General features: G+C 35.0%; 8 protein-coding genes across 8 annotated transcripts; 2 read left to right on the top strand and 6 right to left on the bottom strand.

Annotated features, from left to right (window-relative positions):
- Positions 1-1,281: 1,281 nt before the first annotated feature.
- LOC138834182 (olfactory receptor 5W2-like) lies at positions 1,282-2,295 on the bottom strand. Its single transcript, XM_070032938.1, has one exon. The coding sequence runs from the start codon at positions 2,272-2,274 to the stop codon at positions 1,282-1,284; it is 993 nt and encodes a 330-aa protein (XP_069889039.1). The 5' UTR covers positions 2,275-2,295.
- Positions 2,296-9,984: 7,689 nt separating this feature from the next.
- LOC138833657 (olfactory receptor 5W2-like) lies at positions 9,985-10,917 on the bottom strand. The gene has a single exon (XM_070031939.1). It carries the CDS (start codon positions 10,915-10,917, stop codon positions 9,985-9,987), a length of 933 nt encoding a protein of 310 aa, XP_069888040.1.
- A 4,395-nt stretch (positions 10,918-15,312) lies between these two features.
- Positions 15,313-16,245, bottom strand: LOC138833656 (olfactory receptor 5W2-like). Its single transcript, XM_070031938.1, has one exon. It carries the CDS (start codon positions 16,243-16,245, stop codon positions 15,313-15,315), a length of 933 nt encoding a protein of 310 aa, XP_069888039.1.
- Positions 16,246-24,882: 8,637 nt separating this feature from the next.
- Positions 24,883-25,839, bottom strand: LOC138833653 (olfactory receptor 10AG1-like). The gene has a single exon (XM_070031937.1). The coding sequence runs from the start codon at positions 25,819-25,821 to the stop codon at positions 24,883-24,885; it is 939 nt and encodes a 312-aa protein (XP_069888038.1). The 5' UTR covers positions 25,822-25,839.
- An 8,379-nt stretch (positions 25,840-34,218) lies between these two features.
- Positions 34,219-35,157, bottom strand: LOC138833652 (olfactory receptor 5D18-like). The gene has a single exon (XM_070031936.1). The coding sequence runs from the start codon at positions 35,155-35,157 to the stop codon at positions 34,219-34,221; it is 939 nt and encodes a 312-aa protein (XP_069888037.1).
- A 7,648-nt stretch (positions 35,158-42,805) lies between these two features.
- Positions 42,806-43,753, top strand: LOC138833651 (olfactory receptor 10AG1-like). The gene has a single exon (XM_070031935.1). The coding sequence runs from the start codon at positions 42,809-42,811 to the stop codon at positions 43,751-43,753; it is 945 nt and encodes a 314-aa protein (XP_069888036.1). The 5' UTR covers positions 42,806-42,808.
- A 5,861-nt stretch (positions 43,754-49,614) lies between these two features.
- On the top strand, positions 49,615-50,571 carry LOC138833650 (olfactory receptor 10AG1-like). Its single transcript, XM_070031934.1, has one exon. It carries the CDS (start codon positions 49,627-49,629, stop codon positions 50,569-50,571), a length of 945 nt encoding a protein of 314 aa, XP_069888035.1. The 5' UTR covers positions 49,615-49,626.
- Positions 50,572-64,414: 13,843 nt separating this feature from the next.
- Positions 64,415-65,359, bottom strand: LOC138833649 (olfactory receptor 10AG1-like). Its single transcript, XM_070031933.1, has one exon. It carries the CDS (start codon positions 65,357-65,359, stop codon positions 64,415-64,417), a length of 945 nt encoding a protein of 314 aa, XP_069888034.1.
- Positions 65,360-72,089: the final 6,730 nt, after the last annotated feature.

Here is a 72,089-nt window from a genome sequence, read left to right as displayed (position 1 = left end):
CGGATGCCCAAAGATAACACATGGGCTTTCAGTTTCTTTAATTGTAATGCATACAACATGGCTGTTTCTCAAGAAGCAGAGCCATTTCTTAAGCCACCAGAAAAATCCAAGCAGAAATCATTGAAAGAGGCAAACATTAAACACACACACACACACACACACACACACACACACACACACACACACACACACACACACACAAACACACATGTGTACTCTTTAATTTTAATAAAATTGATATCTATTTCTTTGATGATTCATTAGTGAATGTCCATGTTATCTACTCTGTTAGTAGTGCTAATGTGTGGATGAGCATGTGTGTGTGTGTGAATAAGGGTATATGTGTCTGTGTGCATGTAGAGCATACCATCCCCGCAGTTTGTGTTTACTAGCACCTAAAAACAATAAAAATATTTATATTTTGTCTTATTACATTTTGTCTTATTATTTTATTATTTTTTACTACTTTTGGTCCAGATATTATACCAGTGGCTTGTCTTAGCGTTGAAGTTTATGAAAAAAATGAAAGAAAACATAATTTTCTTACTGGAGTTACTGATGTGAAGCAACATGCTAACATTTTAAATAACAATTTAACTGGATGACTGAAAATAATAAGACTATTTCACCGGAACTGAACACCTGGAGAGAGAAAAAGACACTTTCCTGGAAGAATGGTCAAGCATTTCATCAAACAGAAGTAGTTCATCAGAATCTTTTAAATTCTTAACCTGATTTGCTTTATATACAGGAACTTATCTACTCAAGAATTTGATACTTGTCATACATCTGACTAAAGTACATTCCTCTCTCAAATATGTGTCTCTTGGTTCTGAAAATTCACACTCTATCCCAAACAGCCTTTCTTTAGCATGCTGGAGTTGGATGTTGTGACCTGGTATATATGCTGCAGTCTTTGTGTTTCAGTAGTGTTTTGAGGCTCATTTTGAAATATGTAAGGAGTCACTTAAAGCCTATGATTTTTCACTCCAACAAAAATTTCATTAAGAAATTGATCACTGAATTTATCATGGAATATTAAACCAATGAATCAGAAAACATTCACCAAATTTTATCATGACTGAAATTAAAAGAAAGAATAAATAAAAATTTGGATCAGTGTAGATCAGGAAAAAATTGCATATTGAAGGACTAACATATATTAATAAAACATAATGTGGCATGACACATTTGAAGATCAGAAATATTTTCTTGTAATTTGACTAGTAAAAATACTCATTAAATCAAACAACAAGGTGCAATTATTTCTTATAAGTTGTGCTAAATAATTTTTAAAAAACAACAAATTACTAGAAGAATGAGTACCAGTAAACATAACACAATGATATAGATTTTATTCATTAGTTTTTCAAGAGCTTGTTTCACATCCTTGTTCCTTAGGCTATATATGAGGGGATTCAGCATGGGAATCACAAGGGTGTAAAACAGAGACGTCATTTTGTCTTGGTCCAGGGAGTAGGAAGAACTCGGCCGGAAATACATGAAGAGCATGGTCCCCTGGAAAATGGCCACAGCAGTTAAGTGTGAGGTGCAGGTGGAGAAAGCTTTGAACCTGCCCTCAGCAGAGCGGATCTTGATCACTGATGAGATGATGTAACAGTAAGAGATGAGGACTCCTGAGATGGTGCTCAGTTCAATGAAACCAAAAATTGTGAAGATTGCTAATTCATTGATGCGTGTGTCAGAGCAAGAGATCAGTAGGAGAGGAGGCACATCACAGAAGAAATGATTAATCTCATTGGACCCACAGAAACATAAGCGGAATGTCAATGTAGTATGTATCAAAGCATCTGTTATTCCCACCAAGTAAACCACAGCCAGGAGCTGGGAACACACCTTGCTGGACATGTCCACGGCATAGAGCAGGGGGTTACTGATGGCCTTGTACCGGTCAAAGGCCATCACTGCCAACAGTAGGCACTCTGCATCAGCAAAGATGCAGAAGATGAAGAACTGCAGAGCACAGCCAACAAAGGGAATTGGTTTATTCTTGGTGAGCAGGTCCACCAGCATCTTGGGCCCAATAGCTGTGGAATAGCAGAGATCACAAAAAGAGAGATGGCTGAGGAAAACATACATAGGTGTGTGAAAGTGGGAGTCCATATGGATTAAAATGACCATTCCGAGATTTGTAATAACAATGATGAGATATACCAGTAGAAATGTAGCAAATAGAGCCACGTTCATTGCAGGATTACTGGTAATTCCCAAGAGAAGGAATTCAGTTGTTGAGGAGCAATTTCCAATGTCCATTCTATATGGTTCTTTGCAGAAACACACTGTCCTGAAAGGAACAGGAAAGTGACAGATTAGGTATTGATACTTTTGCATATTTAAACTTCATCATGTAAGAGAAAATGTATACATTATTTTATTCACTCTCAAAATATACCCCAAGTTTATGTCATTAAGGGGCATTATCATTGTTTTGTTACAAATGAGAACTACATGCCTGATGTATTTTGATCAACCTTGTTTCTAAATTATATGGCTAGATAGATAGGTATATATATGCAGAAATGCAGGCATATATATATATATATATATATGCAATATATATAATATATATAGCAGAAATTCCTTTCCTAATCACATTCACTCATTCTCCGTATGTTTGTATAAACAAAACCTGCCTCAAAATCCAAAGTGAAGAGACACAAATACTAAAGTTAAAGAGAAAAAGACAAAAATGTAATAATGAAACTTTCATACTCTTCAAGAAGGTTCATATTTATTACACTCATTTTGATGTTTCATGGATTTTACATTGAGAATAATATTGCACTTAACTCAATAAACATTATTCTAATATTTTTGGGCTTGGAATTTATAGAAAAAATCAAGCATGTCTTATTGATATATTAATTCCTGCCACACTGGTTTTCTAGTACATTTATAACCTCTCTGTATAACTCATCCAATTCCAGTGGAGAGATTTCCCACAAAAATCAAGCCAATGTCATAGGAAGAAGTGGGTTATAACAAATATCCTTGTATATCATTGGATTTTTAGTTTATATTAAGCTAAGGAATCAAACAACAGATATTTTGGAGAAGTTGATTTGTGTGTGTCTAGTGTTTCTATTTGCATTTATGTGCATATTTCAGACAATGTCGAGGTTTGTCCATTTGTTTTATGAAAATTAGAAGCCATTTTTAACTGTTAGTTCTCGATCTAAATACACTAAGCGACCATATGAACCTGAGTTTACATTTATTAAATATTGTGTTAACAACAATCATTTAAATGTTAATAGAACAAATTTAAATTTACTTCTACCATATCACTTACAAGAAGGAATAGGAGAAACACTAGGTCTCCTAGGCACAGGCCTAAATTTTTCAATAGAGACCCAGAATCATAACAAATCAAAAAAAGATTGGACAAATGGGATTGCATGAAGCTACAAAGCTTCTGCATGGCAAAGGACATAGCTAGCAAGATTAATACAAAGATCTTCACTAGTCATACAATGAACAAGGGCCTCATATCTAAAATATACCTGGAACTCAAAAATTAAATCCCCCAAAAACAAATCCTCAAAGAAATAACTGTCCAATAAACAAGTGGGCTAAAGACTGATAGAAAAACTTCTCTGAAGAGGAAATAAGAATGACCAATAGACATATGAATAAATGCTCACTCTCTCTAGCCATAAAAGACATGCAAATCAAGACAACATCCCAGTTAGAATGGCTATAATGAAGAAATCTAATAACAACAGATGCTGGAGTGGATGTGGCCAGAAGGAAACCCTACTGCACTGTTGGTGGGAGTATAAACTTGTTCAACCACTTTGGAGAGCAGTATGGAGGATCCTCAAAAGACTCCACATACAGCTCCCCTATGACCCAGCAATCCCACTTTTGGGCATTTACCCAAATGGTTACAAACAAGACCACACTAAAGCTACCAGCACAACTATGTTTATTGCAGCATTATTTACCATAGATAAGATATGGAACTAACCCAGATGCCCCACAGTAGATGAATGGATCAAGAAAATGGGGTATATATACACCATGGAATTCTATGCCTCCATCAGAAAGAATGACATTGCCCCATTTGTTAGGAAATGGAAAGGCTTGGAAAAAATTATATTAAGTGAAGCAAACCAAGCCCAAAGAAACATAGGTCCCATGGTTTCCCTTATTTGCAATATCTAGTATATCTATGAGTCAAGCAGAAAAGGTCAGATAATGTGATGTTAGGAAAATGAACCCCCTAGATATGTATTTAAATGTTTTTTTTCTTTCATGAATTTGTTTCTAAAGCATTTATAAGATTAGTTCTTTATTGCTTTGTATGTCTCTCCCCCACAGTTTAACCCCTGCTTTCACTATATTTGATGTTGGTATAATCTGTGGAGGAGAATGGGAAAAACAAGTCGTTTAAGGATACAGGTGGACCTGTTGAAACAATGAGAAGTACAAGTTGTCATGTCGAAAATGAACTTTACAACTTTGGTGGGGGGGATGATTAGGTGGAGGGGGCAGGGGGGAGGCTGGGAAGGGATGTGAAGGGTAAACAAAGGAGGAGGCTGCAATGCTTGATAAGAAATGTACCCATTATCTTGCCCATGTAACTGTAACCCCTCTGTACAGTATGTTCACAAAAAAATAAATAAATAAAATTTAAAAAAAATAAAAAAATTAAATCCCCCAACAAAAATCCTTAAAGAAATAACTGTCCGATAAACAAGTGGGACTTATAGAGAAACTTCTCTGAAGAGGAAATAAGAATGACCAATAGACATATGAATAAATGCTCACTCTCTCTAGCCATAAAAGAAATGCAAATCAAGACAACATTAAGGTTCCACCTCATCCCAGTTAGAATGGCTGTAATGAAGAAATCTAATAACAACAGATGCTGGAGTGGATGTGGCCAGAAGGAAACCCTACTGCACTGTTGGTGGGAGTGTAAACTTGTTCAACCACTTTGGAGAGCAGTATGGAGGTTCCTCAAAAGACTCCACATACAGCTCCCCTATGACCCAGCAATCCCACTTTTGGGCATTTACCCAAATGATCACAAACAAAACCATACTAAAGCTACCAGTACAACTATGTTTATTGTAGCATTATTTACCATAGCTAAGATGTAGAACCAAATCAGATGCCCCTCCGTAGATCAATGAATCAAGAAAATGAGATATATATATATGTATATATAAACACAAACATACACACACACACATACACACATACACAATGGAATTCTATGCCTCCATCAGAAAGAATGACATTGCCCCATTTGTTAAGAACTGGAAAGACTTGGAAAAAATTATATTAAGTGAAGTAAACCAGGTCCAAAGAAACATATGTCCTATAGTTTCCCTTATTTGCAATAACTAGTATATGTCTGGGACAAGCAGAAAAGTTCAAAAGCTATGTACATATGACCAGATAAGATGATGATAAGTGAACTGAACCCCAAGATAAGGACACAAGTGGGTTTTTTCCTTGCTTGCTATTGTTCCTAATATTTATAATGTACCATGTGTTTTTTTTGCATTGGGATTTTTAAAAAAATCATTTATTTATAAATCCTCAATAAAATATAAAGGTAATCAACCTTGATGCACAAAAAAATTTGTGAGTCAAATTTAAAGTTACTAAATTGCAGAGTGTTTAAGTTGGCAAGAAGAATGAAAATCATTCATTTACACACTACTTAACATTTGATTCCTCATTGTTCCAATAAAATAGTTTTATTTTCCATGTCCATTTGATTAAAGGATTTGAGAAACCTACCTGAGATGAGTTCTTTCTGTTTTTATCTCTAGTACCTGAACAATATTTAAATCATATTTTATTTTCTCCTTGTGACTCTTGGGATTTATAGCTCTGAGAAGTCTGCCTTCACTGTTTTGTGTTATTCATCTATAATTAATTAGATTCCTGTCTCAGAATTTTCCTTTGAGAGTACTGTAGCAATTATCTAAAAGCTGGAATTTTAGTTCTTTACCCTTGTGATACTATCTGCCATGCCTATTACATCAAAAAGACCAGAGATGTGGCTCAATCTTTTTTATGTAAATGTAAAATCACTCATATATTTCAAATTGTTCTCAATACTGTTATGAGTTTTCATGACAGTAGAGTTATAATTTTTAGCAGTACAGAGTTGCACCTTGGAAAATCATAAAAATACTCTACATTAAAACTCTCTTTAACATAAAAATTAGATTAAAGGAGAGGGTGTATTACCTAGAGTCAAACATGACATCTCTTTCATTCATATATTTAGAAGAGACAGTAGCAAGTACAATGTACAGAGTTTGATTACATAAAGTGTATTACTTACATCCTCTACATGTCAAAATATTACTATCATCTATTATTACTCCAAAACTATACTACCAGTCACTTTAAACCAAAATTAATAATATAGATCACTTTACATAATTTAATGCTGTAAATAATACAAACGGGAAGAAATTGTGAAGATTGAATTATACAGTCCAGGATAGTATGATTGATTGCTACCTAAGCTGATTATGTACACCAACTATTATGAATAGTGCTGTAATAAAAATGAGTGTTCTGAGATATCTTGTGTGAGTGACTTTGTATTTTTCTAAGTTCCTTCCTCAAAGCAAATAATTTAATTGTCAATATGTGCCATGTTAAATGTGAATTTATGAGTGGAAGATAAGGCAATTGGGTGGAAAATTTGCTCACCTGAAATGTTGGACAATCCAGTCATGGCTAGTCCTTCTTTGTTTCCATGTTAACAGGTTTCAGTCAATGCATTCTTGTGTTCCTTGTCTTAGTCTAGCTGAGCAGTCACAACAAAATGCTATAGATCAATTCGCATATAAGTAATAGTGACAAGAAAATGTTTTTCACAGTTCTAGAGACTACAGTCCCAAATCCCAGACAGATTCAATACAGTCCCAAATTCCAGACAGATTCAGTATCTGGAGGGAGCCTAAATTCCTGAACATAGGGCATCCTGATATTCTGTGGACCTGTTTCATATGGAGAATAATTAAATTTTCAAAAGTTCTTCTCTCGTAAATTTCTTACCTCCCTAGACTCTTACATCCTAACATATCATCACGTTCAAGGTTAGGACCTCAAAATATGGCACAAGATATCACAATGATGGTTCTAAGGTACAGTTTAGGAAGACTGGATGTTAATTGAGGAAATTGTATGTAGTTCGAATCTTACAGAACCTTTTATCTAGAGCCAGAAATCATAGATGTTTTCACCTGGTACCTTTTTCTGACATGACCCCAAGTACTTGAAAGAGTGATGTTCAGAAGTTACTTGTATTTGAAAATATTGTAGAAGAGAATATTTAACACTGGCCCCCAGAAAACCTGAGTAACCCAGTGACTTTTAGTTTCTCATTGTAATACATAAAACATAGCTGCTTCCTTTTTTCTCCAGAAGCTGAATTATCACTTAAGCTAGCAGAGAAATTCAAGCAGAAAAAATGACAGAAAGAAATATCAAAGATATACACAGAAATGCATACTCCTTAAAATTAATGAAATTGATTTCTATGTCTTTGATGATCCATTACTGAGTGTCTATTCTATCTGCTATTAGAAATGTTAGTGTATAGAGGTGCATACATATGTGAATAAGTGTGTATGTGTGTTGAAATCATGTGTGTGTAGAGAACATACAATCCCCTCAGCCCATTTTTTATTGTTACCTGAAAAACAATAAAGTCATTATGTTAAGGACACTGTATTCTGTTGGACTATCTTGTGGTCAAATTTTATAACAACAGTTTGGATTTTCACTGAAATTATAAGAAGTAATTTTTTAAAAATATTAATTATTCTTTTATTGGAGATATTGATGTAAAACACTAGGGTGACAATAAATAATGATTTAAGTGGGTGACAGTGAACTATTTCACCAGGGCTGAGACAAATTTTATGAGGGACAAAAAGAAAATTTTCAGGAGGAAGTGAAGATAAAGCTTGTCATACACAGAAGAATCTTTTAAATCATTCTTTAGATTTGAACCTGATTTCCTATATACAGACCTGTCTACTTAATGAATTTATTTGTTATGTATCTCCCTAATATCCAATGCTTCCTCTAATATAATATATGCAGAGGCCTTTCTTTGGCACATTATAATTGACTATCATTCCCTGGAATATATTTTACAGTCTTTATTATTTCAACAATGCATTTTAAATTATTTAAGGAATCATAGCCTAATATGTCTCATTGAAACATAAATGTCAGTAGGAAATAAATCACTGAAATTTCAGGGAATATAAAGCAAAAATGCTGGAAAACAATCCCTAATTTTTTACCTCCCTAATTTTTCTGTCTTATGGTAATTTTTTTATTGTGAAAATACTGTACAGAGGGGTTACAATTACATGGCAGGAAATGAGTACATTTCTTAACAAGCATTGTAGCCTCCTCCTTTGTTTCCCCTTCCCATCCTCCTTCCCATCCTCCCCCAACCCCCCCACCCAATCCTCCTCCCCCCCACCGCCCACCCCCGCCAACAAAGTTGTAAAGTTCGTTTTTCAACATAAGGACTTGTACATCTCATTGTTGCAATGGATCCACATGTATTCATAGCTAAATGATTTGTTTTTCCCTTCCCCTCCACAAATTATACCAACATCAAATACAGTGAAAGAAGGGGTTATACCGTGGGGGAGGGACATACAAAGCAACAAAGAAATCATCTTATAAATGTGTTAGAAACAATCGCATGATAGAAAAAAGAAAACATTTGAGTACATATCTTAGGGTTCATTTCCCTTACATCAACTTATCTGACCTTTGCTCCTTGTCTCAGACATATACTAGTTATTGCAAATAAGGGAAACCATGGGACCTATGTTTCTTTGGCTTACTTCACTTAATATATTTTTTCCAAGTCTTTCTATTTCCCAACAAATGGGGCAATGTCGTTCTTTCTGATGGAGGCATAGAATTCCATTGTGTATATATACCACGTTTACTTGATCCATTCATCTACTGAGGGGCATCTGGGTTGGTTCCATATCTTAGCTATGGTAAATAATGCTGCAATAAACATAGTTGTGCTGGTAGCTTTAGTGTGGTCTTGTTTGTGATCATTTGGGTAAATGCCCAAAAGTGGGATTGCTGTACCTCCCTAATTTTTTTAATCATAGCTAAAATTAAATAAAAGAATAAACAAATAAAAATGTATACAATTAAATCATGAAAATTTTACAAAATGAAGGAATAAATATATTAAAATAAATTCAATCACGAGGCCTGGCATGTTTGAAAATCTGCAATATATTCTTATAATTTCATCTAGTACAATTACATATTTTATGAAATCAAACTATGAGGTAAAAGTGTATTTCTCTTTTATTGTTAGTATAAATTTGAGATATGGAAGGCTTAGAGTTACATGAGTCAGGTAATGACTACAGTTCTTTTGGACAATGTCCCCCCTTCCCTTTCTCTCCCAGCTGTTTTCCCTCTTGTACTCACTGCCAAGCTGACTAGCTCATTTTCAACATAGTGGCCAGTGAGTAATACTACTATATTTGTTGATAGTTGTCCCTCCACGTCTGTGCCCTCCCTTATCATCCCCAAACCAGAATCGCAGGAACAAAAGAAATAAAAAGAAAAGAAAGGAAAAGAGTAACAACAACAAGAAAACCTATTTCCATTTCTGGAGATCATTTTCATAATTATTTTATATGATCAGAGGCACATAGGTACTTTGCCTTGTGCTCTCTCCCTAAAAGTATCTTTAATGGGGTCACTGCATGTGAGTGGGATAGTGTCCTTTGTAATTTATCATGTCCAAGTACATTTTAGGTCTATCTTAGTTAAATGAAAGAAAACATAGCCATTTGTCTCTCTGAGCTTGATGTACCTCAATCGACATGATTTATAACTATATTTTGTATATATCATGCAATATAATTTTACACTAACAACAACCACTAGATGAATGTGTACCAGTAAACACAATACAATTATTTAGAGGCACATTTTATTCTTTAGTTTGTCAAGAGCCTGTTTCACATCTTTGTTCCTTAGGCTATATATGAGAGGGTTCAGCATAGGAATCACAAGGGTATAAAACAGAGACGTCATTTTGTCTTGGTCCAGGGAATAGGAAGAACTCGGCCGGAAATACATGAACAGCATAGTCCCCTGGAAAATGGCCACAGCAGTTAAGTGTGAAGTGCAGGTGGAGAAAGCTTTGAACCTGCCCTCAGCAGAGCGGATCTTGATCACTGATAAGATGATGTAACAGTAAGAGATGAGGACTCCTGAGATGGTGCTCAGTTCAATGAAACCAAAAATTGTGAAGATTGCTAATTCATTGATGCGTGTGTCAGAGCAAGAGATCAGCAGGAGAGGAGGCACATCACAGAAGAAATGATTGATCTCATTGGACCCACAGAAACATAAGCGGAATGTCAATGTAGTATGCACCAAAGCATCTGTTATTCCCACCAGGTAAACCGCAGCCAGGAGCTGGGAGCGCACCTTGCTGGACATGTCCACGGCATAGAGCAGAGGGTTACTGATGGCCTTGTACCGGTCAAAGGCCATCACTGCCAGCAGCATGCACTCCGCATCTGTAAAGATGCAGAAGATGAGGAACTGCAGGACACAGCCTGCAAAGGGAACTGATGTACTCTTGGTGAGCAGGTCCACCAGCATCTTGGGCCCAACGGCAGAGGAATAGCAGAGGTCAGAGAAAGAGAGGTGGCTGAGGAAAATGTACATAGGTGTGTGAAGCTGGGAGTCCATCCTGATTAAGGTGATCATGCCAAGGTTTGCCATGAAACTGATGAGATACAAAACAAGGAATGTAGCAAATAGAACCACTTTCATTGCAGGGTTATTGGTAATTCCCAAGAGAAGGAATTCAGTTGTTGAGGAGCAATTTCCGGTGATCATTCTCCTTTATTCTTTTCAAACACTGTCACAAAAGGATCAGGAAAGTGACAGATTAAGTATTGATGCCTCTCCGTATTTAAGCTTGTGCATATGAGATTAATTGTATATTCTATTCACTCTCTGAAAATAGGCCAAGGATATACCCCTACTTAAAGGTGCATTATTGTTAAAAATTAAAACCAAATGACTAATGTATTTTGATCAAACTTTTCCCTAAATTTACAAATACACGTATATTTATATGTATATATACACATGTATATTTGTTTATATGTATAAATATTTCTGAAATTGCTTACCTTAGTCACTCTCGTTTATTCTCAAGTAGAATATCTGAGTAAACTAAACCTGTGTTGATACCCAAAATATTGTGTCAGAAATTCCAAAGTTAAAGGCAAAAGTAAATATGATCCTTAAACTTGTACACTATTGACGCACAGACCATAGTTATTACCCTGCTCAAGTTAGGTCATGAATTTTAACTGTGACAGTAACATTGCATATAGTTTAATAATAGAAAATTATTCTAGTATTGTTTTAGTATTTAAAATTTATTGACAAAACAAACAAGTCTTATTTGATTTCTTATATCACTCTGTCACTTGTTTTATAGCATATTTACAATTGTATAACTCATTCAATTCCAATGGACAAATTTCTTTAAGAAATTAAACCCATGTCATAGAAAACTAGGCTATTACAATGATTCTTATTTAAAATTTGCTTTTTATTGACTTTTTTATTAAGCTAAGGTAACAACTAGCAGATATTGAGGGGAGATCTATGCTTCTGTTCCTTATGTTTCTGTTTGGGTTTATGTGCACATATAGGGCACTATAGATATTTGCTCATTTGTTTTACTAAAATTAGGAGGGAATCTGTATTTTGTCCTTTTTCCTAGACTTAAAAACTGAATTTAACTTATATGAGCTAGAATTTGAATACATTTGTCTTTGCATTTTGTTAACTATACTCATTTAAATGCAAATAGAACACATTTAAATTTACTTTCACAATATCATATGCAAAGTGATTTTAATATCTTCATTAAAATCTGAAGGTAATTAATCCTGACCAACACTAAAAAATATTATCAGTTAATCTCACACAAGTGTAACAAGAAAATATTACTAGCTAATAAATTACAGACATTTTAATTTAGCATGTAGGTTCAAAATCATTAATTTACTCATTATTCAATCTTATTCCTTATTATTCCAATTAAAATAAAATTTTATTTTCTATGACCATTTAATCAAAAGGGCTTCAGAAACTTACCTGAGAAGTGCAAGTCTTTCTGGTCTTATTCCTGGTCTGTGAATGACATGGAAATCACATTTTATTTTCTCCTGGTTACTCTTGGGATTTACATCTTTGAAAACTGCCTTTACTGTTTTGTGTTATTCAACTATGATTAATTAGATTTCTGGTTAAGAATTTTCCTTTGAGGATACTGCTGCAATTTCAGTAAAGGTTGAAATTTTAATTCTTTATCCTTTTGTTACTTGCCTACTTTACAATACTAGTATTCCAATTTTGTTCAACAGACCACAAATATGGTTTAATCTTTTGCATAAATATGAAATAATTCATGTATTTCATATTTACCCAAATATTGTGAGGGGTTTTCAGACAGAAGATTCATAATTTTTAGATGTAGAGTGTTGTTACTTGGGAAGTAATAAAAATATTCTGCATTAAAAATTGAAAAAATTAGGGGCTGGGAAGGTGGCTCAGTGGTAGAGCACTTGTCTTGCATGCATGAGGCCCTGGGCTCGATTCCTCAGCACCACATAAGCAAAAAGAAAAAAGCCGGAAGTGGTGTTGTGGCTCAAGTGGTAGAGCACTAGCCTTCAGCTGAAGAGCTGAGGGACAGCACCCAGGCCCAGAGTTCAAGCCCATGACCGGACCCCCCAAAAAAATTCAAAAAATTAGATTGAAGAAGACTGTTTTCATAATCAAACATGACAACACTTTAATTCAATATCTGGTGGGAACCTAAATTTATTTTCCTAGCCATCCTGATATTCAGTCTGTATATAACTAAGAGGGTCAGGGACAGCTCTGGACCTGTTTCATGTTGGCAGTAATTCAATTCTCAAAGGTTCTAGTCTTGTGAATTTCCATCTCCTTCAGTTCTTCTCCTATAATATATCAGCAGGTTGAAGTGTAGGATCTTAATATATGGTACAGGAGGTATACCAGTTTTACTAAGGTATACTTCAGAAAAATTGAACATTAATTGAGAAGACAGTATGTAGTTAGAATCTTTCTGATCCTTTTATCTAGCACAAGAATCCAGAGCTGTTTTCGATACGATGTTTTCTTCTGACCTGACCACATAATTCTTGAAAACAGTGATGCTTGGATTTTACTTGTATTCAAAAACAAGATATTTGACACAGACAGCCAGATACCCTAGTGGCTTTTTGTCTCTGTAACTATAACTCATAAAACATGGCTGATTCCATGTTTTCTGAAGAAGTGACATCATTACTCAAGCCACCTGCCAAATTCAAGCAGAAAAAAAACAACAGAAGCAAATATCAAAGATGTGTACTCTTAAAGTTTAATGAAATTGATGTGTAGGTCTTTGACAATCCATTACCAAGTATTAATTTTATCTACTTTGTAAAAAGTGTTAGTGTATGGAGGCCAATGCATGTGTGAGTGTGTCCGTGCATGTCTGTGAGTTTGCTTGTGTAGAATGTACAATGCCCTCGGTTAACTTTGCTTTTACTAGCATCTGACAAACACTTAAAATAATTATATGAGTGGGCATTGCATTTTTTGTGGTCCAGACTTTACACACATATTTTGGATTAGCATTAAAATTTATCAACAATAACAACAAAAAACCCGCAAGCACAATAATTCCCTTATTGGAGATACAGATGCAAAACAACAAGGTTCATTTATTTATGTATTTATTTATTATTGCAACTGTGATATACATAGGAATTACAGTTACATAAGTAAAGTCGTGTGTAAATTTATTTTCAAGCAGTGTTACACCCGCCCTCGTTTTCTCCCACTTTCCCTCCTCCAACCCAATCACCTTCCCCCCAAATTGGAAAGTTCATTTCCAAAATTGTGTCTAGTGGGTATAGCAGTGGAGTTGGCTCACCCTTTCTCCCACAGTTTCTGTGCTTCTCCTTCCCTTCCCCAAATCAAATAAGCTTATATACAAGACAAAAGGTACAGATATCAGAGGCAGTCACCATGGAGAGTAAACCAGAGGAGAAAAAAAAAGAAAGACCAAAGAAAGAACTGTTAATAGTACCTTAAAAACAAAATAAAACAACCATAAAAACCCACTCCTGTATCCATATCATGAAGATCATTTCAATTAGTATCAGCATCATTAAACACACACACACACACACACACACACACACACACACACACTGGAATTCTATGCTTTCATCAGAAAGAATGACACCACCCCATTCATAAGGTAATATAAAAACTTGGGAAACATCGTATTCAGTGAAATAAGCCAGACCCAAAGAAAGATAGGCTCCATGGTTTCTCTCATTTGTTATCATTAGTATATGAATAGAATAATCTTAGCAGAGGTTCCCAATGGCCCAATAGGTATGTACATATGACCATATAAAATGATGCTCATCAAAATGAACTCCAGAATATGGAAACAAGGTTAACTTTAAATAATGATTGAATTGGGTATCTGTGAACAATTACAAGACTATTTCCTCAGTGGAAATGTCCTGGAGGTAGTATTGTTCAAGCATGTCATCACACAGAAGTATTTCGTCAGAATCTTTTAAAGTATTCTTTAGATCTTACAGTGATTTGCTTTATAAATATACAGACCTGTTTACTGCAATAATTTTCAATTTGCTGTGCACCGCCTAAAATCTAATCTTCTCTCAGACATGCATCCTTTGCATATGATAATCTATATCCATAAAAACTATCCTTTGGTCCACTAGAATCAGATCTTATGCCTTTGTACATATTCTGCAATCTTTTTTTATTTCAACAAGGTTTTGAGGCTCATTTGAATTATTTAAGTAGCCACTTAAAGCCAATTGATTTAACTAGAACATAAATGTCAGCAGGAAATTTTCATGGACTATGAAGCAAAAATATTAGAACATACTCACTAAATTTTGTCATAATTGGAATTAAAAGGAAAATACAAATAAATGAAACTTTGGCACAACTATATCAGGAAAATGTTCACACCGAAGCAATAAATATATTAATATAAATGACATGTGTGCAATATTTTCTTAGTTTGTCTAGTATAAATGCACATTTTATTTAATCAAACTATGAGTTACAACTGTATTTCTTATGTCTTTCAATGTAATATTAGAAAAACAACACCACTAGAAGAATGTATACTTGTATACATAACATAATGATTTAACAGTACATTTTATTTTTCAGTTTTTCTAGGGCCTGTTTCACGTCCTTGTTCCTTAGGCTATATATGAGAGGGTTCAGCATAGGAATCACAAGGGTGTAAAACAGAGACGTCATTTTGTCTTGGTCCAAGGAGTAGGAAGAACTCGGCCGGAAATACATGAAGAGCATGGTCCCCTGGAAAATGGCCACTGCAGTTAAGTGTGAGGTGCAGGTGGAGAAAGCTTTGAACCTGCCCTCAGCAGAGCGGATCTTGATCACTGATAAGATGATGTAACAGTAAGAGATGAAGACTCCTGAGATGGTGCTCAGTTCAATAAACCCAAAAATCGTGAATAAAACCAATTCATTAACTCGAATGTCGGAACAGGAAAGGAGAAATAGTGGAGGCATATCACAGAAGAAATGGTTAATTTCATTAGGACCACAGAAACATAATTTGAATGTCAATGTGGTGTGTATCAATGAATCTGTCAGCCCCACCAGATAAACTGCAGCCACAAGCAGGGTGCACACTTTGCTGGACATGTTCACGGTATAGAGCAAGGGGTTGCTGATGGCCTTGTACCGGTCAAAGGCCATCACTGCCAGCAGTAGACACTCAGCATCTGCAAAGATGCAGAAGATCAAAAATTGCAGAGCACAGCCAAGGAAAGGAATTGATTTCCTTTGAGCTAATAAGTCAACAAGCATCTTGGGACCAATGGCAGTGGAGTAACAGAGGTCACAGAAAGAGAGGTGACTGAGGAAGAAGTACATGGGTGTGTGAAGCTGCAAGTCCACTCGGATCAAAATGATCATTCCAAGATTTGCCAGAAAATTTATGAGATAGACCAGTAGAAACATGGTGAAAAGCGTAACTTCCATGTCACGGTTATTAGTAATTCCTAATAAAGTGAATTCATTTAAGGAAGAGCAATTTCCTCTGTCCATTCTTCTCTATTGTGGAAACAATCAAAAGAGGGTCTGCTCATATTTAATTGTGCACATCAATGAAGAAATCTGTGAAGTAAAACATAATTTGTTTTAATAATTTTCTTTCCCTCCTGAGAGAAATATACATTTTTGTGTCAAGCTTCAAAGCCATTGTATTCTCACAAGAATAAAATAATAATAACACAAAGCAAAAACTGAGATGGTATATAAGATTTTTTAAATGATATATATGTAGTTGATAATTACATACATATGTAATATATTATTATATATTATTATATAACACTTCGGGTAGCATTCTATATCTTTAGTTTCTCTTTTTCCTCAAAATAATATGGATGAAACTTGAATTCTAGAGATAATAATCTGTGATAAAGCATTAAAATTTACTAGGCTTAAAATACCCATCGGGAAAGAAAAATAGTCTTATCAATATGAGCACACAACTGACTGAAGAAAATTTGTACTATTACTCTACTTTCTTATACTATGTAGTTTTCAGTATATGATGCGGTATGAGAGTTTTATTATATTTTTCCATTTTATTATATTTTTTCCTTTTTATTATTTTTATTTTTTTATCTTCCTTAGGTAGGTATACAAAGGAGTTGCCATTCAACAGAGCAGTTTCTGAACTCAGTGCCTCTGGATAGATGTCACCTCTTTTAACATTCTCACCCATCTATGCATCCCATCCCCATTCCTTCCTTGACTTTTCCTAATTTTTAGGTAATGTTTTTGCTATTTAGCACAGCTATGTATGTATACAGTGCATCTTGATCTGTATCATCCCTTCAACATCTTCACCTGCCTTCTGCCCAACCCTTCCCTTATTTTTCTCAGTTCTGAGGCATATACAATGCATTCTTGCCTGCATTCTACACATTTTTCAGTTCATTTTTCTAACCCCATTCTCTTGAGCTCCACCTCCCACCCCCTTTGAAAGTACCCATTTTCTAGTACTCCTTTTGTAAGGCTTTGTCTTAATCTTTCTAAAGAATTATATTGCTTGTGTTCTCCATAGATTCTAGTATAACTCAGTTAATTCAGTTATAACCACTTGGTTCTCATACAATGTACTAAATTCCAGATTTATAGTAACTTCCTATTTTCCAATAATGAGGGAAACCATGAAACCTTTGTTTCTCTGGGTCTGACTTACTTCACTTAACATAATCCTGTGCAAGTCTTCCATTTCCTTAGGAATGGTTCAGTGTGATTCTTTCTGCTGTTTGATTAAAATTCATTGTGCATGTGTATTTCATTTTATTGATCCATTCACTCATTGAGAGTCATCTGGGTTGATATTATGTTTTGACTACGGTAAATAATTCTGCAATGAACATGGCTGTGGTGGTGGCTTTAGTGTATCTTTGTTCATGCTCTGTTGGATAAATGCCCAGAAGTAGAATTACTGAGTCATAGGGGAGTTCTATGTTTAGCTTTTTTAAGGAACCCCCCCATACTGCTTTCCAGATTGGCTGAACAAGTTTACATTCCCACCAACAGTGCAGTAGTGTTCCCTTTTGGCCACATACCCGCCAGCATTTGTTCTTGTTAATGTTCTTGTTAATGGCCATTCTAACTAGGATGAGGTAGAATCTAAATGACAATCCCCTAACAAACTGAACTAAGACAAAATAGGAAAGCCACTCAAATAAAGTTAGAGATGAAGAAGGAAATATCTCCACAGATTCAAACAAAATTCAGAATATTATAAGGGAACAATTATGAGAATCTGGCAGAAATGGATATATTCTTTTTTCCCTTTAAGAATTAACCACATGATAATTCAGAGAAACAGTAAGATAGAAACTGAAAATCCATTTTCAAAATAATATGATTGTTGAAATGGACAAAACAAGCAATGAATGTGTATATGATGAAAGTGCTTTATATGCATGAATATAAATAGAAAAATAAAACCTGTTCAAATGGTTTTAATAAGAGGGAAAAGAACAGAGGACGGGTTGATTTTGATCTAGGTACTTTGTACGCACCTATATTTGGGTACAGATGTATTCCCCATTCTAACATTCCCACAACTAACAAAGAAAATAATTGAAACAAAATGAGAGACAAATGTTCAGTGGTATTCTGGCTTCTCTGAGTATATGTGTATCTATAAATATGTAATGTACTCTCACATATATATATATGTGTGTATATATATATATATATATATATATATATATATATATATATATACATACTGAAATACTGGAAATCATATTGTAACATGGGTATGGGTAAATTTTTCCTGTTGCTTTTTACCTAAATATGTATGGTATATATTTCATATAGTATTAGTTTACTTATTTATTTGTAATGTGGCACTTTGATTATATGTTAATTCAGTAAAGAAACTAAAAACCAATTTACATTCACATGTATACCAACACAAAGATTAAATGAGAAAGGGACTGCTTATGGAAATAGGAAGAAAACAAATAAAAATATCTTCTCTTAGGCACTGGTGGCTCACACCCTGTTTACTCCAGAGGCTGACATTTGAGGTTCTCAAGCCAGCATAGGCTGGGAAGTCCCCAAGAGCCTCTTATTTCCATCAAATACTCAAAACCTTGTGAAGATGTAACTCAAAATGGTAGATCTCTAGCTTTGTGTAAAAAGAGTTCAAGGACAGTGTCCAGGCCCTGAGTTCAAGCCCCATTATGGAAAAATATATATATGTTCTTTTACTTCAATTCTTGTTAGTATATATTAATTGTACAAATGGACTTCATCATATTTCCATGTATTTTTATAATGTATCTTGATCAAACTTACCCCCTTTCTTATCTCCTCCTCCTCAACTTTAAGCAAATTTTTAACATTTTTATACAAATAAGTTCACTCACTGTCTTTCATTTCTGAAATAGAAATCATCCAGTTCTTAGATGAAATCATCTGAATTTGGTCAGGAGACTTTGGGATTCTTCAAACTAAGTAAGATGGAACAAAATGATACAGAACCCTCATATTCATCAAAAATTAAGAGATCCAAGTTTAATTTTAAGCTCTAGAACTTACCAAGATGATCGGATCTTTGATAACTCAATGTTCGGCAGACAGTATTGATCTATACTACATAGCATCTGGGACCTAATTCTCTGCATAGATTTCCCTTGGGCTTTGTGATATGCAAACAGCTGATTACTTACATTTCTCATTCCTATATTCCCCTAAGAACATCTTAAGAAACATGGGAATTAAAATCTTGGATATGCTCACAAAATCTATCTGCATCACAAAGAAAACTGCAGATTATTACAATTTGCAGAATATATGCATATATGAGATTTTAATATGTTTTATTGTGAAAATACTGTACATAGGGGTTACAGTTACATGAGCAAGATAATGAGTACATTTCTTATGAAATTTTATCTGTGTTATCTCCCCCTTGATCTTAAATAGCCCCTCTGATTTAAGTCATTTCATCTCCTTTGTACTGTTCAATCTTGTTCATATTGCAGTTATTCTCCACAATCTTGCAGGGTTTTGAAAACTTTTTAACTAGCTTTCAATAATCTCTTGATTATGGAATCCATACTCCCAAAGAATTCATTTCTTTGGTTTATTTGATTTGTTCCCTAGGTTGGACACACTTTAACATCATCTGCTTCCAGAATATTCATCATGTCTCTAAGAAACACATACCTGTAGTGATCACTCTACCTTCCACACCCATGTTCCTATGATCCTATTCAGACCTTAAACTACCTTCCAATTCACGTGTTCACTATTCTCCCATCAAACATGATACAATCATATGGGAGAGGTTCTTTGGTAGCAACTTTTCCCTTGTGGTTTTCCAAATCTACCCAAGTTGTATCAAATCTCAGAATTTCAGTAATGTTTCATTTTCTGGATGTCACATCTTATTTTTTTTTATTTTTATTTTTTGGTCAGTTGTGGGCTTGAACTCTGGGCTTGGGCGCTGTCCCTGCACTCTTCAGCTCAAGGCTTGAGCCACAGTGCCACTTCCGGTTTTCTAGTTGTTTTATTGGAGATAAGAGTCTCATGGACTTTACTGCCTGGGCTGGCTTTGAACCGTGATCCTCAGATCTCAGCCTTCTGAGTAGCTAGGATTATAGGCGTGAGCCACTGGCACATCCTAAAAAAACACTTATCACTTAGAACACATCTGGGTTGTTGTTTCTTTTTATAGTCATCTGTAGCTGTGCCATGGACATTCATCTCAAGAGAAGCTTTAAATGTCACCTGTTCTACTAAGGATTATAATATTGCCATCTCCAAACCATGTATAACCCTCTTACATTTCACCGATTTCATTAGTTTATTGTATTTTCAAAATCATGTATTCTAATATTTGAATTACGTGTAAATTGTGCACATAAGAACTTATGTACTATATTTCTGGATATTTGGTATAGTTTTGTGCTTCTTATAGTACTTTATAAAAATCTGAAATGTAATCTTTTTTTAAACATTTATTCTTAACTATTTCACATATTTTTATAATGGAGAGTTCAGAACAAAGAGAAGTAAGGCATTGCCTTTTGCAGATTCATTCATATAGGGCTGTCCACTCCATAATCCTTTTTGTCTTAGTGTAGATTCTGGTCTTATAAATTGGCTCTATCACTTCTATTATCTTTTCCATTGTATGAAATCCCAAATGTGAGAAAAATTATGTGATAACTATTCATTCTTCCTTATATTGCATAATATGATGATCACCAGTTTCGCCATTTTTTTCTGCAAAAATCATCCTTTTCTTCTTAATGGCTTAATGATAATAATCTGAGAAGGAAATAGCAGCAGTAACTGACAAATGAGGTTCCATCATACTAGAAAGTTTCTTCTGCATGGTAAAGGGAACAATTAGCAGTAAAGTGACCCCTTGTAGAGTGGTAAAAATTCTTTAGCAGATATTAATCATATAGAGAATGATATCCAAAATAAGAAGAATGCACAAATGAATTGAAAGAATCATTCTTTCTTTCAATCAGTAAATAAACTGAACAGAAACACCTGAAATGAATAAATACATAGGTCCATCACAAATGTAAGTAAAATATGTCCAACATATTTACCATCAGAAAATTAAAGTAATTTAAACATACACATGCTCATAAAAGATAAGTTGTTGCTGTATTTGTTTTGTTTATTTGTGATTGTAATAGTATTAATTTTAGACGGTCGTTTTCACTTTCAGCAGCACTTGGGCCATTAAAATAGATACTTAAGACTCCTGCCTGGAAAATCCTTTACCGTGGTTATTTGAAAATAATTAAAATATCTATAATTATGTCTGGGCCATTTAGATTTCTTAAAAAATGACACAGAAGTTCCCCCAAACTACTTATTTTTGTCAATAACAAAAACAAATACATTATTTGGGAGAAAATTAAATAATTAGCTTAATTAAAGCTTTCTAGACTTTCATGCAAGTATATTCCTTATAAGAAGAGGGAAGCCAGGCGTTGATGGCTCACACCTGTAATCCTAGCTACTCAGAAAACTGAGATCTGAGGATCATGGTTCAAAACCAGCCTGGGCAGGAAAGTCCATGAAACTCTTATCTCCAATAAACTAATAGAAAATTGGAAGTAGCATTTGGGCTCAAGCTATAGAGTGTCACCTTGAGCAGAAGAGCTCAAGGACAGTGCCCAAGCCCAGAGTTCAAGCCCATGACCACCACCAACAACAACAAAACAAAAAACAAAAAACAAACAAAAAAGAGGGAAGCATTTCAAACCTATTATCCTGGCAATCTGGAGAATCAGTGAAATGAGTGGTTCCCCCCCCCCCCAGGAAAACATAAGTTGTCTATAATCCAGGTCAAACAAAGGCTGTGTGCAATCATGCACAGTGATTTATTTCATCTAGTAGGGAACATAATAGTGTTTACCTGTTATACACAGGGAAAGCTCAGACAGGAAGATCACAGGCCAGGCCAGAACAGGCATGAAAAAGAGATCCTTCCTTCAACAAGGAGGCTAAGGCATAAGTCACATGTTAGAACACTTACCTAGCAAGCATAAGGCCTCAAGTTCCATCCCAGCATGCATGAATGTGAGTGTGCATGTGCGTGTATGTGTGTGTGTGTATGCGTGCATGCACACACACACACTTTTAAATTAGACTTCTTTATTTATCCTGAAGAAAGGTTTTCTAATTATTTTCCATCCTGGTGAATGTTGCCACTTTATACTACTCCTGTGAGCATAAGAATTCTTTTTTTTTATTTCGTATGCATTTTCATTTTTATTATAAAGGTGATGTACAGATGCATTGCAGTTAAGTCAGGTAAAGAGTATATTTATTTTTAAGCAATGTCACCTGTTCCCTCACTCTTTCCAAGATTTTTCTCTCCAGTACCCACCCACAAATTGTACAGTTCCTTTTCAACATCAGGTCTAGTGAGTACCACTGCTGCAGTTGTTCTCCCTTCCTCCCTCCATTTCTGTGCCAGTCTTAAATTCCCGAAGACAGATAATCAAAAAAAAAACAAAGCAAAAGGAAAAGAAAACATCACAGCAATAAAAAAAAACCCTTTTTTTTTTACATTTGGTGGAGTTCAATCTCAATGAATATTATATTATTAGATGTGCATAGGTATTACACATATTTTAAGTGAAGTTAGCTAGACCTAGAGAAATGTAAATTTCATGGTTTCCTTCATTTGTGGTAACTAGAATGTGCCTGTAAGTCAACACAAGAAAACACACTGTACGTTAAAAAAAAAAAAGTAATAGACTAGGACATGATAAATTATGCATGTCTTTAGGCATTTACCCACAGTGAGACCAAAGGAGGATATTCATAGGAAAGGTACACAGAGCATAAGGATTTCTACTTGCAAATGATATGCAGAAAGTAGCTAAGTGAAGTTTAACTACTTAATAGTTGACATAAGGGAAGACAAATTTTTATGGGAACTCTTGGGAAAGTGTAGTAGGAGACAGAGGTACTTGGGAAAGTGAGAGTAAGGGAAGGGTTAACCTGACTAAAGAATGGTATGTGTATTTGAAAATAGCATGGTAAAAAATGTGAGCAATGAGCATATATATACTAAAGCAAGAGAAATCAAAGACAGGAATAATAAAAGCGTCCTGTACAGAGTGGACAGTGAAACATGTGATGACTGATTGGGGAAGTGTGGAGAAGGACTTGAGTGAGCATGGCAAAGGGGGTATGTACAAGTTCTTATATATGAACAGATGGGCATGACACAATGAACCCCCTTTTACATCGAATTGAGTCATAACTTCTTCATAGATAAAGAAATGCTCCACAGTGAAGAGCAGCAGCTCACAGAGTGGAGAAAACAATTAGCCAGGCAGGCTTTAGACAGGGGATACTTTATAATAGATAAAGAACTCAAGAAAGTAAACAACAACAGAAGAAGTAATACATTAAACAAACAAAAAAACAAACTGAACAGACACTGATATTCATTAATAAACTTAAAAAGAATGTTCACGGTCTTTAACCAGATGGAAATGCATGGATTTTAAGTGCTCATTTCCAAGGTACACCTGGGGAACGTTTCACAGTGTCATCGGCCTTTATGCTTTTTTTTCAAAAACATATTGATGATTATAATAGAAAAACTGTGTTCACTTCAGTAGTGCCTTCTCAATTTCTGTATCATGAGGGCTGTTTGTGTTGTGAAATTATACCGAGGAACAACATTTACTTTGGAGGTTCTCGAGAATGGTTCATTTACTCTTCTTTACATTTTCATTTTACTTAGTTTCACATTAATTGTATAAGGCAATTTTATTATGGTGTTTCACAAAACCACATATTATCATTTTAGTCAGATTGACCCACCTACTCTACTCCTCTTTCTTTCCCATTCCCATGTCCACCATTGTACAACAGCTGTCGGTGAGATACCTATGCATCTACATACATAGTCAGATAGCATTCCAATGTTATCTGTTCTTTCCTCCTAAGCTACCCTCCACCTTATTTCCCAAGGAGTCCTTCAGCTATGTAATATGATATATACAAACACACCTACATATTAAAAAATCTGTAAATATTAAAATCTTTAGCGCTTTGGAAGAAAGATATGCTCAATGAGGACATGGAAATAATTCGTGGAAAAATCATCTTAGACCCCAAATCATTAAAATGATTGCACAGTGACATTGTTGATACATAAGGATTTTCAAAAGAAATGTTATTAATAAAAATAAATTGCATAGACAAAATAAGTTATAGGTCACTTTCCATTACTTTTAGAACATAAATAACATTTTCAGTCAGTATATACATTTACAGGAGAAATACAACACATTTAGATATCCCCTCCCACTTTGGTGGGGGGGGAGGGAGGGAGGATTGGGTGGGTCGGGATTCAGGGTGGGAGATGGGAAGGGATGGGAAGGGGAAACAAAGGAAGAGGCTACAATGCTTGATAAGAAATGTACTCATTATCTTGCCCATGTAATTGTAACCCCTCTGTACAGTATTTTCACAATTAAAAAAAAGAAAATACCTGTTTTCCTACCATAAAAGGTAACTTTCAGGCCATAAGTAATGGCACAAAAGTACATTATGAGTTAGAATTTTCTCTATAATGTGGGTGCAAGTTAACATGTTTCTTGGGTAACTCAGTGACAAAAAGAAGTAAATCAAAGTAATCCACGGCACTTAGGGTAATAATTTCCTCAGTGCTTCAATCACCTCTTTGTTCCTAAGGCTATATATCATTGGGTTGAACATGGGAGTGACCATGGTGTAGAAAAGAGAGAGCCACTTGTCAATGTTTGCAGAGTGACTGGACTTGGGTCTCAAGTAGGCAATGCTAGCAGATCCATAAAATAAAATTACAGCCAGCAGGTGTGAGAAGCAGGTAGAGAAGGCTTTACCCCGTCCTTGGGCTGTTGGCAATCTCAAAATGGTGGAAAGGATTTTGCTGTAAGAAGCAAGGATCAGCATAAAGGGAACATCCGCAAACACCATAAATGCCACATAGATGGAGAGTTCAGGCACAGAAGTGTCACCACAAGCTAGTTTCAGCACTGGACGTACATCACAGAAGTAGTGGTTAATGCGGTTGGATTTACAGAAATTCAGAGAGAATATTGTAGATGTCAGCCCGGTGGGAATAGGGATTCCGCTGAGCAGAGACGCAGTTGCTAGCTGAATGCACCTTGATGCGTTCATGAGCAGTGGATAGCGTAGAGGGTTGCAGATGGCCACATAGCGGTCATAGGACATGACAGCCAGGAGGAGACTTTCATTCCCTGCCAGTACCATGAAGAAGTACATCTGGATGGCACAGCCCAGCAGAGAAATGCTTCTATCCTGAGTCCAAATATTGGCCAGAATCTTAGGGAGAGTGACTGACGCATAACAGATTTCCAGGGAAGAAAAGTTTGCTAGGAAAAAATACATGGGCTTCTGTAAGGCAGGATCAAACTTGGTTATTATGATCAGGAGGCTGTTTCCTACCAGAATCGTTACATACATGATGACAAACACTCCAGAGAGGAGCCCTTGGAGTTTGGGAAGGTTAGAGAAGCCCAGCAGGATGAATTCCTTCACTGTGGAACCGTTGTCTTCCGCATCTGACTTTTCAGGCTGCATCTGTGGGAATGACTTCAACAGTAATATGTCATTTCACACCTCTCTTACACAATACTTGGATGTCACGTTACACAATACTTGGATGTCACGTTCTCTTGTTGTAACCATTTCCTGAACCAAAAATTCTATTACTTTCAAAAGCTTTAAAAGTATAATTAAACGTATCTTTCACTATTAGAAATATCTAAACAGAATTTTTTACAGTACCCAAGGGATATTGCATTTGCTTATTTATGATGAAGACATATTTTAATATTTGCCGTTTACTTTTAATATCTAGAATCTTAAAATCTTAACTTATAGTCAGTGTAGTAAGAGGAAGTTTGTGTGTGTGTGTGTGTGTGTGTGTGTGTGTGTGTGTGTGTGGTGAGCAGGTTCTGGGGCTTAAACTCAGGACTGGCTCTGAGCTTTTATTTGGTTAATACTAGGACTCTACTACTTGAGTCCTTTATCCATTTCTGGCTTTTTCTTTGGTAGTTATCTGGAGATATGAATCTCAGAGATTTTTCTGTTTGAGCTGGCTTTGAACCAAGATCCTCAGATATCAGCCTCCTGAATAGGTAGGATTACAGGATTACTAAGGTCTGGCTTATCGTTGTTTTCTTTATGCTGTTATGATTGACTTCAACTCACAAATCTATGTTTTATTATATTTAAATAAAAATTTATTTCACTACTCAAGTGAATACATTATATACCATTTTAAATAAACTCAGGAAAGTTTTTTTTAACATTTAAGCTATGGTCTTCATATAGTGTTTCTTAATTTTTGGTCATGTGTGCTGTATAGGGCTATGTAATTATCATAAAAAGATTAATAAAGTGGGTAATGTTGATCAAAGTATATTATATGCATATATAGAAACAAAAATGAACATCATTGTCCAATTAATGTATATTAAGAAAAATAAATATCATTAAACTATCAAATGTTTTGGACTTTATTATTTACATTGTGTTTGTTTAAGTAAGTAGACAAGTGTACAAGTGTGCAAGTTTAAGTAAGTAGACAAAAATATTATTTCCTGATACTGTAGTAGAAAGCAGTTTTCTGTCTAGGAAATTTCAGAACACAGTTTTAACCAGAAAATTTACATACAAAATACAGGCTTATTATATAAATGGAGCACCAACCACAACTTAATATGTATGATTGACCTAAATCACTATGTATTTACTTTGTGGCTGAGTTCATTTATTTACTTTTTATGTATGCATATTCATGCACATGTGGTTATTGTTTTTCATCGTTACTATTACTGGTCTTTAGAACTAGATTATAAATTTCTTTTGGTAGTCTCTATAGCTTTGTGAAACATACACCATATTGGGCCATAAAACCAGATAAACTAAATTAAGGGCTAAAAATTCAATTTGTTCTTTTATTGGCATGGGACAAATTATGTTAGAAACATGTTCAGAACCCAAGCTCTAGTTATGGATTCAATTTGTCTCACCTGTTTATCATTGTGCAGATTCATCACACAAGCAGTAGGAGTGGGGACAGGCAATGGTTATGGTATTTTCCTTCACTTTTTTCTGAGTTAGCCTTTCTTTCTTTTTTTTTTTTTTGAGCCACAGTGCCACTTCTGGCTTTTTATCTTTTTGCTTATGTGGTGCTGAGGAATCGAACCCAGGGTCTCAGGCATGCAAGGCAAGCGCTCTACCACTGAGCCACCTTCCCAGCCCGAGTTAGCCTTTTATCTCACTGTTTTGATATGAGGTAGATCACTGCCCCATTCTGTGTTGAGTCAATTCACTAAGAGGAAAGGAATGCATGACCACGTACAAAGAACTGGTAAGTCTATATATTAAGCAAGATGTTGGCTATGAAAGTGTTTAGACACAAATAGAGAGGTAATTACAGTGTGCACAAAAATGGAAATCACAGGTTTGCTAGGACTGCAAAATATAATTTGTCACTTATAATATTATATACAAAACAATAACTATCTTAAACTATTCAAAATTCATGATTTTGTAATCCATCAATTGGAATTGGTTTTACAGAGTGTAGAGATGTAGTAGCATGATGTCACAGTACTGAAAGTTGAGTGGTTCTGAATAAAAGCTAGGGAGACTCTAGGACGGAGGGTGGTAGGGTAGTGGCTACTAAGCTCTGGTTAGTTACAAGCAAGAAGCATTAGTCTGCCATTGTGCTGCAGGTTATTATATTTTACTGTCCTTTTCAAAAGAAAACTTTGAATATATATGTTGATAAACAAATGGTAAATGTTTGAGGAGGCAACTTTACACTGACTTTAGCATTGTGCAAATGTATCTATCTATCTATCTATCTATCTATCTATCTATCTATCTATAAATCAAATATATATATATATATATATATATACATATATATATATATATATATCAATGCATCCCAGGATAGTCTCATTATTTGCACAAGTTCTTTGTAACTGGTAATTATAAACAATAAGAGAAAAGGTGAAATAGATTCCCTGACTAAAATGAGCAAATGTGATTTTATAATTTGCCACAAATCAGTATCTAAAAGTGGCATTATTAGAATGTAATTTTATACAAAGATTACACAACAATTACTCTTCCAATTTACTACCCTCCATACTTTAATCCTAATTCATTCATTCCAATTTAATTTAAATTCTAGAGACTAACACAAGTACGATAATAGAAACATTTAATATTAGGAGGTTAGAATTCAAGCCCATTTAAGTAACATTTATTATCATTGTGATCATCTATATAAAATTCTGCTTTTATGAGATGGTTTTGTTATATGTGAAATACATATACAGAATACATAAATAGGCACTCAAGACTAAATAATCACTTAATAAATGTTAATATTTTCTGGTATCAAATATTATTAATGCTAAACATAAAAGTATTTGCAAAAATAAATATGCATTAGAGAAATGAATTTCTTAAGTATATATTTAAAGTTATACCTGAGACTCACCATTAATGGTTGAATGAAACTTAGAAGAAAAGGCAAAGTAGATTTTTTTAAGATTTGATGATTTTATTTATTTGGAAAAAAAGGTTAACTTTTCAAATATATTCTAATGCCAAACCTAAAAATATCCTTTTAATACTGCCTATTGTCCACCCTAGGGATTACACATTTTCCCACACAACTTTTTAATTGAACTAAACCATTCTGCCTGCCACTCAAGGAGTTTGCTACCAAAAAAAAACAAAAACAAAAAAAAAAAAAAAACCCAGCTTACTATTTCAACTAGAAAATTTCAACCTCTTTTCTACTTCTTTTTGATCATTTAAATATGTGCCTTGAAAACATTATGAGTATATATTACTTAACATGTAAGTAAATAATGGAAATATTGATTGTGATTAACTGGATAGAATTTAATTTTCCTGTCATTGAAAATCGAAACAGAGTTCTCAGGCAGCTCGGTTGGTTCTGACTCCTCCATATGAGTCTTCCTTCTCATATCCTCCCAGCCCCCTGGCCTCATCTGCTTCCAGGAAGAGAGTGGGGATGTGTGTGCAGGAATAGACAGGTCTGATCCCCTATACCTCTGCAGGAATACAACGAGAAGCAGCATGCACAATTTCATGTGCAATGAGTCATGAGAACATACCATGTTGGAATACTGTCCATTTCTAGCTGAATCACCAAGTGCATCATCAGCAGTTTAATTTTCTATTAGCAATCTTCACTTGTAATAATCTTCAACTCCAAGTGCTAATTTCCCCAAATCTAAAATCAGTGATCAATACAGACAGGTTAATGATGGCCTCTTGTAATAACAATTTTTAAATTGACTAGTCCTGTTGGCTCATGACTATAATCCTACTTACTCAGAAGGCTGAAATATGAAGATTACAGTGCAAACACAGATGGGATAGAAAGTCAGACTCTTATCTCTAGTTAGCAAAACTTTGAAAGAAGAGGTGTAGCTCAAGTGGTACAGGGCTGGCTTTGAGTTATAAAAAATTAAAAGTAAAGAACAGCACTCAGCCCCTGACTTCAAGCCCCAGTATCATCACCTAACACACATGAAAATTTTATAGTAGAAGAATACATATCTGTAATAACTACATGATGAACAAAGGTACACACTTTTTTTTTTTACAAAATACAATGCATGAGAAAGTTGAATCTGGCATAAGTGTTCAGGTATGGAATTTCCAAGTTAAATGATTATGGAATGAATAAAATGTAGGGACTTGTTACATTTAGAGTCTTTGAGACATAGAGGCAATGCAAAGAGGCAAGATTGTAGTTATGAGTACTTATATTGGAATACTAGAGATAAAATATTTGGGGAGATGAAATTTTTATTTGTTACAGGTCAAGGAAAATGAAGAGCTAGCAATTTTAAATGTTCTCATTTATTTAAGTTAATTATACAGTGAGAACTATATTGTTGGTTACTTAAATCTACTATGAAATATTTTACACATCATAATAGGTACTTGGAAATATAGTTCTTTAATATTAATTGAAAGGGACATGAAGAATTTTGAAGAATGTTAAAATTAATCACAAACTACATAGAAGTAAGAGAATCTTAAAAAAGCTTATTGTAAAGATGATTTACAGAAGGGTTACAATTATGTAGGCCAGGTAATGAGAATATTTCTTTTTGAAAAATATCGCTTCTTCCCTCCTTTGCTCCAATTGTTTCCCTCCCAACTGTCCTCCCATTTCCAACATAGTGTCTAGTGAGTTTCTAGGGTCTAGTCAGTTTCACTGTTGATTAGTTCACCCTTTGTTCCACCATTTCTGTGCTTACCCTTCCCATTCCCAAGGCAGATAAACTTACATACAAGACAAAAATTACAGAAATCAAAAACAATGACAAAAGCATAAAAATAACAACAATAATAACACATTAAGCAAAATAGGAAGCCTCATGTTTCCAATTCTTAGAGTTTATTTCCATCAATGTCATTTTATATGATCATATGCACATAGCTATTGAACCTTTGTGATCCTTTCCTAAGAATATTCTCCTTTGGTCTCACTGCGTAAATATTTAGAGTCTCTGAATTATAACACATTCATTAGGAAACAGAACACTGGGTCTTACATGATTGGCTACATTCTACCAAGAATAATTTAGTGACTTTATATTACTGAAACATGTGGTCCTATGTTTTCTTAGATTAAAATTGAATGTATTATGACATTTATTAAAATATGTGAACATAAAATTCTCTCAACTTCATAGAATTAAACATATATTACTTAATATAGAGAAAGTGCTAATCATTGGTTAAATTTAAGATTAAAGGGCTGAGATGGTGTGTCAGTAGTAGAGTGCTTGTCTTGCATGCATGAGGCCCTGGGTACAATTCCTCACCACCACATAAGCATAAAAAGTCAGAAGAGGTGCTGTGGCTCAAGTGGTAGAATGCTACCTTGAGCTGAAGAGCTAAGGGACAGGGCCCCAGACCAGAGTTCAAGCCCCATGACCAACAAAAAAAAAAGATTAAGTTCAATAATTTCCAAATTCTAAAGAAAACTCTAGGCTGAATGTGTGCCTTGTAAGAAATTGATAAAATAGAAGAAATCATTCCCTTAAAGAAAGATTTGTGGAAGATTTGTTACTATTATATATTTTCTAAATGGACTAATTATTTAATTAATCTATCATCTAAAATATACTTGAAATAAACATTTTAATTATGACCGTAAGTCTAAGATAATATGATCTTGCAAACAATTTTATTGAGCCTTTATATAATTATTCACTTTGTTATACTCTTTCTGTTTTTACCAAAATACAGGAAACTAGCCATGCACTGATGGCTCACACCTGTCAACCTAGCTACACAGAAGCCTGAGATCTGAGGATTGAGGTTCAAAGTCACCCTGGGCAGGAAAGCTCTTAAGACTCCTATCTTTAGTTAATCAGAAAAAGCTAAAAGTAGAGGCATGGTTCAAGTAGTAGAGTGCCATTATTCAATAGAAAACCTAAGGAACAGTGCCCAGACTCTTAGTTCAAGCTCCAGTACCAGCATAGAACAAAGTATATAGGGAAAATTATTTACTTACTATACCATATTGATTTATCTGGTAATACTGTGTAATGAATATTAAAATAGTAGACAAGATCTTCCAGCAAAATTGAGTTACTGAAGTGAAAATTGGTACATGTAATTGGCCATGATGAATAAGAATCATTTTGAATATATTGCTGTAGGCAATCAATTATCTTGCAACTTTTAAGACAACTCAGCTCATTTTTCTTTTAAGGTAAATGAGAAGTTTTAGAGTTTATTACCAAGTTCTGCAAAACATGTTTTCCATGACATACCTAATGTTTTCATGAATAGACGGCAGTGTAAAACATAGAAGAGGTTGACAAAATGGCTTGAATCAATCAATTGTCACCAATGGTCATTAGGTGTTCCTTTAAAAACACATTCAAAGTATAATCTGTATCTTATTCAGACTGAAACCCATACCAAGAAATGTATGTGTGTGTGTGTGTATATATATATATATGTGTGTGTGTGTGTGTGTGTGTGTGTGTGTGTGTGTGTGTGTGTGTGTGTACATATATAAACATATGCTCACAAACACAAAAACAAACAAATGAAAATTTAATCATACTGCAAAATAAAAACTTTGTTGGACTTTTGACTCAGTATTTATTACCATCATGATTTTATTTTTTTTAGCTGTAAGAAACCTCTCTTCTCACTGAAATGTACCTCCACAAATTCCAATCTTTCTATTCTTCATTCCAAGTTCACATACTTTTGTTTTCAGATGAAAGCACACTTCTAAAATCCTGTGTTGAATGTAAACTTTCTCTACTTGCAAATAGGAGCATGTATTATTACTTCCTTTGTTTTCTGAAGGTCAGTACTCATCTTGCATTATTCAAAGCAAAAATCATGATTTATTTGAACAGAAATTTGTTGTCTTCTGACAAAAATTCATAACTATTGAGAGCCTCAATGAATTCAGACACCTTATGAGAGCTAAATATTGAAATCTGTAGTGTTATACAAAGCATTGTACATAATTTGTATGTTCAGCTTTGAAGGTCAGATTCTGAAATATACACTCATCTCAGTTTTATAGACAAAGTATTTAAAATGCAAGCTATTTATAATAAAAGTCTTCAAAACCAGGTGCACTTGAATAATCCATATAACTCCAGCTCCTCAAGAGGCTAAAGTCTGAGGATAGGTGTTTTTTATGAAGTCATCCCAGGTAGGAACGTCAGTGAAATGCTTATCTTCAATTGTCTACCAATAAGTTAGAGCTAGAGCTGTGGCTCAAGTGCTGTCTTTGAGCAAAACCTTATTCAGGGCAGTGCCCAATTCTGAGGATACACCACAGGACTATTATACACATATTTTTTAAAAGCCTTCAAGTAAAACAAAAATCAAGATTTATATATGCTTAAAAATATCCATTAGAGGTCCATTTTAAAGCAGTTCTATTATTTTATTTTTATTGTTATTGAAAAGTGATTTACAAAGGGGCTACAGTTATATAAGTCAGGTAAACAGTGTCACCCCTAACCTTGCTGTCTCTGTTTTTCTCTTACTGACCCTCTCCCAATTTGTACAGTTAATTTTCAACATTATGAATAGTGAGTATCACTGCTGTATTTATTCAACTTCTGTCCCACCATTTCTGTGTTCCTCAAATAGATAAACTTACATGCAAGACAGAAGTATAGAGAACAAAAACGTTGACAAAGAAGAAAAAATGGAAAGCCAGTAACACAAAACCTCATGTTCCCATTTATTGGAGTTCATTTAGTATATGATTCATATGAAATATGATTTATATGATCATATGAATATAGTATCTATTTAACCTTTGTGATACTCTCCTAAAAATAACCTTCTTTTGCCAAACTGTTTGAATATCTAGAGTTCTGTATAATTTATCATGACCAAGTGTGTTTATATTTAGATTTATATACACAGTCTAGTTAAAACAAATGAGAGAACCTATGTTTCTCAGTTGTGGCTTGCTTGATATAATTCTTTCCACTTCTTCCCATTTTCCTACAAATGGTATAATATTCTTTCTGATGGAAAATATATGAATATATATATAGATATAGACATATATGTATACATATATATGTACACATATCACACTTTTTTGATTCATTTGTCCACTGAGGGGCTTTGGTGGGAATGTAAAGTTGTTCAACCATCCTGGAAAACAGTATGGAGATTCCTCAAAAGATCAAACACAGAGCTTCCCCATAACCCATCAATTCCACTCCTGGGCATTTATCCAATAGAACACAAACAAGACCACTATAGCTACCAGCACAACCATGTTCATTGCAGTATTGTTTACCATAGCTAATATATGGAATAAACCCAGTCATATTACTTTAATGTCAAACTTTATGAAATGTATTCATTATATTGGGGACAAACACACCTCTCATATATTGTTCAAGAAAATATTTTAACAGCCAACATTTTCTTCAAAGTATCCTTCACATCCTTGTTTCTGAGACTGTAGATCAGAGGGTTCAACATGGGGATCACCACCGTGTAAAACACGGAGGCCACTTTGACAGTGAGTTTGGAGTTTTTGGAGTTGGGCACACAGTAGAGGAACAGGATGGTGCCATGGAAGATGGTGATGGCAGTCAGGTGCGAAGCGCAGGTGGAGAAAGCTTTGCGACGCCCACTGGCTGAACGCATCTTGAGGATGGTGACAAGAATAAATAGGTAAGACAGGAGAATGATGAGCAGCGTGCTGACAGCATTAATGGTGGCGAAAATGAAAAGCAGTAACTGACTGACAGCAGTATCAGAGCAAGAGAGGGAGAGCAGCGAGGAGAACTCACAGAAAAAGTGATCGATGGTGCTGAAATCAGGAAAACAGAGTTGTAGCGCAGAGCAGGTAAAAATCAAAGAGCAGGCATCACCCCAGGCATAGGATCCTACCACCAGCGCTGGGCAGAGTTTCTGTGACATGATGACCTTGAAGAGCAGAGGGTGGCAGATGGCCACCAGGCGGTCATAAGACATCGCTGCTAAGAGAAACGCTTCAGTGACAGCAAATGCACAGAAGAAAAAGTATTGTACTATGCATTCTGAGAAAGAAATGCTTCTGTCTTTTACATATAAGTTCACTATCATCTTGGGAGTGATGGTGGAGGAATAGCAAAAATCCACAAATGAGAGGTGGCTGAGAAAAAAGTACATGGGGGTGTGCAGCTTGGGGTTCATTCTGATTATTTGTATCATGCCAATATTCCCTATCACAGTGATGCTGTAGATGGCTAGAAACATCAGAAAAAGTGGGATTTGCAGTTTTGGGTAATCTGAGAAACCCATCAGGGTGAAAATAGCTTTACTGTTATTTCTCTGTGATAGATGCATGATTACTTCTTGTCAGAACAAAATAGTTGCTCCTGAAATAAACCATAAAGAATGAGGCCAACAAGAACCTTGGTTCATGCCCTATGGCTAGCTTAAACAGAATCTCGAAGGGTTTTGTTGTTATATTGTTAAATATCAATTTCACAAGAGCATTCTAATTTCCAACTTATTTTTTCTGTTGTCAAGTATTCTTTTTAATATTTGCAAATGTAAGAATGGGATTATTGGGGCTGGAAATGTGGCTTAGTGGTAGAGTGCTTGCCTAGCATGCCTGAAACCCTGGGTTCTATTCCTCAGTACCACATAAACAGAAAAAGCTGGAAGTGGTGTTGTGGCTCAAGTGGTAGAGTGCTAGCTTTGAGCAAAAGAAGATCAGGGTCAGTACCCAGGCCCTGAGTGAAACCCCAGAACTGGCCAAATTAGAATGTGATTATTGTTTGCATTATATTGCAAGTTAATTCTCCTCATATATTTTTGTTTCTCATTTTACAACATTAATTTTTACAATTCTACCCAAATGTGATAACAATATAATAGCCTAATAAATCATTTAAAAATCAGCAATTTCTAGCCAAATTAATGGTTTTTAATTGTATTCATTCAGGTACCTGAATGAATCATAAACCAATATTTGCCTTATTTGCAATTACATATGAAGCATTTAATGTGCTTTTCTCTCTTCTATCTTATGGCTCTGTCAATCTTATTCCAAAATGAAACAATTTTTTCCCATAAAGGTTGCTCTTCAGCTTGAGTGTTTTCCCCCTTTTATCTATTTCTCCAAACTGGAACAATAAAATTAGAAGTAAGTACAATGAACACATTATAGCTTACTTCCTAATATATAGTGCTGAAAATTGAAACTAGAGAAATATTTGCGCATAGATTATAGAAGAACTTATACTTCTGTGTCTAAAGCACTGATTTTCAGACCTCTAGTCTTTTATTATTTCTCAAACCACCAATTTCTGGCCTTCCAACTTGGTCTGCTTACTTACAGGTTTCCTTTCTTAAGTTCACATTTTCAATTAGGAAATATTGCTATAGAGACTTTAAACATGAAGGACATAATCTAACAGCATTGGAAATTTCACAGAGTGAAACAAGAATGTGGTATCAAGAAAAAGCACAGACAAAATATATTTAGAGAAACTTGTAAAGCAAGGAATATTTAAAACAGGAAAGATGGGAACAGAAACATTTTCTATTTCTTGACAACAGTCTAATTCTAAAGTTAGCTATCTCCTTCACAGACTATATTCCTGACTGAGAGTAAAAACAATCATCCTTTTGAAGCTCATAACAAACCTTCTGTTGTGAAATTCACGATCTCTTCTGGTTGGGAGTGATGCATGTTCTCTTATTTCTAGTGCTACAACCTTGGGAACAAGAACCCCAAGGAATATTACAACTATATTCTCCAGAGATCACATTAAGCCATTAAAATTAATCACGTTGAACTGATGTAACAATGGTTTAAATTTATTTCTTTATTTCAATAGACATGTAGCACTTGAACATTATTATCCAGTAATGTTAGGCATTCCAACACAACCTTATGCTTAGTTCTGATCAGGGAAGTTGTCATAAGCTTTTCTTCTTCAGGACATTCAAAACATTTCTTTCCTCTGACTACTGCAAAATAATTATTATTCCATACCACAATGATCCTACTCTAGAACATAAAATTTCCATTCACAGAACAACTATCTAGGAAGCATAAAACCTTGTGCTCAACACTTATTACCACAAAAGTATTCTCAGCTTCTACCCTTTGAATGTTGGGAGAATAAGAGTGCACTATATTGTACAGTTTGGGGAGAAAGTTCTGTAATCTTTTACATAATGGTTGCATCAAATGCATTCACATCAATAGTACATGAATTTAGTCCTGTTCTAAAGTAAACAATATTGCACATCATATTGATTCAACTGATATTTGCACAACATTTTATCCACATACCTAAATAATATACCTTCTTCTCATCAACACAAGCATGATTCTCTAGCACAGATCATATTTAATTCAACAAAGCAAGAAGAGTTCTATCAGCTTTACTATAAGTAATTATAAAACACAACTGGGAATTAGTTGCAAAATATGAAGAATTAGGCTATAGACATTTATTGACAAGAAAGAAAGAAAGAAAGAAAGAAAGAAAGAAAGAAAGAAAGAAAGGATAACGATGAACTTTAGACAATTGTGATTTTATTAGTAATTATACTGTTCAGCTAATTTTATATTTTATATTTGACTAATGATTCCTGAACTACATTTTAATGGGAGTGGAAGGATCTATGCAAAGTATTAATTTAAAACTAATATAAATACACTGTACTATTTTGACTATTATTTAAATTTAGATCATCTGGTAGCAATAATATTATTAGGTTCTAATTTGTGGCTGTGTTAGGAAGTTGGTGAAGGTGTTCTTTGACCAAAAAAAAAAAGGTAAAAATGGTTCTATATCATTCTTTATATTTTAACACTATCTTAAATATTGTGCATATTTATAGAGTACCATTTAACATTTTGGCATGTGTGTGCCCTGTGCAATACTAAAAGCAGTGTAAACTTATCTCAAGCATCTATCTTGATGGTGAATAGATTCAGAAGTATGTGTTGTAGAAGAATGTTGCAATATTATTTCCTATTGTCATCCTGCTTGGCATTAGAAGCACAGAATTTCTTATTCTTTTTTTTATATTTTATTTTTATTGTGAAAATACTGTACAGAGGGGTTACAATTACATGGGCAAGGTAATGAGTACATTTCTTATCAAGCATTGTTGCTGCCTCCTTTGTTTCCCCTTCCCATCCCTTCCCCCTCCCCCTCCCCTCCCCCACCCAGCGCCAAAGTGTAATTGTAGAGGTGGGAGAGAAGGAGGGTAGGGGAGAAACAAAGGAGGAGGCAACAATGTTTGATAAAAAAATGTACCCATTACCTTGCTTATGTAACTGTAACCCCTCTGTACAGTATTTTCACAATAAAAACATTAAAAATTAAAAAAGTAAGCTGAACTGTACATGTTTAAAATTAGGTGTATTTGTGAATGAGAAATGGTAGAGGGGCAAATGCACAAGGTAAATATGATATGATTGAAGTGATTTATAGAAATGTATGAAAATGGCACATATTAATATTTTTTTCAGACCATTTTTAATGGTCTGAAAATAAAGGAAGTAGAAAATATAGAGCAATAATAGAGTGGCTGAATTTGTTCAAAATATATTATACACATAAATGAAAACATTGCAAAATCGCCTTCTTTTACATTTATCAAAAGACACCAAAAGAAATGGAAATACTGTCTAGTTAAATCTAGGAAAGCAATGATCTCAATGGCTCCCTGTAGAGCTCCTGCCTAGCAAGTGCAAGGCCTTGAGTTCAAACACCAATGCTGTAAAACAAGGCATTTTGTTGATAACTCAAAGAATACGTAAAGCTTAATATCAAGACAAGGAAAATTTAGCCATGTACTGGTGGCTCATCCCTGAAATCTTAGCTACTCAGGAGGCTGAGATCTGAGAATTATGGTTCAAAGCTAGCCTGGGCTGGAAATCCATGAATCTCTATTCTCCATTTAACCACCAGAGAACTAGAAGTAAAACTGTGGCTAAAAGTGGTAGAGTGCTAGCCTTGAGCACAAAAAGCTCAGTGACAGCATGCAGGCCAACTTCAATCCCAATACACCAAAAATAAAAGAGCAAAATGTAATTAATGAATGCAGATAAATAATTAAATACAGGTGACTATGTGATTACAAGACCGAACAAGGTGTAGGCTACCCGGGTACATACTGGACCCCTGTCCAAAGCACATGCATGTGAGCATACACATACACACACACACACACACACACACACACACACACACACACACACACACACACACCACATACATATCAGAGTAAGTAAACAAGTTCATAAATATATAAAATGGATTAACACCCCAAATTGACACTAGTCATCCCATGAAATTCAAATTCAATTGCAAATGACTCAGTGCATCATATTGTAATAGCTACATTGATGATGAACTAGAATATGCCATAAAATGCTATACCTGTTAGTGAAGAAATGTATTATATTTGAATCTTGATAGTTTTCAATGTTCTAAGCTATGAATGTCTATGTGTTCACTAGTTTTCTAAATTCCATAAATCTCTTCTTGACTCTCCAAACAGTTGAACAATTTCCTCTATTATATATTGTGTCTGTATCTAGTGTATATATATATATATATATATATATATATATATATATATATGTATATATATACATATATATATTTGTTACAGATATATACATATAATATTAATTAAAATTTTATAATAGGAAAGGACACACCACTAACATAAGCTGATTACTGGCAGTACATATGATTCCCTTGGAATTACAGATTTTCACAAATTACCAGTCATTTATGACAGGAAGAAACTTAGTTGTTCTCATGGATGTTGATTTTCTAGCTTGTATTCCAGCAGTGAGCTCTTGGATGTGAATTGTGCAAGTGTTCATTTTATCCCTGAGGAGTAAGTGAGAAGATTGTGCATCACTCTGTCATAGAGTATGTGGGAGACAGTGAGGCCCACGGGTCAGTGTCAGTGTGGAGAAAGAGGTCTCACGCTACATATGTCAAAGAACTTCCCCAGCAACCTAGAACTCTGATGTCTCCATTTCCAGTAGCAGAACAATAAAATTATCTCCAGCTTAAGTTTATTTCCTTGTTGGTACCCTTTCAAAGAGCATACATACTACTTAATGACATGAATAGTATGCAACTCTAATGTGACATCTTGAAGGCTTCTATGTCTTTGGGATCATACAAAGGAAGAGAATTTGAAAATTTTCGAAACACATATGTGGCCAGTTAGGTTTTTCAGTGTGGCTGGGCACAGATACTTGAAGTGGTTGGCAGAATGGTTTAATTAGAATGCTACCTGTGAAAGCAGTTGGCCCCCAGAGAAGAGAGCAGTTAGTACTTAAAGAACAATATTAGTTCTGAGAATGGAATGCTGTTGAGAGCAAGATGCCTTTTCTTTCTAACTAAGTGAAGTATACAACCATGCAAGTATTCCTCCTTTCTCTCTCCATTCACACGTAAACATAAACAGCAAAGGTAAATATTGCCTGTAAGCTGAATCCATGAAAGTATGGACTAGTGTATATCAGAAATATACATTTAGAAGTGTCTGTCTCTGCAGTAACAAAAATTACTATCTCAATATGAAAAACTAAGAAATCCTAGTTTAGATTTTGGTAAATACATTGATTCAGATAAACTTTCTAATTCTCTAAATTTAAATTGAAAAGAACAAATGTAAAATTCTTTATAATGTAAGACACAAATTAGAGATTATTAACATTATATTAATCTACATCTAAATGTTGGCATTAATGAAATAATTATATTCTTAAAAAATAATTACATGTACACAAGGATTGTCTGGTGACTATCTCATTAAAACACAATTGTGTATGAATAATGAAAAAACTAGTGAAGGAATATTATTGAAATAGGTTTGCATTCTGTCCAAGGGATTTTGGAGTCTTGATAATTATTCCTGGCTTACTCTCGTGATTGATTGGGTTATGTTAGAATGAATATGAGAATGAAACGACATGTATGTAGTCGGAATGATATATTGAAAAATATTTTGTAGTATTAATTTGTACTCATAGTTTACAGACTTCAGCAATAGCTAATTTCTGGTTATGTTATAAATAAATACAACATATTCTTTTGTATTACAATGGCACTTATTACTTCTTTTTGCTTTGTATTTTCCATAGTGCATATATATTGTGCTTATTTTTGAGGTACATGTGATGATTTTATAAAGGTTTGAATAATATGATGCTAAAATCAAGATAAACTTCCTTCTAATTAATTTATCATTTTAATAATCAATAATCCTTGCTTAAGCTATTTTTAAATTAAAAGTAGAATATCATTTCTACATTCAACCCAAACATACTGCAAGCCAGACCTTACTATTAACGAACTTGCTCTTAGAGTGCACTAACTTGTCTGAATCCAGTCTTCCCCTACCCTGACCCCTCAGAACACATATCCAATTTCTTTTTGCTTGGGGACATCATTGTACTGCATTTGACAGTTTTTAACATTGCATATTAATGAATACATTTGCACAATTCAGAGAGACCACAAATACATCAGGTATTATTTTTTCTTCCTAGATTTAAAGATGACCAGATAAACTTGTATTTAACTTTCCTATTTATTCAAAGAAAATCTGTAGAATAACTGTATTCCTTGTTCAGTGTTGCTTCTCCCTCCTTGTGTTCATGTCAATATGCTTCAGAAGTTCATGTGGGAATCACTGATTTACCAGTTTTAGAATGTGGTTATAGGTGACTCACCTTCCTCTATTGAGTTATTCTCTTTTAGATTTCACATACTATCCTCCATAATACAGATGTGCTGTAGCCCACACCAAAAACAATTAGAATAGAGTTGGTTGCTACAAAAGAAGCTGCAATGGTTCTCTCTCTTCCTTACTCCCCACCATCTACTTACAAACAATACAGCCACCCAGATAAAACATAACCTGGGGCTAGGCTGTGCTCTGCAGTTGGATTCAAATCCAATCATAGAGTTGGGATTATCCTAATGAAACAAATGTTGATTTGTTAAATAAAAGTTCATGACACACATGGCATAAGGTATCCAAAGTGTACAGAAAATCCAAAGAAATCTATAGTCAGCTTTTACAAGTAAAATAATATAATAATAGTGATTTCCCTCAGCACACTTTTCTACAGGAACAGGCACCCAGAGAAAATGACTGACTGAAGAGAAAAGTAAAGTTAGTAAAAATAGACAACTAAATGAGGAATGCATGATTTAGGACCCTTAGAGAGATAATTTCTCTGTGATGCCTCATTTCATAATAACATGAAATTCAGTAGCATTCATACTTTATGCAGAATGGCTTACAAAACTACCTAAATAGAAAACATCATTTTTTTTACCTCTTCTCTGAAAAATCTAAATAACCTGTTTTCTGATTTCATAGCTTCTAACACTGACATTAAAACACATTTAAAATGAAAAACATTCCATAATATTTGTTAGCTTAAATAATAGAACAATATTTGAATACAATAAAATTACCACAACAAACATTATAACCAAATTAACTTTTGTAAATACAATAGCCAGATCATAAATAAAAAATGAACTCAATTAATTCATATATAATTCAGATATATATGAATGCATATATATTCTATTTAAGAAATCTTAACTGGAACAAGGAAATAAAGTTTTCACTAATACAAGAGAAAGCACATTTGATAGTGGAGGGTGAAACTATGACATAATGCACTAGAAGATCCAGTTTTGAAGATGATAGATTTTAAAACAAATGACAGAACTTAAAATAATGTTGATCACTGTCATAGAACAATGTGTATAATGAAGGAGAAGCAGGAATATATACCATAGAAGTTATTCATGCATAGTGGAAGTTATAAGACTATATTTGAAATATATCTGAAGTTTTAATTCTTATTACAGGGATTGAGAAATACAGATATGTGTGCCATTCTTGGGTTTTGCACAGGAAAATAAAAGCTGAGAACAATAAAATGATTTGCGTTTCCATGAAACAATTCCCAGAGATGAAAAATGGAGAGATACATCCAGAAAATAATGTTTCCATGGTAAAGCAATTTGTCCTGCTGGGATTCTCGGACCTTCCAAACTTCCAGGGTTTCCTATCTGGCATATTCTCCATAGTTTACACAATTATCCTAATTGGAAACAGCCTCATAATCATATTAACTACGGTGGACCCTGTATTGAAGAAACCTATGTATTTTTTCCTGGCCAATTTTTCAACTCTGGAAATCTGTTATGTGTCAGTCACTCTGCCTAGGATTCTGGTCAGCATGTGGACTCTGGATAGAACCATTTCTCTACTGGAATGTGCCATCCAGTTGGGTTTCTTCCTGATCCTGGGAGCTACTGAGTGTCTCCTCTTGGCTGTGATGTCCTATGACCGCTATGTGGCCATCTGCAACCCTCTCCACTATCCTCTAGTCATGAACCCAAAGAAGTGTGTTCAGCTGGCAGCAGGGGCCTGGCTCAGTGGAATGCCAATCCAGATAGGACAGACCTGTCAAATATTCTCTCTGAATTTCTGTCATTCTAACCATATTGACCATTTCTTCTGTGACATGCCTCCCATTATCAAGCTAGCCTGTGGGGACACCTCTATGCATGAGCTGTCTGTCTATGTAGTAATCATGTTGTTTGCTGTGGTCCCATTTGTGTTGATCCTTGCTTCCTATAGCAAAATTATTTCCACTGTTCTGAGATTGCCAACAGCCCAGGGACGGGGAAAGGCCTTCTCCACCTGCTCTTCCCACCTGCTGGTTGTGGTTTTATTTTATGGATCTGCTAGCATTACCTACTTCAGGCCAAAGTCCAGTCATTCCGCTGGAATTGACAGATTGCTCTCTCTCTTCTACACCATTGTGACCCCCATGTTCAACCCACTTATATACAGCCTTAGGAACAAGGAGGTGATTGCAGCACTGAGAAAATTATTACATCGAGTATGATCTCCTCAACTATTTGACATTGTTTAATCGTGTCTTACACGGACCAGAAAGATAACTGCTTCATGCTTATGATGTATCTCTGTTTCATGTGAATATTATCTTGAACTTCACTGGCTGGATACGGAGTGACAAATTTTATCTATCCTCAATGAGCTCTGCCTAAGGGAAATAATTTCTAAAGAATAAGGTTTTAACATGGCAGGTTTTCAATTTTAAGAAGCAAAGTAGAATTTAAAATGTTAGATGATTTGGCTTAAGTGTAAAAAAAAGTTCACTTATGCATTCACTTATTAATTAGTTAACTAAGCTTCTGGCCTTGGCCATGGGGGCTCTCACAGCTCTCTACATGTCTGTAATCCTTTTGAGGTCTTATCTTACTTTAGGTGCAGTCTTGCCAGTATACCTGGAAACCCCTCCATCTTGTCATCCTCCTGTTCTCATCAGCCTGTTATTAGATCTTTCTGGTCTCCCGTTTCCTGAGTGTGTGTGGTCATTTAGACACATTCTAAAATCTAATAAATACTGGAAATTTTTATGGCTGTTCCTTAGATTCTATTAACACTTCACCATTGTCTATTTTCACAGCTTCACAACAGTTATTTTGTCAATATTTAATAAACATAATTCACAATTCAGATTCTATTTTTTTCTGAACTCATATATCCATTGAGTAAACTGGGGATTCATTCTTAATCTGGCATATACATTTTCTGTGAATCAAAGATTATTTTTTAATGAGTAAATAACCAAAAGAAAAGAAAAGAAAAAATGACTGGGAGATGGGACTAGGGCTTGTAATGCTGACAACTCAGGAGGCTGAGGTATGAAAATTGGCATTGCCCGTCAGCTTGGGTAGACCAATCCATGTCATTCTTATCTGCAGTTAACTATCCAAAAGCAGGAACTGGAGGGATGGCTCAGGTGGTAGAGTGTAAGCCTTGAGGATAAACCTAAGCAAGAGCGGGAGGTCCTAATTTGAAGCTTTGAAAAAATTGATTCTGAGGCTGTGAATGTGGCTTAGTGATAGAATGCTTGTCTAGCATGCCTGAAGCCCGGGGTTTGATTCCTCAGTACCACATAAACAGAAAGAGCCAGAAGTGGTTCTGTGGCTCAAGTGGTAGAGTACTAGCTTTAAGCACAAGCAGCTCAGGGACAGTGCCCAGGTCCTGAGTTCAAGCCCCAGGTCTAGCAAAAACAAAAACAAAAAAAGATTCTATATTCACACATGTAGAAGCAAATGCACATACACATAGTAATCTAAGGATGAAAACTTAAACAAAAAAGTATCTCAACATTATCAATGTATTTTAAGTTTATTAGTGTTCGTTGGAATTATTGAGGAAAATATATAGGTCACTCTTTGTGACTTAGCAAGTCATCTGAAATATATTACCCAATGACTTATCCATATAAGAAAATATATATTGGACTCAATTAACTGGCAAGAATATGGGGTATTTGTGTTAAGAGGGACTAGCCTGACCAAGAAAGAGAAATATTGATATTAAGAATATAAATATTTTAAAAATGAAAGACAAGAATGTAATGCTGAGAGTCTTTAGGGGGGTGAACTAGGAGAAGAGAGCAAAAGGATTGGGTAAGAGATGGGCGTGTTTTAGAGGGGTGAACTAGGAGAAGAGAGTAAAAGGATTGGGTAGGAGATGGGTGTGGATATGATTGAAGTAATGAATAGGCACGTGAACATACAATAATCAAATCCATTAAAACTGCTTTTAAAAGGAATAGAGGGAGAAAGCGAGGTGGGAGCTAACACTGTTCAGAAACAAATGTATTCATTACCTTACTTATGTAATTGTAACTCCTCTGTACATCACCTTTCCAATAAAATAAAAAAAGAACAGAGGGTAAAAGACAGCGGAGTAGATTGAGTGAATTTAATCAAAGTATATGATATATAATATGGTATAAAAACTTTTTTTCAAATAGTGCATGAAATGTTATGTTCTAATAATGACATTTTGAAAAGAATGAAAGAAAATACAGACTGTTGAAATCTTAGCAATTCAATTAAGGTCTTGTGTGAAGAATGTTCAAAGGAGTCCTCAAACATATCAGGAAGAGAAGAAATATTTCCAAATCATCCTATCAATCACAATGAAAATATTGGAAATATTCTAGCTAGAAAATATATAAATGCAGAATAATCATATGAATGTTGCATCACCCAACTGAAATTAAATCCAAAAGGGGATTCAAATCCACAAAATGTTTAATTGCTACTAATGAGGTTAAATAAATGCATCACAAACTGATCTAACTCAAAACTGGTAAATCACTATATTACTTTGCTCAATGTAAAAAAAATGATGCTTCATAAATATGTCTGTGTGTTTATTAATCTTTGAACTTGTGCATCTCTAAAGTAGACCAAATATTGTCCTATAACCTTCCTGCATCTCTAAGCTGTCCTAAAATTGTGTGACCAAACATTTTCCTACAGGATTTTTAAAAACCCTGTCCCCATATGTTTAGTTATAAGGGTGTTATAGATAATTTTTTTATTATTTTATGGTGATTATAACAGGAAAAGACATCACTAACTGGAATAAATCCTAATTAGTATTTTGCATTTTAGATTTTGATAATTGACAGAGGTTAATGATACAAATACAATCTTCACTGGGTGTCAAGGAAGTTCAGCTGAAAATGGATGTTTTACTTGCTCCTGTTTGGTGAGCTATACTTTTCACAATGAGCTGCATCTGCAAATTCTGCATGCGTTTCCACTTGGGAGAGCTCCTCTGAATTGTTCAGTGGCCTCACCCCAGGCTTGGGGAAGAGGAAGCCTGCCTGACAAGCATGAATGCACAGAATAAAGACAGACATGATAAGAAATGTACTAAATACCTTGCCCATGTAATTGTAACCCCTCTGTACGGTGTTTTCACACACACAAAAAAATTCAAACAAAAAAAATTCAAAAAAAAATCATATGTATATGTTACATCCACTTAGGAGAATTTATTACTGGTGTTATATATACATTAGAATCTAGATGAGACTTTTTGCAAGAACAAATCTGAAAAAATAAAGAATCCACTTATTTGTAAAAAAAAAAAAAAAAAAAAAGACAGATCTGACCCAAACAGTCCTAGGAAAAGTTACACTTTTTCTAGCTCAAGGCATTTTAAATTAATTTTATCTTTGCAACTTTTAAAGGAACATTGCAGTTTATATAATAAATAGTAGGTAAATAAAATGTTGTGACCTTCCCAAGGTAAATAGTTCCCAGTGATCATGGAACAGGAAAAGATTCTGAAATGTTACAGAACAAACTGTGGTAGGATAAGTTTTGGTCCTTGAAACATACTCCTTGAATGACAGGCAGACCCATAGTTGAGTTAGGTGACATGGGAACAGAGATGATCCTCAGAGGAGAGAAGAGTTCATACTTAAAGGACATTTTTATTTCTGAAAACAGAAAGCAGTGGAGAGTTGGAGATCATCTCATATAAATTAGATTAAATAATGTTTCTTCTGACTCAATCCATTTTATGTAGGCATTAAAGGTAAGCATTATACATAACCAATATCCAACTAAGTAAGCAGAGACTACATTTGTCTAATTGAAATATATTTGAATTGAAATGCCAATGTGAAGAAAATGATCTAAATTCAATTTTTATAGGTTGATGACAAGAAAATGTGAAGTATCTATTACAGAGTCCTGTCTTATTATATTTTATTATTATTGTAAAGATGATGTACAGTGAAGTTATAGTTATATTAGTCAGTAAAGAGTATAGTACTTTTTAATAGCATTATTTCTTCCTCCTAAATATATTTTTATAGTATCATTTGATCCTGATTTATATACCTAATAAACAAATTAGTGAATAGCTAGTATTTAAATGGATATGATTTTTTCCTACTAATATCTGGAGAGTTCCTTTGTATTTGAATTATTTTCCCTCCATTAATGTATACATTCAATCAAATTGGATTAACTATGTATATATAGTATTAAAGTAACATAGGATAATATGTTTATAAAATAATCATTGTATATTCTTAACTTCTTTTAAAGTCATATCTTTGTAATGTTGTTTCAAGCTATTGGTTTTTGACAATATTACCAACTCAGATATAGTATTTTATTTCAATTGGGGCACTTATGCAAACAATACATAAAATATGTGTTTACTTGTGAGTTGCTGTCTCCTCCTCTACTTGGTATCATTTTTATGCTGAGTGTGTTTGAACTCCTTTCATAGACATTTCCATAAATACAATGGAAAAGTCACCCGACAATGAAATTGTCTGCCAGAGCCCCCCTGCTCCACCCAGCCCACTCTCAGGTCCATTCTACTCTCATTTGAGGACACCATTTTATTGCATATTAACGAATCCTAAGTTCAAATGTTCATCAGCTGATTTACAAAAATATGGGAGAGTTTGACTATTGAAGTGCTTGTTATTTTCTCTAAATATAGTAGATAACAAAATTTAAAAAATAGATTTTATGTTTAGTTTTCTTCTACTTTGTCACAGTATGCTCAGGGGGACCATCTTGGACATTCAGTGCTATTGCCTTCCTGTCTGTGTCCATATGCTTCTGAAACTCAAATGCAGATCACTGACCACACTTCCCATTTCAATTGCATGTTGATAGATACGTCCCTCTATTGATCTGAGTTACTGTCCTTTGGTTTTCAGGTTTTCTTACTAAATAGTATGGGTGTGATCTAGCCACAACAAATTCAAGGAGATGAAAGTCAGGTACTGCAAAAGTAGAGGAAACGACGTTCCCATACATTCTGGTTGTTCCTTCCCCACTTGATGAGCATGCACATAGACACACAGGTAAGGTGTTTTATGTTAATCAGTCTGAACTGGGTTTGGGACCTATGCTTCTGCTCAGAACTATTTTTATATCATTGAAGCAATCAATTTGAATTGTTACTAATTCAACCATAAGTTCAGTAGGCGGAGTTTTCTTAGATCAGATACTATTATATATCTGTATATATATATATATATATATATATATATATATATATACACACATACTATGTATATGATCTAATAAAGTATCAAAGTAATCCTTTAATCTATATCTGATTATGTACAAAGCACCTAAAAACAGTAATAATTCTCTAATGAACTCAAATTCATAAAATAAAGCATTAACAGGCACACTGAAAAACACCTGTAGAAATAGAGGTGGTCAGCAATAGCTACAATTAAAGAGAAAATGAATATTTTAGGACAGTCACAAAGATGAGTTGTACTCAATAAACCTCCTATGTAATAAGCTTATAATTTAAATGTGCATGATTTAATTGCAATTATTTTATGAGTTTTGCCAGACAGAAAACATCTTAGCTTTTTCTCTCCACTCTAAAATCTGAATAAAGTTTACACATGCTGATACATTGATCACATACTAAAACTCAAACATTTTGAGCTTTTTAATAATCCATACTATTAGTTTAAAAATTGCATTTGTTTTTTATATCTTTTAATTGTGCTACATAGTAATGTGTTAACTATCATGTTTATTTTATTTTTAAAATGATTAAAATGAATCATTACTATACTGAAAATAAATTCAGATTTTGAAGTTATTGATGTTTCCATGAATAATAAAATTTAAAATAACAGTAGTCATCATAAAACTAAAATTATAGCAACAATACAATATCTAGTTTTACAAGAACCTTTTTTTCAAATGTATACTTTTTATAATGAAAAAAATAGACATAATTTATTTTAAAGCACCTGGAAAAGTTAAATTTTATTTTTATAGTGAATGAATATGGTGGCAACATATGCTGTTCTTGGGTTATTCATAGAAAATAAATACTGAGGACAGTTACATGACTTATTTCTGATTAAATAATATCCCACAGATGAAAGATGGAGATAGAAGAGCAGAAGGCAATGATTCCATAGTGAAAGAATTTGTCCTGCTGGGATTCTCTGACCTTCCAAACCTCCAAGGGTTCATATCTGGGGTGTTTTCCATTATTTATATAATTATCCTTACTGGAAACAGCCTCATAATCATAATAACCATGGTTGACCCTACTCTACAGAAACCCATGTATTTTTTCCTGGCAAATTTTTCCTTCCTGGAAATCGGTTATGTATCAGTCACTCTGCCTAGAGTTCTTTTCAGCATTTGGACTGGGATCAGGACGGTGTCTCTACCTGTCTGTGCCACTCAGCTGTGCTTCTTCCTGATCCTTGGGACCAATGAAAGTTTCCTGCTGGGTGTGATGTCCTATGACCGCTATGTGGCCATCTGCAACCCTCTCCACTACCCTCTAGTCATGAAACCAAAGAAGTGCATTCAGCTGGCAGCCGCATCCTGGCTCAGTGCAATGCCAGTCCAGATAGGACTAACATGGCATATCTTCTCTCTGCGTTTCTGTCATTCCAACCAAATTGACCACTTCTTCTGTGACATACCTCCTATACTCAAGCTGGCCTGTGGGGATACATTTATGTACGAATTGTCTGTCTACATAGTAGCAATTCTCTGTGCTGTGGTCCCTTTCTGGTTGGTCCTTGCTTCTTACAGCAAAATCATTTCCACCATTCTAAGGCTACCTTCTGCCCAAGGACGGGGCAAAGCCTTCTCCACCTGTTCCTCCCACTTACTGGTTGTGGTTTTGTTTTATGGATCTGCCAGCATTACCTACTTCAGGCCCAAATCCACTTTTTCTGCAGGACTTGACAAACTCTTCTCTCTGTTCTATACCATTTTTACTCCTATGATGAATCCATTGATATACAGCCTTAGAAACAAGGAGGTGATAATGGCATTACGGACATTAATACTGAAATCATAATTTCAGGCGGTTGTGGGAAATTGTTTTATTTTGGGTCATATAATCAGAGAAATCTTTTGAATTTCTTCCTTTTCTCTTTATTTGGCTGTCTTGTTCTTCCTTATGTCATTACTCTTAACTTTTAGTCTGGTATTTATTACATTTCATAATGTGTTAGAAAATTTCTTCTATCCATAATTTCATAAATGTAATATTAATGTGTCACTGTTTCCTGTATATAGGTAAGCAGAATTGTAAATATTTTAGAATGTGAAAATGTTTTTCATGATTAAACTTAAAATATAATCTCCATTATGTCAGTTAAATTTTTTCTATCATTTGTTAATAAAAAATCTTGCTGCATAATTTATAGTCTATTAAATTCACATACACACATGACACTGAGAAACTATTGAAAAGGCTTGATCCTTTTTAACTGAAAAATAGCAATATTATATCACTTTTCTAGGCTTTCAGAATTTACATTCTTATATAGTACAATATATGTGATATCCACTGTCAATAATTGCTTATGTATTTAGGTTGCTTTTTTCTTTTTTAGCTTTTGCCATTTTATGCATTTTTATTGTTATTGAAAAGGTGATGTACAGAAGGATTACAGTTACATAAGTCAGGTGATGAGTCCATGTCTCTTTGTACAATGTCATCCCTTCCCTCACTCTCTCCCAGGTTTTCCCTCTGATATTCATCCACTAGTTGTATACTTCATTATCAAACTAATGTCCAGTGAATATCACTGCTGTATTTGTTCCCCCTTTGTTTCTCCATTTCTGTGCTCCCCTTTACCCTGCTACAGACAGACAAATGAACAAATGAGACAAATGAAAAGAAAACAGAACCAGCAACATCAAAAAATCTCTTGTTTACATTCTTGGAGTACATTTTGATATGGTCAGGTGCACATAGCTATTGAGCCTTTGTGTTTCTCTCCTAAGAACATTCTTCTTTGATCTCCATCTTTGTGAATGCCTAGATAGCTGTGTGATTTATCATGCCCCAGTCATTTATTTATTTACTTATTACTATCGAGTATGCTTACTTTAGAATTATAGGCACATTCTAGTTACCACAATAGAGAGAAACCATGCAACTTCTCTTTCTTTGTGTCTGACTTACTTCACATAATATAATTTGGATTCCTTTAAATTTTCCCAGAATAACCATTAATTCATTATTGCTCAGTCCCTATTTTCTAGTATAGAACCTGGGCTTCATGATTTGGCTAATAGAATATTATTTATTCAAATATATGTATCTAGATAGAGAATGGAAAAAATAATGCATACATATGTAATTACCTTTTAACTGCATGATATGCACTTTGAATTCAAATTTTCAACTTAAGAGAGAATAAAAGATATAGGAAACCTTCTCAATATTTCTTTGATGCTCACCTGCTCTCTCTGCTCTGCTCAGTTTTTTTAAAAATTATTTTATTTTATTTTATTTTATTTGAGAACATATTGTACTGAGGGGTTACAATTACATGGGCAGGATAATGCATATATTTCTTACCAAGCATTGCAGCCTCCAACTTTGTTTACCCTTCACCTCCCTTCCCAGCCTCCCCCTCCCCACCACCCAATCATACCCCCCTCCCCCCGCACACCGACATTGTAAAGCTGGTTTTGACATGACATTTTGTACTTCTCATTGTTGCAACAAGTCCACCTGAATCCTTTTTTTTTTTTTTTACACTTTAATATAGATATTTATTTTAAAATAAAACAGAAATTGCTGACAATGCATTTGAATTTGATTTTAAGTGCATCCAATTGTACAATCAATAGAAAGTTGTTGAATCGTTCTATTTTTTTTTAATTGTATTTTATTTTATTTGAGAACATACTGTACAGAGGGGCTACAATTACATGGGCAGGATAATGCCTACATTTCTTACCAAGCATTGCAGCCTCCTCCTTTGTTTACCCTTCACTTCCCTTCCCCGCCTCCCCCCTCCCCCCACCCAATTTTACCCCCCTCCCCCCACCCAATTATACCCCCCTCCCCCCCCCCCACACCGACATTGTAAAGCTGGTTTTGACATGACATTTTGTACTTCTCATTGTTGCAACAGGTCCACCTGAAACCTTAAACGACTTGTTTGTCCCCATCTCCTCCACATGTTATACTGACATCAAATATAGTGAAAGCGGGGATTACACTGTGGGGGAGGGACATACAAAGCAACAAAGAAATAATCTTATAAATGCGTTAGAAACACATGCATGAAAGAAACGAAAACATTAAAATACATATTTAAGGGTTCATTTTCCTAACATCACATTATCTGACCTTTTCCGCTTGACTCATACCTATACTAGATATTGCAAATAAGGGAAACCATGGGACCTATGCTTCTTTGGGCCTGGCTTACTTCACTTAATATAATTTTTTCCAAACCTTTCCATTTCCTAACAAATGAGGAAATGTCATTCTTTCTGATGGAGGCATAGAATTCCATTGTGTATATATACCACATTTTCTTGATCCATTCATCTACTGAGGGGCATCTGGGTTGGTTCCATATCTTAGCTATGGTAAATAATGCTGCAATAAACATAGTTGTGCTGGTAGCTTTAGTGTGGTCTTGTTTGTAAACATTTGGGTAAATGCCCAAAAGTGGGATTGCTGGATCATAGGGGAGATCTATGTGAAGTCTTTTGAGGAACCTCCATACTGCTTTCCAAAGTGGTTGAACAAGTTTACATTCCCACCAACAATGAAGTAAGGTTCCTTTCTGTCCACATCCCCTCCAGCATCTGTTGTTGTTAGAGTTCTTGATTTTTGCTGTTCTAACTGGAGTGAGGTGATTTCTCAAAGTTGTTTTGATTTGCATTTCTTTTATGGCTAGGGATGTTGAACATTTCTTCATGTGTCTATTGGCCATCCTTCTTTCTTCTTCAGAGAAGCTTCTCTTTAAGTCTTTCGCCCACTTATTTATTGGGCAGTTTTTTCTTTGAGGATTTGTTGTTGGGGGGTTTAATTTTTTGAGTTCCAAGTATATTTTAGATATGAGACCCTTGTCTGTTGTATGGCTAGTAAAGATCTTCTCCCAATCGGTGGGCTTTCTATTGATCTTGCCAGCTATGTCATTTGCCCTGCAGAAGCTCTGCAACCTTATGCAATCCCATTTGTCCAACCTTTCTTTGATTTGTTGTGTTTCCGGGTCTCTATTCAGAAAATTTCGGCCTGAGCCAAGGAGACCTAGGGTTTCTCCTATTCCATCCTGTAATGTTTTCAGAGTGTCTGCTTTGAGTTCAAGGTCTTTGATCCATTTGGAGTTGATTCTGGTGCAGGGTGATATATAAGGATCTAGCTTTAGTTTTCTACATGTAGTTAACCAATTTTGCCAGCACCATTTACTGAAGAGGCTGTCTTTCTTCCATTCTATTGTTTTAGCTTCCTTATCGAAGATTAGATGGCTATAGGTCTGTAGGTTCATTTCTGGGTTTTCAATTCTATTCCATTGGTCCTGAAGTCTGTTCTTATGCCAATACCAAGCTGTTTTGATTACTATGGCTTTATAGTAGAGTTTGAAATTTGGTATTGATATTCCTCCAGCAGTGTTCTTTCCGTTGAGGAGCATTTTTGCTATTCGGGGTCTTTTATTGTTCCACATGAATTTTTGGATTGCCTCCTCTATTTCCTTGAAGAATGAGGGTGGAATTTTGATAGGTATCGCCTTGAATTTGTAGATAGCCTTGGGAGTATTGCCATTTTCACGATGTTAATCTTGCCAATCCAGGAGCATGGGAGGTTTTGCCATTTTTTAAGTTCTGTGTTGATTTTCTTTTTCAAGCTTTTAAACTTTTCATCTTAGAGATACTTCACTTCTTTAGTTAAGTTAATTCCTATGTATTTTATTTTTTGTTGGGCTATTACAAATGGAGTTGCTTTCCTAATTTCTGCCACACTTTTCTCATTGTTGGCATACAGAAAAGCCATTGATTTTTGGGGGTTAATTTTATAACCTGCTACTTTGCCAAAGTTTTGAATCAGCTTGAGTAATTTGGGAGTGGAGTCTATGGGATTCTTTAAATACAAGATAATGTCATCTGCAAAGAGGAAGAGTTTTATTTCTTCTTTCCCTATTTGGATCCCCTTTATGTCTGCATCTTGTCTTATTGCTGTAGCTAGGCATTCTAATACTAGATTGAAGAGAAGTGGAGAGAGTGGGCATCCTTGTCTTGTTCCTGAGTTAAGAGGAAATGGCTTTAGTTTTTCTCCATTAAGTATAATGCTGGCTGTAGGTTTGTCATATACAGCCTTTATTGTATTGAGGAATGTTCCATGGATTCCTAATTTTTCCAAAACCTTCATCATAAAGGGGTGTTGTATCTTGTCGAATGCTTTTTCTGTGTCTATTGAGATAACCATGTGGTTCTTGCTCTTGCTCCTGTTGATGTGATGAATAATATTAATTGATTTGCGTATATTGAACCAGCTTTGCATCCCTGAAATGAATCCTGTTTGATCGTGGTGTATGATTTTTTGGATGAATTGTTGAAGTCGGTTGGCCAAAATTTTGTTGAGAAGTTTTGCATCAATGTTCATCAAAGAAATGGGTCTATAGTTCTCTTTCTTTGATGAGTCCCTGCCTGGTTTTGGGATGAGGGTTATGATGGCTTCATAGAATGTGTTCGGTAGTGAGCTTTCTCTTTCAATTTCATTGAAGAGTTGGAGGAGAAGTGGTGTGAGCTCTGTTTTGAAGGCCTTGTAAAATTCCGCTGTAAAACCATCTGGTCCTGGACTTTTCTTAGCTGGGAGGTCTCTTATTGCTCTTTCTATTTCAATGCTTTATATGGGCCTTTTAAGATAGTTTAACTCATCTTGGTTTAGTTTTGGCATGTCAATATTTGCTAGGAAGAGGTCCATTTCTGTCAAGTTGTCAAACTTATTAGCATAAAGTTTTGAGAAGTATTCCCTTATAATGTTCTGAATCTTGGTTGTTTCTGTGGTGATGTTTCCATTCTCATCTCTGAGTTTATTAATTTGGGTGTGTTCTCTTATTTTTCTGATAAGATTTGCTAAGGGTCTGTCAATTTTGTTAAGTTTTTCAAAGAACCAACTCTTTGTTTTGTTGATTCTTTCTATAGTTTTTTTGGATTCTAATTCATTTAATTCTGATTTAATTTTGATTATTTCTTTCTGTCTACTGGATTGGGGTTTATCTTGCTGCTCTTTTTCAAGGAGGTTTAGATGTGTCATTAAATTGTTAGTTTCAGATCTCTCCAATTTGTTGATGTTGGAGCTCAGAGATATAAACTTGCCTCTGAGTACTGCCTTTGCTCTGTCCCAGAGGAGCTGGTAATTTGTGTGTTCATTTTTGTTGAATAGCATGAACATTTGAAATTCTTTTCTAATCTCTTCCATGACCCACTCATGATTCAGCAGTGTGTTGTTCAGCCTCCATGTGATACCGGACTTTCTTTGGTGGCTTTTGGTGTTGAGTTCTAATTTTATTCCCTTGTTGTCAGCAATAATGCAAGGTATAACTTCAATGTTTCTGAATTTAGACAAGTTTGCTTTGTGGCCTAAAATATGGTCTATTTTAGAAAACGTTCCATGTGCTGCTGAGAAGAACGTGTATTCTGATGCTGTTGGGTGAAATGTTTGGTAAATGTCTGTTAAGTCTAGTTGATCTATGCAGCTGTTTAGATCTGTAGTTTCTCTGTTGAGTTTTTGCCAAATTGATCTATCTAGTGGGGAGAGTGGTGTGTTAAAATCCCCAACAATTAATGTCTTTGGACCTATATGGGATTTGAGGGAAAGTAGTGTTTCTTTGTTAAATTTGGGTGCTCCATTGTTTGGCGAATAGATATTTAGAATTGTAATATCCTCCTGAAGGAGAGATCATTTAATTAGTATGTAGCGACCTTCTTTATATCTTCTCACGAATTTTAATTTGAAGTCTATTTTATATGATATAAGGATTGCAACTCCCACCTGTTTATGAGGGCCGTTTGCTTGGTAGATTTTGTACCAGCCTTTAACATTGAAAATGTGTTTGTTTTTACGGGCAAGATGTGACTCCTGCAGGCAGCAGATAGAAGGGTCTTGTTTTTTAATCCAACTAGACAGTCTATGTCGCTTAATTGGAGAGTTCAGTCCGTTAATGTTAAGAGATAGGCTGAGAGGTATTTGGGAGTTCCTGCCATGTTATCCACCTTCTTGGGGGCTGCAAAAACTGGGTTCTTCCTATGGTTCTTGGATTCTCAGTTTGGGTGCAGTTTGTTGGCCTTTATTGTGGTCTTGTTGGTTTTCTATGTGTAGGACATCTTTAAGAATCTTTTGTAGAGCTGCTTTGGTGGAGATGTATTGTTTCAGTTTTTCTTTGCTGTGGAAGGTTTTTATTTGGCCTTCAGTTATGAAGGAGAGTTTAGCTGGGTACAGTATTCTTGGTTGATAGTTGTTTGTTTTTAGGGCATGGCATAAGTCATTCCAGGCTTTTCTTGCTTTGATTGTCTCTGCTGAGAAATCTGAGGTAATTCTAATTGGTTTCCCTTTATAGGTGATTACCCTTTTCTCCCTGACAGCTTTAAGGATCTTTTCCTTGGTCTGAGTTGATCCTGTGTGGATTATAATGTGAAGGTGGGATGTCCTATTCTGGTCTGATCTATTTGGGGTTCTAAAGGCTTCTTGTATCTGAATAGGCCTATCTTTTTGCATGTTTGGGAAGTTCTCTGCTAGGATCCTGTTAAACAAATTTCCTAGACCATTAACTTCTGTTTCTAGGTGCTCCTTGACACCCATTATCCTTAAGTTAGGCCTTCTGATGGTGTCTTCCAGGTGTTGAATATATCTATCATATTTCTTGGACTTGTCTTGGATGGTTGTATGTTCTTTCTCTATAATATCTAGGCTGTCTTCAGTCCCCGAGATTCGATCTTCTGCATGGTCTAACCTGCTGTCAAGACTCTCTACTTTGTTTTTTATCTCTTTTCCTTCTAATTGGTCAGCTTTGATGGCTTCAAGTTCTTTGTTGAAGCTCTGTTTTAGGTCTTGTATGAATCTCTTTACTTCCTTAATTTGGTGTTCAGTGTTTGTCCTCAAATCACTTAGTTGATTGCATATGGTTTCTTTGGACTCCCATTCCTTCTGTTGGGTTCCATTCAGCTTTCCCTTTGTGGTCTCCCTGACTTCCTTCAGCTCTTTGTTAATGGATTCTATGGATGCCTTTAGTGATCTTTGTGTGTTCTCTACCTGGTCTCTCAATTCCTGTATTACTCTTTGATTAGCTTCCTCGCGTTCGTGGGATTCCTTCAGTTCTCTTTGAGTGTTCTCAGCCTGCTCATGCCATTCCTCCCTTTCTCTTTGAGTATTCTCAAGTTGTTCATGCAAATCCTGTATTAGTTTTTGAGTAGCTTCCTCACGCTTATGATATTCCTGTATAAACTTCTGGGATGCCTCCTCTCTCTTCCTATCACGCTCATACAGAGTCCTTTGTACATTGTCAAACTTCTCATTTATCATGTTTGCTAGTAGTGTTTGTAAAGCTATTTGGGAACTCTTCTCTGGATTATTCATTATCTGTTCTAATCCCTGATTATCAAGATTGGGAATTGAGATACCCGAATTTGCCATTTTTCTTGTGTTTTTCAGGCTTATTCTGCCCATTGAGATGAAGATAGCACCAGTTTTGTGCTAGAACACTATCTTAAGGCAACCATCAACCAAAGTTTGCATTTGTACAGTCAATAGTCTACAGACACAATCTAGTTCAACAGATACATCTATTCAACATCAAACAACTATATGTTAAAGGACTTCGAACCGCAGAAAAGAATTTGAAAAACCAGAAATTATTAGGATTAGGGAGAGATGTGGGTAAAAAATAGGAATAGATTGGTGTGGGGAGGCACAGGGAGAGTTAACTATGTCCTAATCACAATGTAGGAAATGGGTTGGGTAGGATGCAAGTAGAGAGATAGAGAAAAAGGAGAGAGGGAAAGGGGAATGAAAAGAGACCAGAAAAAAAATAGAAATGTAAAGATTAATGTTATTATAGAGATTAAAAAACCATCTATTTAGAGAGGAATGTGAATATGTTGAGAGAAAGGGAGGGACATAGAGGAGATGTGAAAATCTTTATGGATGGGAAAAGGAGAAGAAAAGATCAGAAGTTCAGTAGAGCTAGACAAAAACCAAAAAGATAATTAAGAAAGAAAGAAAAAGAGAAAGAAGACAAGAAAAGAAAGGAAAACGCTCATTCACATATTCCTAAAATAAAAATTATAAGAGGAGAAAAAAAAAGTTACTGGAAAACAATTATTTTTTCAGAAGAAGCAAAAATTAAAGATTAATAAAAGTTTTAGAAGAGAAAAAAAATATATATATATAAGGTAATGAAAAACAAAAAACAAACAAAAAAAGAAAAGAAGAAGAAGGAAAAAAAAAGAAAAAAAAGAAAAAAAAGCCTTTTGATTTTTTTTTGGGGGGGAGGGGTGGGAAGAATCCTGTATCTCCCTTTTGTCTGTAACCAGTCTCTTGTTGGAGTCTCTGGTCAGCTTGAGGTCCTGTGGCTTGATTGGTTTCTTAAGTCGGTTTGATGGAAGAGGCAGAAAAATGCTCTGCTTTACCCAAGATTTTGAGATCCCCCTCCCAGGTTAGTTTTCTGGGAGGGTGATTTGCTTTGAGAATCACAAAGGAGGGGGATGTGGTGATGAGGCTAGGTTCTGGGTAGAGTTGAGGCCTTTCAACAAACAGTAGCTTTTCCCTGGGGCTATTTTGTGATAAAGCTCACAGCGCCCAGCCTGGAGCCATTCTCAGGGTTTCTGTTTTTCAATTGATTGTGGTGGCTGCTAGAGGGAGGGGCAGCCTCTGGCTCTGGTTACCCAGTGGGGAAAGCCACTCCAATGGCTGGCGCCTGAGCTGGGTGACTTTTCCCTGGATGGAGCTGAGTCTGGCAGGTCACTTCACCGTTAAGTTCTTGTGACCTGCTAAATGACTCGTTTTATTCCAAGGCCTGTGCTGGAGCTAGCAGCTCCTCTGAGCTTTGTTGGTATCCAAGATGGAGATCACCGGTGCTGTGGGGGGAGGGGTGGCCTTCCCTCCTCTGCTCCCTGAGAAGGAGTGAGGAAGTCGGGCTTGTACTCACGCCGAGTCTTGGATCCTGGGTCGTCTCTGGTCTGCAAACTGCAGGATGAAGATGTCCGCTCCTTGTCGGTTCTTGTTGGTGTTGAGTAGAATCCACTCATCTGCTGCGTCTGGCTCCTTCGTCCCGGACTCTCTGTGTCTCAGGTATGACCCCGCGGCGGTGGTCGCTGCCACGAACCTGCTGCCGCAGCGGCAGCTGCTGGCAGGCGCTCAGTTGTGTCTCCTTGGCTTCCCCTCTCTTGACTAACTCTCTGTCCTGTGATGACACACTTGGTGTGATTCTCTGGCTTAGGACTGATCACTGGAACTCTAAAACTGCTTTCTATTCGAGAGCTTGTTCAGATTCCAGCTTCTCCTCCGCCATCTTCCCGGAACCCTCCTCTGCTCAGTTTTTGATGCCACAACACTGAATGAAGTTTTATGAGATAATGTTCATGTGGCCATACATTTAACAAATGTTAAATTCTGTGAAATTTACCATAGTGATGTATAATCTAAAAGAAATTGTAGAATGAGAATGCCCTGTGTTACAATTTTCATAATCAAAACAAAACCCAGAAGCATACTCTGATTTAAATGACTTTTTCTTGGTAAGTTTTCAGGATAGAGTAAAAGTATAGCTTTTAAATATAAAAACAAGACTATACTTTCAGGGATCATTTCCATAATTTGTTAACTATAAAAACAAGGTTTTGAGATTCCATTTCTGTACTCCCTTCGTTTTGTAAACGTGTGTATGAGCAGTGGCATGATAGAAAAATAATATTTGAAATTAGCTGAGGCCTCAAATAAGTCTGGTAATTCTGAACATATAGCAATATGAAATTTATGTGACTTTTGGATCCCTTAATTTAAAGAAAAATTTTAATCTAGCAAACTTTAAGCAAATGTAAACATACATCTAAAATTTTAAGATAAATAGAAAAATGTCTAATTAGTCATATTGTTTTTATTGTATTGAAATATTGATTTGGAGATTCATGACTTAAGTAGGAATTTGGTAAGATTCCCTGATATAGTGCTTCCAAGTTGAAATCTGGAGCTATAAAGAAAATATACATCCCAGGAGGTTGATCTATTTTATCCTGTCCTTTTACACCTGTTCTTCAGTCCACATCTTTCTCCATCACATTTTTCTTAGATATCAGTCAATGACTGATGGGAAAACATGGTTTTTCCCAATATGATATTACCAGTCATGTTATATGGTGAGTTAGTACTGTAGGGAAATAACTATATATTGAAACATTTACTCAAAAAACACTATAACACTGAACATAATCATGGCATGTCATGATAGGTTTGGGTATGTGTCACATAGTACAACCTGTTATCAATGCAGTGACAGATAATATAATTCTATATATCACAGAAATATAGTAGTAATATATTATAAATACTTTATGAACTACACAGTATGGCAGTACTACCTTTGCTATTAATTAAATAATCCTTCTACATTGTTTAACATAGCTAAGATATGGAATCAACCAGATGCCCTTCAGTGCATGAATGGATCAAGAAAATGTGGTATGTATACAGAATGGAATTCTATGCTTCCATCAGAAAGAATGGCATTGCCCATTCATAAGGAAAAGGAAAGACTTGGAAAATTATATTAAATGAAATAAGCTAGAGCTTAAGAAATGTAGGTGGTTGCATGATTTCCCTCATTTGTAGTAATTAGAATGTGCTACTAAATCTACAAGTAAACACCAAGGACAGTAAAAGACAAAAAATAACTTACACTTGTCATGATAAATTAAACAGAACTCTAAACATTTATACAGTGAGACCAAAGTAGGATATTCTTTAGAGGATCACAAAGACTCAATAGGTATGTGTATATGATCATATAAAATGATGCTTATTGAAATGAACCCCAAGAAATGGAAACAAGAGGGTATTTTTTACTTTTTTGTGTTTTTTCCTATTTTTGTCCTTTTGTCGCTATTTATTATTCCTGTATATTTTGTCTTGCAAGAATATCTATTTTGGGGAAGGGTAAAAGGAAGCACAGAAAAAATGGGACAAAGTATGAACTAATTCAGCATTGATACTCACTAGTACTCTGCTGGGAATGGACTATACATCTTTTTTATTTAATTAATAAGTTTTTATTGTGAATATACCATACAGAGGGGTTACAATTACATGAGCAAGATAATGAGCACATTTCTTATCAAGCATTGATAAGAGGCATTGTTGCCTCCTCCTTTGTTTCCCCTTCCCATCCCTGCCCTCCCCTCTTCCCCCTCCCTCCCTCCCCCCCACCAAAGTTGTAAAGTTTTTCGATATAACATCTATACATCTTGTGAGGTAGTGGGTCAGAGGGAAAAAACTGGGAAAAAGTGAGAGAAGAGGTTGACACTGTTACCAACAAAATGTAGACCTTACGTATGTAAATAACTGGAACCCCTCTGTACATTACCTTAACAATAAAAGTATGCAAAAAAAGAAAAAAAAGAAAAATTATTCCCCACTGAGTCTCATGAAAAGAGTCTCATGAAAGTTTATTTGGTTCATTCTATTATAAAATATTAATAAAAATTATTAAGAAAAAATAAAAAATACAATTCCCTTGTGTGAGATTCCTCGTCACCAATCATGTGATCTTGACTAGGTTTAAATGTGTTTGATTGCCTCTGAGTAGTCTCAGAGGCTGATTTTGTAAATTTGAAAACAATGTTTTCATAGAAAAAATTGCATTGATGAGTTTTGGTGTCTATTATACTCTAGAAATGTTTCTGCTTAAGCATTAGTCAGCTTCTTATCCCTGTCCAAAAATTCCTAGAAGGAATAAATTAGTTGGTTTTTGTGCATAGAGTTTTCAGATCTTGGTGAGCTCTCTTATTGCTTTTGAGACTGTGAGGTTGAGGAAACATGGTAGAGGTTGTTCAACTCATGATGAACAGGAAAGACATACACACTCTCTCTCTCACACACACATATATGCACACACACACACACACACACACACACACACGCGGTTGCACAGGAGGGGAAGGAGAGGGAGGAACAGAGAGACAGAGACAGAGATAGTGAGAGAGAAATCCCACTTGATAAATGATGCTCCACATTCTATTAGTGTCCTAGGCTAGTAAGCACCTGGCATTGGCGGAACATTTGTGATCTAGGCTACAAGTATATGTACAAGTAGGTTTTCTGACTCAGTTGTGCAAAAGAGTAAATTATTTGGCTCCCATATATATTCAAAGAACTAAGAGTGCAGTTCCCTTCCAAATTCAACAGTAAGCACAGTAGAAATTTACTTTGCCATTCAGATCCCAAGATAAAAATCAAAGCTGAATTTCTGGCTCTCAGGGAGTCAAACAGGCATTGTTTACCTACTCTGTGTCCAAGGATAGTACTCTGTGCTATACAAGAATTGAACAGGACTGAGGAACTGTGAGTTGGTATTGCAGGATGCTAATTGCCTCAAAATTAGAGTTGTTCAACCTTCTCAGTGACTTTAAACACAAAATAGAAAGACTTATTTCCCTTATTTGCAATAACTAGTATATGTCTGAGACAAACTAAAACTGTCAGACAAATTAATGTTAGGCAAAATGATCCCCAAGATAAGGATTCAAATGTTTTTTCTTTCTTGCGATTGTTTCCAACATATTTATATGATGATTTCTTTGTTGCTTTGTATGTATCTCCCACAGGGTCTAAGCTCTGCTTTCACTGTATTTGATGTTGATATAATTTGTGGAGGGGAAGGGAAAAAATAAATTGTTTAAATAGGGATACAGGTGGACCCATTACAACAATGAGATGTACAAGACGTTATGTCGAAAAACGAACTTTACAACTTTGGAGGGGTGGGAGGTGGGGGTGGGTGGGCGTTGGTCCAGGGTGTTGGGGGTGGAGAGGGGAAAGGATGGTATGGGGAAACAAAGGAGGAGGCAACAATGCTTGATAAGAAATGTACTCACTATCTTGCCCATGTAATTGTAACCCTTCTCTATGGTATTTTCACAATAATAAAAAAATAATTTTATTAACTTTAAAAAAAGATTCTGCAAAGAATTATATCTGAACATAGTTTATGTTTCCGAATTTCCCTAGTGATGCTTTCCTCTTTGTTCTCCTAGTTTTTTCAGCAGTAAAACCAACGACTTTCACTCATCAGCACACAGATTTGATCATGTACTGAACAGTCATTTTCCAACTATGATTGGTAATTGTCATATACTGTAGAGTCAAGAACTCCAGAAAATAGTGGTATCAACATCTGTATATGTGATTTTCTATTACTTAGGCTTTGTAGGTCAATCCTATAATACTACCAAATATGACATACATTTTGCTAGGGTCTGGAGGGAAGGTTCAAGACAAGTTCAAAACATCTCAGTTTATTTGCAAGACTATAACAAAATAAATAAAACTAATAATGATTTTATGACTCAAGGAGTGGATCTCAATATGTATATATATATATATATATATCTTTAAAAATAAATAGAAGCTAAAATATCTACATTTTGAAGTCTATTTACATTGAAAAGTTGACAGGGTAAAATTTTATTATGAGAAATTATTTTCCTCAAGCATAGATCATTGTACATGGATGAATTTGTTCACTATGGATCTCACCAGTATATTTCCGGCTGATAGCTACATGTAACAAATATATACTATAATCAGGAAACATCTGTGTTTGTGAGGCCATGATGGAAAGAGAAAGTTTCTCTGATACATCTAAGACAACATAAACAGTTCCAACTAATTCATGGTACTATGTTTTAAATATTAATTTTTTCAGTGCTGCAATCACATCCTTATTCCTAAGGCTGTAAATCATCGGATTGAACATAGGAGTCAAGATGGTGTAGAAAAGAGAGAGCAACCTATCAATTCCAGCAGAATGACTGGACTTTGGCCTGAAGTAGGTAATGCTAGCAGATCCATAAAATAAAACCACAACCAACAGGTGGGAAGAGCAGGTAGAGAAGGCCTTGCCCCGTCCGTGTGCTGTTGGCAACTTCAGAATGGTGGAAATAATTTTGCTGTAAGAAGCAAGTATCAGCGAAAAAGGAACCACAGCAAACAGCATTGCTACTACATAGACAGACAATTCATGCATGGACGTGTCCCCACAGGCTAAATTGATCATGGGGGGTATGTCACAGAAGAAGTGGCCAATTTTGTTAGAACTACAGAAATGCAGAGAAAATATTTGACATGTTTGTCCTATTTGGACTGGAATTCCACCGAACCAGGAGCCAGCTGCCAGCTGAATGCACTTCTTTGGGTTCATGATTAATATATAGTGGAGAGGGTGGCAGATGGCCACATAGCGGTCATAGGACATCACAGCCAGGAGGAAGCACTCAGTGGCTCCCAGAATCAAGAAGAAGCACAGCTGGGTGGCACAGGCCCTCAGAGAAATGCTTCTATCCTGTGTCCAAATGCTGACCACAATTCTAGGCAGAGTTACTGACACATAACAGATTTCCAGGCAAGAAAAATTTGCCAGGAAAAAATACATGGGTTTCTTCAGGGCAGGGTCCACCCTGGTTAATCCAATTATGAGACTGTTTCCAAATAGGATAATAATGTAAATGATGGAAAACACTCCAGATAGGAACCCTTGGAGGTTTGGAAGGTCAGAGAATCCCAGCAGGACAAAGTCTTTCACCATGGAAACATTGCTTTTTGTGTTTATCTCTCCATCTCTCATCTGTGGAAAGATTTAATCAAAAGCATAAGTCATTCTAACTAAAATTTATAGTTCAATGATGACACAAAATCTTGCATGGCATAAAAGCAAATATATAACTTCAGATATTCTAAAAATAGAATTTGTATAACTTTTCTTATTAATAAAAGTCCATATGGACTTATCTATCTAGAATGTTAAACATTTTTATATTGATGAACAGTATAATTTTATATTTTGCTATCATGTTATACTCAGAATCTCATAAATCTGGATCTATTTTCTTTTTTACAGGTCTTGGGGCTTGAACTCAGAGCCTATGTGCTGTCTCAGAGGAATTTTGTTCAAGGCTAGTGCTCTAACACTTGGGCCGCATCTCCATCTCCACAATTTTTGGTGATTAATTGATTACATGAATCTCAAGGACTTTTCTGCCCAGGTTGGCTTTAAACATCAGTGCTCAAATCTCAGCATATTGAGTAGCTAGGTTCGCAAGTGTGAGCCACCAGTGCCTGGCTGAATCTATTTTTAATATAGCAATAACTCATTTCTCAGATTTCCATGGTTTTGTCCTCAACAATCAAATCTCTTTTCTATAAATCTTAGTGAAACCTTTATTTCACTTTTCAAGTTAATATTTTCTTTCTCCCTAAATATTTAAAAAGAAAAATAGAGGGAATATTTACTTAGAGTCTTGCTGTGGTATTTCCAAACTTATGTGTGGTCCTCATGTTTAATATAATTCTGTAATTTTATTATTATAAAATATTATTATATTAGTAAGCCATATGCCAGAATTAAGTTTTCATTCTATTTAATACTTTGATAAATGAAGAAATGAGCTAAAGAGAATCTTCTCAGAAGAAGTAAAATGGGCAATAGAAACATGAAGAAAGCTCAATATGTATGGCCATAAAGGCAATGAATATCAAAACAACATAAATTCCATCTCACCCAGTTTAAATGGCCAATGTCAAGAAAACAAAGAATAACTTTCTGGTGAGGATTAACTAAAAGAGAACTCTAATACATTGCTGGTTGGAATGTTCAACCACTCTGGAAAGCTGTGTAGAGATTCCTCAAAAAATTAAATATCAAACCACCCTGTGATCCATACATTTTGTTTTGGTCATCTACACAAAATATTACAAACCAGGATTCAATAAAACCATCAGCACAACCATGTTCATTGCAGGACTCTTCACCATAGCCAAAATATGGAATCAGCCCAGTTGGATGAATGAATCAAAAAACTGTAGTAAATATACACAATGAAATTTTACTCATCCATTAGAAAGAATGGTATTGTACCATTGTAAAGAAAAGAAAAGATCTGAAAAAATTAAGTGAAGGAAGTCAGGCCCAGAGAGACAAAGGATGCATGTTTTCCTTGTATGTGATATTGTTATTTTTAGATTATGGGATCAATCAGGAAAGTTTATTCATATTTTACAGTAGACAGAAAAATATCTATCTATGATATTCTTTGTCTAGAAAGCTTAGAAAACAATTATACATGGAATCTGTAAATTTCAATTGCATACTATTGCCCAAAAGAGGCATGAAGCACAATTCATTCCTCTCAAAGTCCATTCCCTATTAGTTTCCTATTTCTACTGATTTCATTTATTCAACCCAGTCACTTCTAGAGTGTTTTAATGCAGGTTTTAATGGCCAGGTTTTCATGTCAATTTCTTACATCTAGAAATAGACTGTGGGTTTCTCTGATTGTACCTTTCATGTACCTTCCAAGCTATACTGTTGACCAACATTTGATTCCTAAGTACTGTGATAAACTGCTAACAAGTCAAATCTTTATTTTCATTGGAAAATTCAAAGCTGCATGAATGGTTCAGAATCAGAATACAAATACCAGCCTGAGTTCAGATTAATCATGTTTTACCTGGGTGTCTGTACATATTTATAAGTAGATCATTGGGAACAAGAAAGTGTAGAAACAAGTTGCAAGTTTATTTAATCTTGCAGCAGTTCCTTTTTCCCATTGCTTTTGGCTTGAGCTGCAGCCTGTCTTTATCATGCAGCAATTACTGTCAAAATCCAAATGAAACTATTCAGTAGTAGAAGGAGACCTACCTACAGTCACATACTAAAATAGTAAATCTGGACAGTGATCAAATTATGACTTCAAAAGTAAATGGACATAAATGAGGAGTAGCAACACTGAACAACAAATATAGCCATCTTAAAGATTTTTCTGTGAATGAAAAGGAAAGTTAAATATAAGTTTGTTGCTCATTTATAGTATTTTAAAAAGATATTAATTGCTTAAGTATTTAAGGTCTTCCTTAATTTTTCCAATTTGCTGGTTAATATTTCTTTTAGAAACAGTAAAAAAAAATCCAATACTATGTTGTCACCATGTAAGAATATAATGGAAGTTGGTATCAACTGGGTTCTCTGGAGTCCAGGAACACTGGATTCTTGTAGGTGAATGATTACTACATTCTAATTAGAAGAAGGGCTAGCTTTGTTAGTGATTGCTTTGTTAGTGAGTTTATGGATGATGTACTATTATTTCAAACAAGCACATCTCCAAATAAGGACTTTTGAAATACTTACTTCTAAAATGGTAAATTATTCAGAGACATTTACTCTGGTTTTAACATAACATAATGCACAAGTATAAAACCTCATCATATAATACCTCATAAATATGCACAAATTTTATATGTTGGGCAAAAGTAAACACAAAGGAAATGTAAAAGAGAAATAAATACATGTAAAATGTTATTTTGTAAGGGTTTATCAAATATCCACAAATAGTAGCTTATTAGCTAATATTTATGTCTACAAATAATAGCATATTAGCTACTGTGATCTCAAATCAAGAGTGCAACATTATATTATTAATATCTCATTCAACAGTACTAATGTGGTTTCATTCACATACTCATTCCAGTATAATTTCAACTAGCGTATATAAGTAAACATGAAACCCTTGAATAAAATGTAATCACATTTCAATAGCATTCACTGATTTGCTCATACTTTACATAAAATTGTGCTTTAATAAGATATGCTCAACAGTCTATATATGACATATAATACCATAATTAGATAATAATTTAAATGTAAGTGAATTAAACTTGAATGAATTAAATTTTAATTTTAAGTGTGGATCATGAAAATATTTACATTTTTAATGCATCTGATCACTATGTAACAATTATTCTTCTTGGGTTTATGCCAATAAAATTTAGAGGAGTGCAAAATCTACCGGAATCGGGGCTTAAAAATGATACTCAAACTGATGTGTTGAACTGAAACCCCTTTGCAAAACTACATAAATATAATTTAAAAAAAAGAAAATAAAGGAAGAGAAGCAAAACAATTATTTTACAATTTTATGTGAGTTCATACTATTTCTACATACACAGATATTTCTAATAGTTTTGTATTCTAAAAGTATCTGTATTAGACAAAAGTAATCAGTGCTTATTTGGGTTGAAGTTCAAGGTAGTACTGACCTTGTCTGTCTGCATAGGAACTGATAGAGAGACAAGGAAGACTGTGGATGATTATATATTTAGAGAGAGTAGGTACCTAGTGCTTAACAGCATTCTATTCTCAGAACTAATACTGTCCTTTAAGTACTAACAGTTTTCTTCCCTGGGGAACACAGGCTTTCCCATGTAAGATTATAACTGATCTAAACCATTTTGCCTGTCGCTAAAGGCATCTCTGTCCACCACAAAATCCTATCTGGCCATCTAAAAGTTTTCTAAAAGTCTCCAACTCTCTTTCCTTTTGTAATGATTAAGAAATATACAAATGTCATATTATAGCTATATTTTATTTGTGGTACAAAGCAGTATATACATTAATAAGATGGGAACAGGCAAAGCTTTAAGCTGGAAATAATTTTATTTTCTCTGTCATTGAACATTATGCTATCAGATGTCTAGGAGGGAAATTGGCCTTCAGGCTTTCCCATCCCCTGCAGTGTGTGATGGATAAAGCAGGCAAAGGAGCCCTCACCTACTCCTTTGTACATGTGAACTAAAATGTGAAACACAGAGGTTCTCTGCCTATACAATGTACATACTCCCAAGAGCTGGCTAAGGTGGAACACAAACTAGAGAAAAGTAATTTCTGGCTCAACTTCCCCGAGACCAACTAAGTCTATTTTTGTCATTAATGACAACCAATGGTGAAAAATCTACAATTCCAAGCAGTGACTAGATCGTTCATCCAGTCAATAACTAGCACAGTTTAGTGGTGCCCTTTCCTATTATAATAATTTTAATGTAAGAGAATATATACCTGTGTCACCCTTCTATATAACACATATAGACATGCTAAAAAATATACTGAAAGAACATATTTAACTTAGCTAAAGATGGATGAACAGATTTATACAAGTTAAATCTTAAATAGATAGACACTCACATTCTAGAAATATCATATGTACACATTTAAAGCTCTCAATATTCTTTTTTTTTATTTGAGAACATACTGTACAGAGGGGTTACAATTACATGGGCAGGATAATGCATACATTTCTTACCAAGCATTGCAACCTCCTCTTTGTTTACCCTTCACCTCCCTTCCCAGCCTCCCCCCTCCCACCCACCCATTCATACCCCCCTCCCCCCCACACCGACATTGTAAAGCTGGTTTTGACATGACATTTTGTACTTCTCATTGTTGCAACAGGTCCACCTGAATCCTTAAACGACTTGTTTGTCCCCATCTCCTCCACATGTTATACTGACATCAAATATAGTGAAAGCGGGGGTTACACTGTGGGGGAGGGACATACAAAGCAACAAAAAATAATCTTATAAATGTGTTAGAAACACATGCATGAAAGAAACGAAAACATTAAAATACATATTTAAGGGTTCGATAAAGCTCTCAATATTCTAAATTTATTTATACCCCGATTTACTTGTGCCATTTTATGATAGAACTTATTTAATCATAAATGAAGTTCTTTAAGTATTTGTTTAACACTGTTTCATTTGGGGTTTAATATGAAATTCAATGATCCTTAATGATAAATATTAACTTTTATATGATTTTTGAATATCTTCTTGTGTAGCTAGCAACATTATTCTTTCTTTCTTTCTTTCTTTCTTTCCTTCTTTCTTTCTTTCTTTCTTTCTTTCTTTCTTTCTTTCTTTCTTTTCTTTCTTTCTCTCTCTCTCTTTCTTTCTTTCTTTCGTCTGTCTTTCTGTCTTTCTATCTTTCTGTCTTTCTGTCTTCCTTTCTTCTTAATTAATGCAATTATTAGTTTTTGTTGGTTATGGGGCTTGAATTTAGGGCCTTGATGCCCTCCCTGAGCTCTTTTTCTCTAGGCTAATGCTCTATCACTTTGAGCCATAGTTATTGGAGATAAGAGACTACAAGGACTTTTTTTTGCCCAGGCTGGTTTTGTACCCCAGTCCTCAGATCTCAACCTCTTATGTAGCTAGAGTTATAAGCATAAGTCAGCATCTCCTGGTTCAACTTGACTTATCTATCTATCTATCTATCTATCTCACACGTATGTGTGTACGTGTGTGTGTGTGTGTGTGTGTGTGTGTGTGTGTGTGTGTGTGTGTGTGTGTTCATTTGGGGCAGGACTTCAGTAGGTAATCCTGGATAGCCTATACCTGTAGACAGTTGCCAATATATGTAGTGCATTCATTTCTTTACATTCATTTATCATATTTTCCCTCTCCTGATGTCAAGTTTTGAAGATCCTGTGAATATTCTGCACATCCTATGTTTTAGATAAGCATTTTGGTAGTGATGCAACTGTGCGTTTTCATCTTCTGAAATTATTAGAAGAATCATTTTATTAGTGTACATTGTTAATTATACAAAGCAATTTCATTTCAATATCTCTATTTATACAACAACCATACTTTATATAGGCATGTACATTTGGTATAGCTTGGGAGCAGACTCTTGTACACATAATTACTGTATGAGAGAAGAAGGGACAAGAAAATCACAAGTCCCCAAAGCATAAGAACATATAACAAGACACTTCTACAATCTAAATCTGGCATGGTAAAAGTGGCAGAGATTATTTCCTCATATATTCAATGCCTGTGTTAAAAAATCAGCACTCCAAAATAAATAGATCTACTTCTACAGTCATTACTGCAATATTTCACCATTGCCAAGCCATGGAAGAAGCCCAAATGCCCTACAACATGAATGGACCAAGAAAAAAATCCAGCTGTACATATAAAAGAATTTTACTCATTGATCAGAAAAACAATAAGTCATTTGCAGGGAGGTAGATAGACCTAGAAAACTTACATTAAGTGACATGAACAGACTCAGAGAGACAAACATTGAAGGCTTTCTCTCATCTGTGGAAGTTAAATTTAAATATAAACACACATCTCCTCAAAGAAACAACTCCCCAATAAATAATTGGGCTAAAGACTTACAGAGAAACTTCTCTGAAGAGGAAAGAAGTGTGGCCAATAGACACATGAAGAAATGCTCAACCTCTCTAGCCATAAAAGAAATGTAAACCAAAACAACATTGAGATTCCACTCACCCCAGTTAGAATGGCTATAATCAAGAACTCTAATAACAACAGATGCTGGAGGGGATGTGGACAGAAGGGAACCTTACTGCATTGTTGGTGGGAATGTAAACTTATTCAACCACTTTGGAAAGTAATACAGAGGTTCCTCAGAAGACTCCGCATAGAGTTCCCCTATGACCCAGTAATCCCACTTTTGGGGATTTACCCAAATGATCACAAACAAGACCATACTAAAG

This window comes from Dipodomys merriami, unplaced genomic scaffold (genome assembly GCF_024711535.1).
Source record: "Dipodomys merriami isolate MVZ:Mamm:240054 unplaced genomic scaffold, mDipMer1.0.p SCAF_21, whole genome shotgun sequence".
Taxonomy (NCBI): Eukaryota; Metazoa; Chordata; class Mammalia; order Rodentia; family Heteromyidae; genus Dipodomys; species Dipodomys merriami.
The sequence above is the reverse complement of the archived record's forward strand: the minus strand, read 5'-3'. Positions and strand labels throughout refer to the sequence as shown.

Coding starts and splice junctions, on each gene's coding strand:
- LOC138834182 (XM_070032938.1), bottom strand. CDS start 2,274: ATGGACATTGGAAATTGCTCCTCAACAACTGAATTCCTTCTCTTGGGA.
- LOC138833657 (XM_070031939.1), bottom strand. CDS start 10,917: ATGATCACCGGAAATTGCTCCTCAACAACTGAATTCCTTCTCTTGGGA.
- LOC138833656 (XM_070031938.1), bottom strand. CDS start 16,245: ATGGACAGAGGAAATTGCTCTTCCTTAAATGAATTCACTTTATTAGGA.
- LOC138833653 (XM_070031937.1), bottom strand. CDS start 25,821: ATGCAGCCTGAAAAGTCAGATGCGGAAGACAACGGTTCCACAGTGAAG.
- LOC138833652 (XM_070031936.1), bottom strand. CDS start 35,157: ATGCATCTATCACAGAGAAATAACAGTAAAGCTATTTTCACCCTGATG.
- LOC138833651 (XM_070031935.1), top strand. CDS start 42,809: ATGAAAAATGGAGAGATACATCCAGAAAATAATGTTTCCATGGTAAAG.
- LOC138833650 (XM_070031934.1), top strand. CDS start 49,627: ATGAAAGATGGAGATAGAAGAGCAGAAGGCAATGATTCCATAGTGAAA.
- LOC138833649 (XM_070031933.1), bottom strand. CDS start 65,359: ATGAGAGATGGAGAGATAAACACAAAAAGCAATGTTTCCATGGTGAAA.